This window comes from Talpa occidentalis, unplaced genomic scaffold (genome assembly GCF_014898055.3).
Source record: "Talpa occidentalis isolate TD23 unplaced genomic scaffold, MPIMG_talOcc4v2.1 talOcc4.2, whole genome shotgun sequence".
Taxonomy (NCBI): domain Eukaryota; kingdom Metazoa; phylum Chordata; class Mammalia; order Eulipotyphla; family Talpidae; genus Talpa; species Talpa occidentalis.
In genome coordinates, this window is record NW_023602073.1 from 71174044 (window position 1) to 71246132 (window position 72089).

The following is a 72089-nucleotide window of genomic DNA, read 5'->3' on the forward strand; positions in this document are numbered from 1 at the left end:
GCCACCGGGGAGGCCCTATCATAGAGGATTTAAAAACAATAAAGATAAAACTAACCTTGGACATTGGCGAATTTGCCTTATCTATTGTGGCATTAAGGAGGTGGTGGACCAGCTAATGGAGCAAAAGTCTCTGCTGGCCTGGTGTCTGAAATTCTGCTATTAGAAATCTATCCCTTTGTAGTTAATTAATATTTATCTTCAATGCCATGAACTTACATAGCTTACATACATTTACCATTTACTTTAAAGTGCACTTAAACAGACCATATTTTATTTCATTATTTTAATACCAATCCAGTGAAGTAAGAACAAATTATTATCTCCATTTTGTAGATGATCATTTAATTGGAAATTTATGAAGCCAGGAAACCTCACTCCTATTCCAGAGTTCTTTCCTATAGAGGTTTCCTGAGTCCTTTGCTAGTAGCAGAGAGCTAGAGAGGAAGAGGCAATTTCTTATTGTGAGAGCTAAGGGTCAAGTTCCCAAAGACTAGTAGTAGGCCAGGGGCTTCATAATATCAGGGCTTCTGGGAAGGAAAAGAACACTCTACAGCAGGATCTTCAACCTTAGAGCTCTGACATATTGACTTGGTAAATTTTTGTTACTGTCCTGTGCACTGTAGGGCATGTAACACTGCCGGGTATAAGGCCTTTACCTGTTGGGATGACAGAAATGTCCCAGGACGTTGCCAAATATCTCCTGAGTGAAGGAGGCAAAATCACCTTGGTTGGTAACCAGTAGTGCAGAAAAGGGATAAAAAAATAAGTTTGACAGACTTTTCAGTTTTCATCATGGCCATATCTGAGCAGAAGTTACAGTCCCTGAACCAAAGCAATGGTCATTTTTCCCAGGTATAGGTACAATCCTGCATCTTAGCAATGGTTTAGTTGGTGTTGAAACCTAAAGAATATAGTGGGGATGATAAGACTTGTCCCCAAGAAGATATAACTAGTCTCATAGAGAAAGCTTCTGTTAATATTCTAGGACATTAAGTCAAGTAAAACTATCCTTTCAAACATAAGGAGGGAGCAGAAAGAATTGTCCAGTTGAAATGTATCCAGGGTGTACTAATCACACATTTTCTTTTTTATAGAACGCTGTATAATAACCATGGTTGGCATTGCTCTGTGTTTCTGAATACAAAAACATTTTTGCCATCAAAACCATTCTGCTTTAATACTCAAAAGGATACCGTGGTCAAATATATAAGATTAGGAGTCCAGAGATCTAAGATTTAAGGGAGTAATCACTAGTGAGTACCCCGAGCAAGGTACTTCACCTGCCAGGATCTAGGTTCTTATATCTGAAAAATGAGATTAATTTTAATATCTCCAAGCTTTAAAATGATATGGTTTTCCTACTCTTACAACCATGACTAAATCACTACTAATACTGCCAGCTAGTAGGAATGCATTATACTACCACGCATATTACCAGAAGTAATATGGTAATATTGGTAGTATCATTCTTATAAAATGAAAATATGTTCTAATGAAGCAGATTAAGGCTACTTACAATATATGCATCCTTGGGCTCAGGAGGGCTACAGAGGAAATGATCTACTTGGATATGAGAAATGAAGTAGCCAGGGCATTGAAATCCATAACTCACCATGGTTAATGAATCTTCCTCTCTCTAGACCAATACCCCAGGCAAAAGATAGGCATTGGTACCTATTAAATAAGAGCAAGGAGAAAGGAATTACAGTCAAAACCCTCTTAAGACATTTTCAAAGGGGCAGCCATTTAAACTTCTAAACCAGGAAATCATCCTAGGAGAGAAATGGAAAATCACAGGTACGGTGCCATGCAAATGTGACAATTTAATAAATACTGTTGGATGAGGAAGATGATAAAAATAAATGTGTGCTGGAGGGAAAAGTGGGAAGCAGGAACCTTTTAAGGGGAGGTTAATTTTTTTTTTTTTTTTTTTTTGCAAACTGTGAGTTTGTGCTAATGGAAATGTTGTATGACTTGAAGATGGAGATTCTTCATGGATTGATATCTCTCACTTCAAATTCGGACTTTGGACATCAGTGTAGCTGCATCAATCTAAGCCACATAGATCTCCCCACTTTCCGTTGGGGAGGGGACCCTCACTTTCCTAGACAGAGGTACTCTGAAATGCAAAGACCTAGGCTTCCTTTTCCTCATCCATCATCATATCCCTGATGGAGACCAGTCTTTCCAATACCCTCTGGAAAGGCAACAATGAAGACATGCAAATATGCAACAATAAAGTTGATTTATTGATTAAGGAATCAGTGATAGTTGACTACAGAAGAAAAGTTAACTTTTAAAGTAAATATAATAGGGACATTAAAGCCACCACTCCAGAGCATTTGGAATTACTAGAATTTATTTGGGAACCCATCCTATCCTCCCATGAAATCATAAATCAGGGTGAGTAATGGCATTTTCTGCTCATACTGCCCTTCTGATCATCAAATAGTCTAATCCAAAGTCCCATCAGTCACTGCATCCATCTTCCCAACAAGGATCTTCAGATGATGCTTAGACATCATAGCAGTCAGGCTATAGTGTTATAAGACTAATAACAGGCAAAACTACCCACACCCCTTCTCCATATAATACAAAATAGAAGAGCAGAGACAAGTCAATTGTAATGTAATATCTTGGGATAGCTTTGCAGGAAATGGACTCTGAGCCAGAGATGACCATGCAGGAGCTTCATCAGGGATTGCTCTTAACAGCCCTACTTCAGAAAGAAGAAATCTTAATACAGTCTTCAGCCAAATCCATGATGAAGCTGTGGTCACCTTTCAAAATTGACCTGAGACAGAGCTAGAAGGCTGGGCCTTTAAAGCCAGTTGTTCATCAGTAGTAGAATGCCTCGATATCTTGTGGTATATTCATATATTGGGGTACTATGTTATAAGAAAAATTAACATTTTGGGTAAATCTCATAAATAATGTTGACCAAAAGAAACCAGACAAAATAAGCATATCCACATTATACTATTCATGTAAAACAGGCTAATCCATGGTATGACATTAGGAACAAGGATAGTCATTGTGCATGAGGGGGTAGATATGACCAGAAGAAGACATGAGAGATATTTTTAGTTCTTATACTGTTTGAGATTTAGATAATTGGCTACATGGTAAGTGAGATAGAATAATGGCTCCCCAAAGGTATCCATCCCTACGACTTGGAGTTTGTGAATGTGTTACCTTACAAGGAAAAAAAATACATGCATTTTGAGATTGGAAGATTTTTCTGGATTATATTATATGCAGAAGCTAGCAAATAGAGACATGATAGCATAGCAACTAATTTCACATGATACCTAGTAAACTCTGCCAGAATATTAGAAGTTATAATGCAATATAAATCAAGATCTAGTTACCTATCACTAAAATTTTACATTAAGAAAAGGATAGGAAAGAGAATTGTCATTGGACTTGACAATTAAGAAGTTATAGCCCTTTTAAAAGATGTTTCAGTGGAGCGGTAGAGGTAGGATCTAGATCCATAGTGGCTTGGAAGTCAAAAGTTGAAGAATTAGAGGAAAGGCTATGAACTCTTCCTATAAAAGCTTATCAGTTTTGAAAAAAGAAAAAGTGGTAGCAGTTTGGAGAGTGAGCTCAGGTGCATTGGGGTAATGTTAAGGGAAACGTTCCATTTAGACTGAGAGACCCTTGAGCAATATTTGGACTGAAGGAAAGAAACTAGAGAAGTTATAGGAGAGAATGTTTTTCTTTCCCTAGGATGCAAGAGGAGAACTAAATATTTATAAACATGTTAAGGAACAGTTGGAGATTTCATGCGTGTTGGGATGTGAGGGACCCTTCTTGGTTTGGGTAGGAATCATTGGAGTAAGCTGTTTTGTTTGTATCTATATTGGTTAGCTATTACTGTGTAACAACACATCCCAAAACTTGGTGGCTTGCATTGAAAATAATTTATTTATCTCATGCATTTAGAGGTCATTTGGGTGGTTCTGGTGGTCTTGGTTGACTTGGTTGATTTTTGCTAGGCTTTCTTATTTGTCTGTAATCAGAAAATGAATCATCTTGTCTAAAAGGGCCCCAGGAGGGATAATTCATCTCCTTTCCATGCTCTTTTATCACCAGCAGGCTAGCCTCATCTTTTCTCATGGTAGAGGCAGGGTTTCATGGGAAAAAGCTGAGGTATGCAAGACATCTTGAGGCTTTGGCTTGTAATTGGTACCCTGTCACTTCTACCTCATCTTTTTTTTTTTTTTTTTTTTTTTGCCAAACTAAATTCAATCAGAGGAGAAAAAACATTAACCTCTTCATGGGAAGTGCTACGAAGTCACATTGCAAGAGGCATGGATATAGGGAAAGCAATAATTCATGCCATTTTTGTACTCAATATAATAAATATTTCTAACTCAGGGATTTATGGCCAAAGATAGCATTTGAGAGATATATTCCCATGTTGATTTAGCTCTAGCTTTGTTGTTCCTCTGATATCATCTTTTCAGGTGCTGCCTTGTAGTCCATAGGACACTCTTTTTGCTGCAAGATTTGGGGTGACTGATAGTTTACAAGGGGCCAAGAAATTTTTAACCCATTGTTATGTAAGATGAAGCTTTTGTACCTCTCTCAGTTTTAGGAGGAGGGAATTTTACTTATTAGTAGCAGAGATATGTAGAAAATACAATATTCAGGTTTAGATTTATCAGAAGATAATTCAAATTATCTCACTTAACAGATTCCGGATCTGTTTAAATTTACTGAAAATCTGGATCAAATATTAGCTTTTCTATTACAGGGATATCAAATTTCAGATATGCTTCATTATGACTCAATTTCTTGGCACATGCTAAAAAGCACCCCAGTGATCTAGTGCAAATGAATATGGAATATAACACAGACCATGCTTTGGGTCAAAATGTCCCCACCTCCCCTGTACCTTCTCACTCTAATTTTTTTCCCTGAATAGGATATACCCCATATTGATATTCAATACAGATACTGAGCATGCAATTTATTATGTCAAACTGAAAAATGCCTGTGGTGATACAGGTTTTTATAGCTGTGGTTTTCTCCAGCTCAAATTACTTTGAGTATCTATGTGTCGGCAGAAAGTTTGAAGTAGGATGCATACAGAAACCATGAGTGGACAAAAGACACCTTTGGAAACTACAGACCAGCAACCAGAAAGCCTTTTAGCTGTAAGTCAGCAGACTTTTATGTCAAGCTTGGCTGACTAATTATTGCTTATAATTTGCATTAGGATTAATTAACTAATTAGAGAGGAATGTCTGAAGGCAAAGTTATGGCTCTGCTTGTCAAGCTGAGGACTTTAATTATTCTGATATTTTTAATTATAATCAGCTGCTGAATGAGTATTACATTGTCAGCTACTATCACTGAAACTAGGCTGAGCAAAGAGCAGGAGGAATTATGGGTTGCTGCTGTTCCTCCAACTTGTAATGGAAAGGTCTGTCTAGTTACCATAAGAAGAAGCCTTCTAACAGCAGCAGTCTTTAATACTGCATGTGGAACTGGATAAACATAGAAATTCAGGTTGGTTTGCCAACTAAAGACTGAAACAGAAGCCTCTTTTGGAGCAGAGTGAGGAAATCAGCCTTGTGCCCATGTCTGGTTGGAGCTCATGAAGTAATCCTACTAATGGATTGGACTTAGCCAATTTGGTGGTCTCTCATGAATCATGGTGTGAGTTTACTGGAGTTTTTTGTATAAATTATCTGGTGAAAAATCAGGTTTATATGACTTTCTTCTTGTCCTCTCAATGGCAAACTAGAGGGCATAGTATGTATGTCCTGGAAACTGCTTTGAGTGTTCCAAAGGAAGTTATTAAGTAAATGTGCCTAGCACATAGTACATACTCAGTAGATTTATGTGACATGTTGGTATATAATACTCAAGAGCTAGCAAATAGAGACATGCTAGCATAGCAGCTAAATTCACATGATACCTGGCAAATTCTTTCAGAATATTAGAAATCAAGATCAAACTCTTTACCCTGGATGTTATATTTAAACAATAGTTTGAAACACAATAGAAAGTAATGCCTCCAAATGATTCATCAAAAGATGAAATCTGATAACTTTTTCATGATAGTGGAAGAGTTGAAAACTGCTCTGTTCTTCTTAGATAATTACAACAAGGAAACTCTAAGCTTAAGTGATGTTAAAGGTTCCGAATGACTTACAAACTGGCAAAGGCCTGCAGATTTAATGTCAAGGCACAACACAAATGTTGTGCTGATTTCTTTTCTTTTTAAAGATGCCCAGGAGTAAATTCACAGATTCTCAATCACACAGACACTGTGAGAATCAGCAGTGTTTTCTGTGAGAATGTGGTTTGGGAATGAGGGCAGTCATTTGGCCCTTCATTACTGCAAAAATACTCTGCATTTAAGCGGTCTCTGCATTCCACCCTTGTGCAGAAGGGAGCAGATAAGGGGGCATGTCCCTTCATAAAATCATAGTCTGGTAAGGCCGGGATGAGATCTTTGAGATGGGCAGCACCCTGTGTAGTGTTTAAGAGCATGGGTGCCTCTTTTTATTTATTGAACAAACACTTCCATGGTCTTTAACTTGTGCCAGACACTGTTTGAAGAGCTCTCAAATGACCTTATAGGAAATCCTCACATTATTGAGGCATAGAAGTTAAGGAACTTGCCCATAGTGATATAATCAGCATGTGGTGGGGGTGGGAACTGAGCTTGACTCAAGAGATCATACTCATCACTGTTAAAATACTGCCTTGTGTTGTGTGACTTTAATTCTCTTAATCCTGTGCTCTTATATGTCAGTGGGGAATAATAACAGTATTTACATCAAAGTTACATTAAAGTTGTCATAAGGATTCAATGAGGTATGTTCTATGGAGCAAGTCACAGAGCTCTGAAATATAGTATGTACTCAATGTATGTGCTGTTTTGGTAAATATTAGGTCCAACTTCCCAATTTTGCACTAGAGCAACCAAGAATCAGAGGCTAAGTGACTTGCTCAAAGTTATACATTGGCAGTGTGATATTGTTATATAAGACAGTCAATATATATATTTCTCATACATATTTGGTCCTTAATTCATCATTCTGACTCACAACTCTCTTGGAATTTTCTAAGTATTATGAGTGATAGAAGTCTCTCTTGTGGTTAATGAAGGTAATTTTTTTTAAAGATTGATTTATTTATGCATACAAGAGCTGGGGTACAGGCCAGAGGCGCAGGGGGTGAGAGGATTCACCAGAGACAGAGTGGGGAACAGAACAGGCAGGTTGATTAAAATACACTGCTGAGGGAAGCAGCACGCAAGGCAGGAGAGGTCTGCTGTGCCATGTGGGTCGGCTCCCTAGCTGGTATCGAACTCTTGCTGCAGTGGCTGTGGTCACCTTCACAGTGCTGTGACTTAACTCTTCGCACCACCAGGGAGGTTTCTAAAATATCTTCTTATTTTTTTATGAATTATTTTATTTTATATAATTCTTACATCATTTTTCATTTTTGCATAATGTATGCATTTAATGAAGATAATTTTAAAAAAAGATTTATTTATTTATTTATACAAGCACTGGGTACAGTCAGAAGCGCAGGAGGGTGAGAGAATTCACCAGAGCCAGAGAGGGGAGTAGAGCAGGCAGGAGGACCGAAGTACATTGCTGAGGGGAGCAGCGGGCGGCAGGAGAGGTCTGCGCGCCATGTGGGACCCTCCTCTGGTGGCCAGGGAGCAGCCGGGGATCGAACCGGCACCGCAGAGGCTGCGGGCATCTTCGCAAATCAGCGCTCAACCACTGTGCCACTGGGGAGGCCCTGAAGGTAATTTTTGAGGATGATGTCTGAGGGGCCATTAGGCCCTTTTGGATAGGAAGAGGGGCTAATGGTTGAGTTCGGTCACCAATGACTTAATCATGTCTATTTAATGAAGACTCCATAAAAACTCAAAATATCTTAAAAAAGAGACTTTGGAATGCTTCTAGCCATGGAAGTTCTGCACCTTTTCCTTGCCTTGTTCAGCTCTTCCGTCTGGATATTCCTGAGTTATGTCCATTGGAGTAAATTGGTGATTTAGTGAGTAAATGGGTTTTTTGAGTTCTGTGTGCTGTTATTCCAAATTAATCAAACCTGAGGTGGGTGTCCTGGAAACATCCAATTTAAAACCAGTTGGTCAGAAGCACAAGTTATAACTTGAATTTGTGGATATCTGACTTCTAAGCAGAACGTTAAGGGAACCTCCCATTTGTGGCCTATTGTGGCAGCTCGTACCCACCTGGGGCTTGTGACTGGCTTCTGAAGGAGAGTCTGTGCCTTTGCCTTGTGAAACATGAGGCTGCCTGTGGGTATGTGCTTCCAGATGTGAGTTGAATTTGTGGAAACTCTTCTGTTGTCGGAGAATTGCTTGGCTTCCCTTTTGGAAACTGAGGTATAAGAGACTACCGACAATGCAGACAGGTGCCATGACTAAGAAATTATTTGGCTTCCAATTCTCAGTCCAGGCTCTTTACAATTACTGTTTCACGTTTGTCAGAGTTACTAAATTATCCCTCAATTTGTGATTTTCTGTTTTTGCGCTAATAGACCTATGTCTCAAGAGGCTCGTCCTAATTGTCAGAAATTGATCACCCTACTTTTCCTCTCTCCCTGACATCTGACTTCTGGGTGAAAAGTGCCCAGGTTCAATGGACACATAACTATTAATTTCTTTGCATGAAACATAAGTGAGAAAACCTTGGCAGCTTTTTTAAAAAAGATTTATTTATTTATTTATACAAGCACTAAGCACTGGGTACAGTCAGAAGCGCAGGAGAGTGAGAGAATTCACCAGAGTGGGGAGCAGAACAGGCAGACTGACGAAGTACACTGCTGAGGGGAGCAGTGGGCGGCAGGAGAGGTCTGCACGCCATGTGGCCAGGGATTGAACTGTGCTGCAGAGGTTGCGGGCAGCTTCGCAACCCAGTGCTCAACCACTACACCACCAGGGGAGGCCCCCTTGGCAGATTCTTAAAACATTCAAATCTTTTTACTAGCTTGAAAAAAAAATGGACTAGACTGATATTTGTCACTGCTTTTTTTAATGAATTTTTAAAAATTGAAGTACCATTATTTTATATGCTTGTTAGTGTTCTGACATGTCACTGCTTTTTTTGAATATCTTGTGTTCTTCACACACACACCCACAAACAAATAATGTGGGGCTATACAGTGATAATGCTTTGATGTATACTACTTTACATTTGCAAATTGCTTTCAGAGCCATAATCACATTTAGCCTTGTTTATTAGTCTTTGCAATATTCTGTCTCTGTCTTGCAGAAGAATAAATGGGGCATCAAATACTTATAAAGTACCAAACCTAGTCCCCTTATTCAAAGCCTAATGCTCTTTTGCCTTCCTGAATTACTATATATGTACTTTTTAGTGATAATTCTGCCTGCTTGAGAAGAGATAGGAATTCAGTACAGGGCTTAATTACCTGTATGCAAGATTTTAGGAGTCACCAAAAAACAGACGAACCAAAAACCCAGCAACACAGCATTCTAGATAAATATTTTAATGTATTATTTGAACTTAATATTTGAAGAAATAAAAATGGACACACAAAACCAGAACAAGTATCAATTTTTTAAAAAAGACAGGGCTGGATATCCATATGGAAAGAGATGAATCTGGACACAGACCTTACACCCTTCACAAAATAATTAACTCAAAGTAGGCATAGACTTTTGTGTAAAAGTCAAAACTACAAAGCCTTTAGAAGATAACATAGGAAAAGCCCTCTATGATCTTAAGTATTATGGTGCCTTTTTAGATATAACACCAAACCATTGAAGCTGGACTTCATTAATATTGAGAAGTTCTGTTCCGCCAAAGACAGTATCAGAGAATTAGAAGACAAGCAACAGATTGGGAGAAAATATTTTGCAGAGGACACAACTGATAGACTACTATCCACATATACAAATAACTCTTAATACTCAGCAATAAGAAACAGTTCAATTAAGAAATGTAACAAAGTCCCGTTATACATATGGCAGATATGCATAAGAAAGGATGTTTCACCAGGGTCTATATGTTGCCAGGGAAATGTAAATTAAAACAATATTTATAAATATTACATACCTAAATATTACATACCTATTAAAATGGTCAAAATCTAGAATACTGACCACACCAAATCTGATGAACTCTTATGCATTGCTGGTGATGATACAAAACGGTATAACCACTGTGGAAAACCATTTGGTAGTTTCTTTAAAAAGTAGACATACTCTTGCCATACGATCCAGAGTCAGGCTTTTTGGTATATATGCCATGAAGTTGAAAACTTATTCCTACATGAAATTTTGCACATATATTTATAGTTTTATTTGTAACTTTAAAATGTGGAAGCAACCAAGCTATCTGTCAGTAGGTAAATGGATATGGTACATCTCGAAAACAGAGTATTATTCAGTGCCCAAAACAAATAATTGGTTAAGTCATGAAAAGACCTGGAGGAATCTAAAATGCATGCTATGAAGTAAATGAAACCAATCCAAAAAAGTCCATATGCAACATGATTTCCCACCATATGACATTCTGGAAATGCAAAACTATAGAGAAAAAAAGATGGGTTGTTGCTGGTGGCAATAAGTGGGGTGGGTATGAGTTGGTAGTGGGGATGTGAGGGTCATGTGGAGAGTTGAAGAGAGATGAACAGGCAGAGCACAAAGGGTTTTTTTCCGACAGTGAAAATATTTTGTATGATATTAGAATAATGGGTATATGTCATTATGTATTTGTTGAAACATATAGATACACAACACCAAGAATGAGCTCTAAAGTAAGCTGTGGATTTGCGTGTTCGTGATGTGTCAATGTAGGGTCTTTGGTTAAAAATACAAAGAATGCATGTTTATATATAGTGAATGGTATTGATAACGGGGGAGGTTATGCAGTATGGGGACATGGAGCCATAAGAGAAACTTGTTTATCTCCCCTCAATTTTTTTTTTAAACCTTAAACTGCTCAACAAAGTCTTTAAAAACAAAACAAAACAAAACACCCAGGAGGCTTCCCTGTACGTGCACAACCTTGCCTCACTTTCCTCATTCTGATCTTCATTTTGCATTACAAGCTCCTTTCTCATGATGGAGAAGAATCAACTTCTTCGGTGCACTGGAATAGAAATGTAATTAATCAACCTATTTTCTTCAGAGTCCAACAAATCTTATAATACTTACAAGAACACATTTACTTCTGAGTCCTATGTGCGTAATTCTCCTGGACCTCCTAGGAAAATGTGTTGTCTTTCCTAATTTAGACCCTCACGAGCATGACTCAGCTCAAGCAGGTCTGTGTGTGGATGATCCTGGTGACTATTAATGCAGATGAAATAGATCATGGTGCGGGAACAGCAGCTGAGTCTTCCAGAAGTGTAAACTGTGGCTAGGACTGCAAAGGCAGCACTTAAAGGGGCAGGAGTTGGGGGACCCGGGAGAGTCATCAACAAGGAAGTGGCAGCAGCTCTGATGGCTGCAGGTTCCTTCAGATGTTTATGATTTGGGGCCTGCCTTACAAAGAACCCTTCTGCTCCAAAAGGAAGTAGTGTACTCACCAGCAGGGGCTGGCCAACTGTTCTTTATTAGAGAACATCTGTGGTGAGTATTTGAAGTAAACTTCTCTGGAAAAAGTGTACACGTCTATGCTCTGGTATGCCATTTGCATCACACTAGCTCCTCGGCAAAATATGTTTATAAAAAAATCTCAAGCTGGCTGCTTTATTTCTTCCTCACCAGTCAGCATTCTTTTGCTTGAAAAGGCTTTCATCTACAAGGCTGCCTATACCCACCCACTTCCTCCACCCCTTAGGAATCAAAAGCCACTTCGTCAAGCTCAGGCATCAAAATGAACAAAACATAATGAGATTGTCAATGTTCAATGACTAATGCGGGTTTATTGCCCATGCTGCAGATATGGGAGACAAGTGTGGACATACCTGTAATTTTTTCTAATAACAGCAAGCAGATTAGCATTTTTTTGGATTATATGATTAATGAAAACAGAGCAGAGATGAAAATAGGGGCAGAAGAACTTGAGGTATTATCTCTTGAGAGGAAAAACAGGTCTTTCATTCCCAGAGCACCAAAATTAAAGAGAATTAAAAAATGTGGGTTTTTGTTTGTTTTTGTGCGGGAAAAATCTGGAAAAAGATAGAAAAGGCAGGCACACACACACACACAGTACAACTTCTTTGAATTTTTATTTTACTTGTAACAGAAATATTTGTCAAGCCAGACCCACCTCTGTTATCAGGTATGATTATGAAAGGAATTATTCCATACCAGTGAGTGTTTTAAGAAATGGACATTTTTTAAAAAAGATTTATTTATACATACAAGAACTGGGGTACAGGCCAGAATTGTTGTGGGGGGGGTGTGAGAGGATTCACCAGAGACAGAGTGGGGAACAGAACAGGCGGATTCACTGAAATACACTGCTGAGGGGAGCAGCGGGCGAGTCAGGAGAGGTCTGTTGCACCATGTGGGTTGCTCCCTGGTTGGCTGGGGGATCTAACTTGTGCTGCAGAGGCTGAGGCTAGCTTCATAGGTTGCATCTTAACCCCTTGTACCACCAGGGAGGCCCAGAAATGGGTATTTTTTAAGTTCCCCAGACAATGCATCCATCCTTTGGTCATTACATAGGTTTATCCACATCATGGGCTGTTTACTGATGTGGACCAGCTATTTGCCTGTGCCCTCACCCAGCGATGCCTCCAGGGCCCATTTATGTGTAGGGACTTACTTGCTTCTGTGCTAAGTGGCCTCACACATTACTTTTCATTCAGTGCATTTTTGGTTCCAGCTGCTTTGATATCTCCTTTGTTGACAGCTTTATTTGTTGACATTTCATCCACTGTCAACATTACCATTCTTTGTTTCTCTCTCCATTAATCTTCCTAGCAGCCCTAAATATCTCTTCTGATTTATTGTCTTTACTTACTATGGACTTTAAATTAGGTCACCAAATCTTTTGGATTTCTGTCTAAAATTAGCTCCAAAAAAAAAAAAAAAAAAGACGTTTCTATAGATAACATACATAAGCTTTAGGTTCTAAGTTTCAGCTCACGAAGGTGTTCCCCCTCCTTCTATACTCGTCCTTTCTGTGTTCAGAGAGCTGAGTTGCTTGAGAACCAAGCCACAAATAAGTGAGATGTCTTGAAGTTCTTTTTACATATGTTGTTGCCCCAAGGTCATTGTAAGCTCCATGTGGCAGTGACCTTTGTCTTACAAAGGTCTTAGTTTCTTTCACAGTCCAGAATAGAACCTTATACATTGTTGGAATTTAGGGACTATGTGTTAAATGGAGTTTCCAAGCCTCAGTTTCCTCATCTGTAATGCAATGAATTTGGTCTGTAAGAGCAATGTCCTGAAAATTAGGAACTGATAGAAATAAGGTTATTGTGTGTTTACTAAGGAAGGTGAATTTTTTTTTCTGAAGCTATACTTGTTTCTCTTCATGGTGCTAAAATATAAAATAGTCTTTCTTTTATGAAATAATCATCAAAATAGAGGATTCTAAAAATGTCTACATTATGATAAAATTATGTATTTGTGACCCTATGTCAATATATCAAGTGAAATGAAATAAAACTATATTAGTGAAAATCTGTTAAAAGCACTAAACTAAATAAAAAATCCAGTCATAACACTGTACACATTTATAAATCTGTTCTTTAAACAAATTGAAAGATATCAACCTCAATGATGTAGTATTGATGTAGTATAGTTGAATATATAAATAGTTTAAGAAGGATTAAATCCCTACAGGCACAATCCCTAATTTGTACTTAAAGCCAGAGAATTCCTGGGGGGACAGAGTTTATTTCTTGTAGCTGATATCATGAAAATCACTTTTACTTCCCTGGATTTTCTCTTTAGCCCTCAGAAACTCAGAACACAGGCCAGAAATACCAGCTCTCAGCCCATGGAGCACAGCTCTTAAATTATTCTAAATGTTCTTTTTTCAAATCCCCCCCCCCATCCCAGTGGGTTCAGAAGAAAAGTGATAAACAAAGATTAAAGTGATAAGCAAAATAATAAAGACAAAATAATTGAATAAAGATATAAGGAGGGAAGGGAAAATAAATTATTTTAACCTTTGGGATGTCTATAAATACCTTCACTTAAAACTCTAATTCAGGTCATTTTCATGCTTCCAAAATGCCTTTAGTTTGTAAGCTGGCTCTGTTACACTTGGCTCAGCAACAGGTGACATGTGTCACGTGAAAAGCTCTTCATGGACAGTCATACTCAGGTGGGGCAGAACTGCCTGATGAAGATGATTCATTTCTCCGCAGTTCTCCCTTCTGTCCTCACAAGGAGAAGAACTGTGTATGTCTCCTAGGATATGTGGGTGGAAACTCTCCATTTCTCTTCTGGCTTTTCTACTTTATTGGCTGCAGCTTACATAGAATCACTCACCTGAAACCAGTTGTTTCTGTAACTGCTGGCAAAGCAGTGTCCTCTTTCCTTTCAGGAGATGAGGGGATGGAGCATGAAACTGAACAGCAGGGCAGCTGTGGAGCCCGTGTGCACTGCCATAATCACTGCTATGGGCAGGACTCATGAGTGGTGCCTGGAACACTGTCTTACTCCACAGTAGTTTAGAGCTGAGTGCTCAGAAGACAATTGAAATGCTTTGGTGGAAAGGCTGTGTCATTGTTAGGAAACATTTTACTGGACTGATTTTCTCTCATGACCTTTTCCATTCTTTATTTAGAAAGCTACTCCGTCATGACATTCATTCATTTAGTACATATTTATTCAGGGTTGAAAGTATGCTGTGTCCCATGTTAGATTCTAGGGATTCAGTTATAAATCCATCCCTTGAGGAACTGATACTCTAGTAGGATCCAGAGAGAAATGAATTCCCAATAACACTACAATAAGCCCATGAATAACGAGGTTCCCACATTGTGCTACACATAGTGGACAGAGGGGTGTGTGTGTGTGTGTGTGTGTGTGTGTGTGTGTGTGTGTGTGTGGTGAGTGAGTCCACTGGGAGAAGGCATAAGCAAGCAAGGAAGACTTCACTGTGGAGGTGACATTGGATGGAACTGGGTATTAGACAAGGATAGGACTCTGTGCTATAAAAAAGAAAGACAGGAGAGAAATTGTGGAGGGCAAGAAGTGTGGGCACATTTGTAATTATGACTAGATGGCTGGGATATTTTGTGTGGGTTTGCTTGAATTAGTGATAGATGATGCTAGAAAGGGTAATGTAAGACCACACATAGCTCCACAGATTCTCAGTCTCTCTGAGGAAGAGATGGTGGATACCTCTACTTCCTGCTTCTCACCTGAAGCAAGAGTAGAAAGAAAGGGGAAGGAGGGCGAAAGCATGGGGTACAAATGTAAAGTCAGTTGCTGAGCTAGCCCTTCTATATGTGAATCCTCACAGTAAACCAGAGACTCATGAACTGTCCCCACACATTTGGCCAGTGTGAAGTGGGGCCTTGACAAAGCCAATCCGCTAGCATGTTAGTCTTAGCATCCTACTCAGATCTGTGTGGACCTCATTTGTTGCTAGATTGTTGCTTTTGATGGCTACTTTGAGAAAAGATTTATGATCCTCTTAATGGGAATATTAAAATTGGATTAATTTTGTGAACTATGTGAAAAATGTGGGCTTTATCCCACACAACAAAATGCCATTCAACCCACAGGGACCGGGAGCCTGGAAGCTCCAGTGGGAGCACCAAGTGCTGCCACCGGCCTGTCTGATGGCGCCTGGCAGGCAGGAACAGAACCCTGTCGAGCAGGGGAGAAGAGAGCAGCAGATAGCCAGTTGCAAGCCCTGGAGAAGCATTCCAAAATCAGGGGATTTGCATAGTGAAATTGAAAGCATATTTGCATTCGGGAATCAAACGCATGCATTACCACTGTCCTGGAAATAGGCTGACTCAGACCATACGACTAAATAAAAGAATAATGTTTACTCAGAACTGATGTACTTGTTTAAAAAGTTAATGTTTTAAGCTTTCTGCCTTCTAGCAAAACATTGCTAATCTAATTAGAGCTTTCCAACCCCACTTGGCCTGCAAGCAGGCCTGTAGTGCATTGACTGCTCACCAGACAGGATGGACCCCGGGCCCTTTCTCCTCACCCCCTCAGCTTAAAAAGTTCAGCTCTACCCTCCTTCCCATCACCAAATGTTTCCTTCTCATTTCTAAGCCCGCCACCAGGCACATTCCAGCACTTTGCACTCTCTAGAATCCCAGAAAGCAAGTTTATTTGGGTGATAGGTCTTCCCTCAAAGACATTCTTAGAACACTATGTGGTGAACAGCATATCTAATTGCAAAGGCAGGGGATTTCAGCAGTCGAGGGGGTTCATTATGTTAAGGCTGCTTACAAGGGGTGATCTTGAAGATTCCCCCACTTCAGACTTCAGCAAGCTCGTTGACACATTTTTTTCTATTCGCACATTGTAGCTGGATACTGCTTACTGTCCAGGGAGCAGTAAGAACTATGGCGGGGCTGGAAAAGTTATGTATGACAACGTTTAAGATTGAGGTGGAATTAATTAGACATAATCCCATTCTAAACCTAGTTTGCTTTTAATCATTCAAGATCCAGGAAGGAGCAAACCCCAAGGGTGTTATAAAAAAAATCATGAAATAAAAATATAAATGCAAGTCTCTGAAGTTTTCCTATGATTTACAGAAAGGGAATTAGTCTGGTTGCAAAAGTGTCTGGGATGCTAGTTGAGACCATGGGTGTGGGGAACCCTATATTTCTCCCCAGTTCCCACAGCTTCTGACTTTGGAAAGGATGATGAAGTTGCTGGTATTAGGGGCAGTGTGAATGGAAACTTGTATTACAGTACTGCCTTTCCTATCTACCTTCTACTTGCACAATCCACTAGGGCAGTTAGTGCAGGCCTGATGTTACCAGGTCACAAAGGAGTCACATGAGACACAGGTGGTTAAGTGGCTTGTGTAGTATCACACAGATATTTCATACCAGAGGTGGAATTAAACATTAGCAAGTCTGGGTTCTCCAAGCCCGGAATTGTTCTCAAAGCCCTGAATTGTTGGGCTATTCAGTATGAGGAATCTGTAATGCCTCCTCTCTCACAGATGAATTCATAAACGTGAAATGGAGGAGAGACAAGAGCAAGACCATCTCTTCCTTATCTCAGCCCCCTTCCTGCCTTGGAAAGGTTGAAGTTTGGTAGTTGGTGTCTTCAGGCCAAGAACAGTGCATTTCTGTCTTTAAATCAGTCCTCAAGCCTTTGCCCCCCTTTTGGACTGAGTAGCCTTATCCTTGCCCATAGTCAAGGGAGCACTTGACAACCATGGTTGCAAATGTACAGGGTGTCTTTGAGTTGAAGAGTTTATTCTTTCCCCCCTCAGGATCTGAATGTGAGGTCATTCTAGTACACAAATTTTGAAAACCATAGTAAGAAGGGATTATTAAATAGTGATACTGGCAGTTTATAAAAACAAAACCAAGCAAACAATTAAAACCAATGTGTTTGCTTGAAACAATGTGGTGAGAAATAACTTAATCTTCACTCAAATATATTAAGGTTGAGTGAATTTCTGGACATTTTCTGATTTAGTTCATTTCTTCATGGTTTGCTGGAGTCATAGTCCCTTGTGTCTTCCACTGTGATCCTGTTTCCTACCTGACTTATTAATTACACTCTGCCTGAACGCAGCAGTTAACATTGCTATTATCTCATGGATCACATGGCGCATTGCACAATGCTTTCATTGTAACTCAGAATGCAGCCATCACCCAGTTGCAGTATAGGAGAGATTATATCAAAAGTAATGTTTACAGTGTACTAACAGCCTCATAAAGATAAACATCGGAAATTCATTTGAAAACCTAAATCATTGTGTCAGTTCTTAAGTTTCCATAAACGGCTTCCTTATGTATTTGTCTATGTGTTGGTGTGTATGTATTTGCCAAGATTTTCAGCAAACCCTGTCTCTGACACATTCAAGTAAGAGTGTGGGTGTGGCCTGTGGACACAGAAGAACTTTTGGTTCCACAGGCCACACCCTCTACTTCCCTTTGGTTCCTTGGCCAGACACCTAAAGAAAGGAGACTCGTCCAATTTAGCAGCTAAGCAGATTGTTCAAACATTCTCCCTGGTGATATATCTGAAGAGTCTTGTCCTGTCTGTGCTTATCCTACCCAGGGATGGAGTTTGTGAGGCAATTTTCTGACTCATTATTTGCGATTCCACTTGTGAATTAAGAGAAAAAGAAACTAAGAGAAAAAGAAAGTTGATGCAAGACTCTCAAAATGCCCACATTTCCCCAAGGGAGGGATAAAGAGTGCTGATTTTGGAGTTAGAGAAATTTCAGATTCAGCTTCAGTTCCATCATTTGCTAACTTGAATAAGTTATTTAACCTCTCTGAACTTCAGTTGCCTGATATTTCAAATGGGTACTATGAAAATAACGATACCATGGGGGTATTGTGAAGATTAAATTAATATACATAAAAAACTATCCTAGTGCTTGGTACCAAGAAAGTGATCAATAAAGATTAATTAGTATTATTATATTTGCCACCCTGGAGGACCACCTACAGGGTTGTTACAGAGAATAAAGATAATAATGCCAGCCAAAGCCCTTAGCACACAGACTTTGGCCCTTAGATTTTCTGCTATAGCAAGGGAAGAAGATAAGTATTCATATTCAATGCATACTCATTTCAAGGATTTTAATTAATTGGTAAAATAAACTCTAGTTTCCATCAGGATCCAGGTGTGAGATTCACTCTTAAACACCCTCCTCATTTCAATTTGCCATTCCTTTGTTCTGACACACATTGGGTAGATGGGCGCATTTCCAAAGCTGAAACGTCTGTGTTTGGTCAAGAGTCAAAACTTCGTCTGTAGTTTATCTTCTGATCACTCAGGTTATCCCAGGAGACTACAGACCACCCTGAGACTACTTTTGGCTTGCAAAGTTAACTAGCATCCTCTGTAGTTGAGCACCCAAGTACCAGGAATATATACCTATTGATGGATAAATATATAAACAGTCAGGAAGCCAGGACTTTGAGCTGGTGTTGAGTCAGTCTGAGCCCCAAAGGCCAATGGGACTGAGAGGTATGTGTTATACACAGCCCAGAGGCCATAAGGTTGAACTTTGATAGGATTTTAGATCTAAGCACTCATAGCAGGTAATAATGCCACCTGCAGTTGCAGTTTCCATAGCATTATGTTCTTTACAAACATCTTTTAAAAGAGATCTTAAAGCATCACAACCATTTGGTGATATAGGCAATGCAAACACTCTCATCCTCCCTTTACCTTTAGAAGGAAATGTAGGTGCAGAACCATGAAGTGGTTCTAGGTACAGAGCTAGTGATGACCTGGGACATGAACAGGTACTACTGTAGAGGAAGAGCAGTGCTGTAAGATATGAGCCCTTAGGAGAGGTCTCTGCTGGAATGCTTCCACTCAAAGAGTGGTTCTCTCTTCTTTCTGTGAAGGGGCTTGCTTGTAAACTGAGGATTATCTCTGTGGTCCTTTGGTTCCTACAAGCTGAGAGTCTATTGATTCCCAACCCTTGTTCACTCCAGAGATCCTCAGTTAGTTTGTGGTTCCCATTTCTGCTGGGGAAAACTTCCTGTGGCTATATATCTATTAGTGGCAGACTGTACTGCCACTTCTATGATGATCCTCACACTTTTGTGTGCATGAGGCTTATCTATAGTGTTTATTAAAAATCAACTATATCAAATTTTGAAAACTTAATTTAAGAGACTCTGGTTAGGAGAGAGAGAGAGAGAGAGAGAGAGAGAGAGAGAGAGAGAGAGAGAGAGTATGTGTGTGTGTGTATCAATGCTGTACTAAGTCTGGTTTACAAGAGCTTATTATGTGCTTCTTTCCCCATCTCTACATTCTGTGACATAGTATCTTGAAGTTTACTATGGTAAGTTTTGGCCCAAATCAGTAAGTGTTACAAATCAGTTCCCCTCTCCCCACCCCCTCCAACTGATTGTTTAGCATTAATAAATCACTGAGTGGTTCCATTGAGTTCTAGACACATACGTAGCCCTCAGATAATTCAAAAGAATGCCTGTAAGTCATAGCTGGGATACTTGGACAGAAAGATCATGACTGACAATCTTGATTGCTTCATCCTAGTTTTCTTCCTGAAATAGAAAACAAAATACAATTTATGCAGTTCCTTTCCAGGAAGACAATTACATAATCTTGTATTTCTAGCCTATGTTGCAGTTCTTTCAACAGTAAGATTCACTGAAAACCACTCCATTCCCAGAGCTATTCTAATGAATTCAGTGGAGCCCTGCCCCTTTTGGAACATGCATAATATTCCAGAGTTTATAATTCCTTGGATATTTCATGGATTGGAGGGAGAGCCCATGCTGGAAAAAAGTAGTACATCCCTTAAGCTTGTATCTGTTCGCCTTTCCTGTCTATTCAAATTCTCCATCCTCCAATACCTCCCAGGTGTATCTTCTCTCCCTGGTCTGCCTTCAGCAAGAATCCTGTCAAGTCTATTTGTGAGAAGACTCCCTTTGCCACTGATTTCCTCTAGTAATTTTCCATCCACTGATCTCCCTTCCCACTTCTTTTGATGTAAACACCCCATTTGTCTGGAATCTATTCTGAATTGAAGCCAATTTCATCCTGAGATCTCATTTCCTCTATTGTAATAGATCCTGAATAAAATTTGTTTTTCTACTGTAAAAAAAAAGTGGTACAGGCAGAGAATGACACAAGAGGAGGCTAGCCTCATAGGCAGAGGCAAGATTTTGCATTTAATTTGAAGTTTAATAGGAAAACCTAGTAAACCTCAAGCAGAAGAGGTGTGCTCTGATTGCTTCAAGAAGACTGCTCTGCTGTGTGAGAGAATGAAAAAGGAAGGGTAAAGGGAAATTTGGAGGATAAAGCTCATTTTTCCTATTTTTAAAAATTTTTTGACCTGTTTATTTGTTTCTCCCAAATATAGGAATCCAAATCTTTAACCAAACACTGGGGGAGAGTTGCATTCCTAGAGAAAAGGTTAAATCCCCTCAGGAGCAATATTTTTGGTAACTTAGACTTGTATAAAGTTTTCTGTATTTCAAGACACCTAATTTCCTTTGTCCACAAGCCCCAAGGACATTAGGCTAAAAGACATTTCACCACCCAGTAGTCTTTCTGCAATGATGAAAATATTCTGTCTACTTGCAAATACTCTGATATGATATCTATTTCCCACATGTGGCTGTGAGCACTTGAAATAAGGATTCTGTGACTGAGTTAAATTTTTTTAATTAAAATTTAAAGAACCACATGTGACTAGTGGCTACCATATTGAACTGTGCAACATTAGAACCTCTGTCTTTGGCCCTACTAGTGAGCTCCCTGAGTCCTGTATTATAATACTTACCTTTTAGAGAGGAGAGGATTAAATGATTCAAATAGAAGCATGAAATTTGGTGTCTGGCAGCTCACAGGAACAGTGGAAGATGGAGTCATTGTGCAGTGGGACAAGGTTGAACTGGTCCATGAGGTCAGCTGTGCACATCTTTCCTGACTCTAAGTTCATTGATATTGTACTGTTATGGTGGGACTATCTATACCATGGAAATCAGCAACCAATGTAAATCAGGACTGCTCACCCCACTCTCACTCCAAAAACCAGTAGTTAAAAAATTCCCATCTAAGCCTACGGGTTAAGTCTCAGCGCTGTCACCACTAAGGCCAGAGTTCGATCCCAGGCCAGGGAATTAACCCACATGTGCAGCAGACCTCTCCTGCCTCACCTGAGGCTACGTCCCTTAGCAGTATATTTCAGTATCTGCCTATTCTGTTCCCCACTCTGTCTCTGGTAAATCCTCTCACCTCCCCACCTCTGGTCTGGCCTACACCCTAGTTTTTCTATGCAACAAAACAAAACTTCTTAAAAAAAACCAAAAATTTACCATCACGCCACTGGTTGGCTGCATTTATAAGTTTTATTTCTTTATAGTCATTTCTACCACCAGAATTTGGAATTATTTTATTAACACTTTTTATTTTAATTATTTCTACAAAGTTGTTTTATTATTCCATTCTTTTTCTTACCTGACTTTCACATCCTTCTTTGTTTCTGCTGTATCAGAGTAGTTTCTGTCCAAGGAAGACCGGGTGTTTTTGTCTGTTCTCTTTTTCCTTTTCCTTTAAAGCAACCTATAAATGCTTAGTTATTCCAGTTTGCCTATTCATTCTTTCTCATGATGAAACCAGCTGACTACACAATTTAGTCACATTGACATTAAACAAACAAACAAACAAACAAACAAACAAACAAGGTCCTGTGTGTCTTTGCCTCCTCACACACTTATTTTAGGCTGGCACTCTCTTGTCAGTTTGCTGCTTTTGGATTCACCAGCAAAATATTTTGTAAAATGCTGCAAATTATATCTCTCTTCTGTGCCTAGCTTTACTTCTAGTTGTTTAACTGGCATTTCATGTACAAACTAAATTAAGAAGATTATATTCTTCTATCATTGGGCATTTTATTTTCTTAGTAATGTGGTTTTATGACAACCCTAAAATTTGAAATTCCTAAACCTTATCTCAGTCCAGGCTTTATAAAACTACAAATCATTAATCAGTCAAAAAACTTAAAGATGATACTGAAGGAAGACCTTTTACTTTCAAATGTGCTCAGAGCTTGTTTTGACTTGTGAGTTCTGATCTCTACCAACAGGTTAACCCTGATTAACTTCCCAGGTGTGATTCCATCTGCGTGAACTCCAGGAAAGCTTACCCCATCGGTTTGCAAAACACTTTCATTTTTGTTAAAGCAGTAGATTCCTTTCTTCAAACATAATTTACATGGAAATCCAGTATAAATTATAGGCAAAAGCTGAGATTTTCTGGTTTTGGTTTGGGTAATGAATTTACTCAGAAGGAGCAGCTTCAGATAGAACTGTTTGAAAAATTTCAATGAACCTAATTTACTTTTTTTAAAGGAAGTTCTATTCTTCATCCTTTTTTATACAACCATCCTGTCAGTGTGTAGGCTTTCTAAACTATACTATGTGTAGGGGCAGGAAGGCCACTGAGCAGGTTTTCTGATCCAGCAGACCGGGTAAAGGAGGAGTCCTGGAGCCCTCAGTGACTTTTGCAGGCTTTATTAGGATTTACCAGGTACACAGCAGGCAGGGGTGCTGGGGGGCCGGGAGGCTGGTAGACCTCCCAGCCCCCAGCAAGTCTTCACTTTGGGCTCTCCGGTGTTCTCTCGCATTCTCTCTGCTTCTCTCGTGGTTCTGTTCTCACATTCATTCTTCTGCTGACGTCCCCATGATGCCACCCTTATAAGCCCACTCTTAGCTCAGGTGTACCCACTTACGTATGCCCACACCCTACTCCAGGTGCCTGGAGGCATCAGGCATGCATTCGGGACTGCAGGGATCTATCATCAATCCTAATGGTGGGAAGGCAGAAAAGCCTGATACTTTACTTACCCTACACTATGTTTCTGATTTTATATTATTTTTTAAAAAAAAATATTTATTTATGCATACAAGAGCTGGGGTACAGGCAAGAGATGTGGGGGGTGAGAGGATCCACCAGAGACAGAGTGGGGAACAGAACAGACAGACTGACTGAAATACACTGCTGAGGGGAGCAGTGGGCAAGACAGGAGAGGTCTGCTGCCCCATGTGGGTTTCTCCCTGGCCGGCTGGGGATCGAACTCGCGCTGCAGAGGCTGCGGATTGCTTCATAGTGCGGTGCTTAACCCCTTGCTCCACCAGGGAGGCCTGTTTCTGATTTTAAAAGTGCTATAAACCTTGGTGTCCTAGGTCAATACTTTATGTAATGACCAAGAGAGCAAGTGGACTTTCGGGATGTCTGATAACTTTTGAAATTATGCAGTTTTGTAGTGAAGTTCACCAAAATTAGCATGATGTGGTTGTACCTTTATAATGTCTTTTTGTCCTACCATTTAATATATAGGAATTGCTTATGGGATAAAGGATGTGACTTCAACATTGATGCTCATTTATTGTTATACATGCAAAATCCGTATTTTAATAGATTTCAACTCTTGAGAGCCTTGGGATAACACCCTGGAAAGAAAAAAAGTCAGTAATTTAAAAATTGTCATCAGGGAAATGCAAATCAAAACTACCATGAGATACCATCTTACACCAGTGAGAATGGCACATATTAAAAAAACTAGCAACAACAAATGTTGGCGAGGGTGTGGAGAAAAAGGAACTCTTCTGCACTGTTGGTGGGAGTGCAAACTGGTCCAACCACTGTGGAAAGCTGTGTGGAGATTTCTGGACCTACTAAACATAGAGCTTCCATATGATCCAGCAATTCCACTCCTAGGTATTTACCCAAAGGACACAGAAACATCAATTCCAAAGAACACCTGCACCCCTATGTTTATAGCAGCACTGTTTACAATAGCTAAGCTTTGGAAACAACCCAAATGCCCAAAAATAGATGACTGGATCAAGAAGATGTGGTACATATATACCATGGAATATTACTCAGCATTCAAAAAAGATAAACACATGCAATTTGCAGCAACATGGATGGCGCTGGAAGGGATCATGCTCAGCGAAATAAGCCAAAAAGAAAAAGAAAAATACTGGATGGTCTCACTCATAGCAGGAATCTAGAAAACTTAAATAAGGGACCAGGAAAATGAATAACTATAAGAAAGTGAAAATCAAAATCAACAAAAAACTATGAACCAGAGACACTTTTAGGGGTGCAGGGGCGGGAGGGGAGGGATTGGGGTCAGAATGGGGGCGCTGCAATTGTATGGGGAATATAACAATAAAATTTATTATCTAATAAAAAAACCAAACAAAAAAAATAAATAAAATGGAAGGGTTTACACACTCGGAAAAAAAAAAAATAAAATGGATTTAAGTCTTCTTAAAAGTTTTCAACACATTTTGACATGGTTGCATGCCTCCTTTTCTTACTTCTCCTTCCATATGTTGATGTTATAGTTTTATTGCCATGAATGAGGCATGGTCTCAATAGAAAATTGTTCATGTCACTAATTATCATCAGAAAAATGGACTAATATAAAAAATGCTAAAATCAAAAGGATACTATATTTTCTCAAATTCAGTTGTTTTGTACCTAATAAGCTGATTCATATGGTCACTTAGCCAATGCTGTTTTTATCCATCAGCTTGATTGGATTCAGAACCGTGAGGCTATGAACTTTGCAATAACTTGCTTAAGTGCTTAAATCTGGCAAAGAAAATGTATTAACCTCAAAATAGAAAAATATAACTGATAAAAAAAGGAAGAGAAAAAAACTGCTAAATAACCGTGAAATTATATGTCTCTTACTATTGGTATGATAACCAATTTGATGTCACTCTTCTACAACTATGTCAATATTATAATCTTTAAAACAAAAGAAAAATGAGTTGTTTTTGGTAAAATGCAAGATTTAAAAATGAATTATTATAAAATCATGTCCTTTAATAAAATATATTTAAGCAGAATATTTATTTAACGTATTTCTTATGTTTATATGGGGCCTACGTTAGAAAGAGCTAGGCCTTTTAAAAACTACTGTATACTTAGCAATTAATTTGCCTAGCAGATTCATTAGTCAATAATATTGTTCAAAATAACAATCTACTTTGAACAATATCAGAGTCAAAGTTAATTTGAAAATACTCATGAGTAAAGAATACTGGATGTTTAATAAATTATTTAGTCAAATGCTGTCATAAACTCTGAACTGTTTATGGAGAATAATCTCATTTTGCCAAGTACCTTGTCTGTGACCCACCATGTGGAACTAGGAATATCATCTATAAAGGGAGAGTTTTATTTCTGTTTCTTGCGTGATTTCTGCAATAACTCAATTGCTTATGTGTTTTCTCTAATTACTCACATTTAATTTGCTTCTCAGTGCATATCATATGATAGAAACAATGTTTACAAGGTATGACAGGAAAGAGTTCCTGATCTGAAGTGCAGAGACCTGTATTTCACAACTGACAGATGGGATTTAAGAGAGCTATCAGTTCACCAAAATTGTTCAAAAAATATTTGCTATCTCCATATGCATGGCTTTATAAGGAGAAGGTCTATAACTTTCATAATCTTCTTAGAGAAATTCAAATCAAAAAAGAATATCAATAAAGAGGAGTATACGTGGATGGGGAAGGGGGAGAGGAAGAAGTAGTCAGCTAATCAATGTTCATATCCTTGATCATATTCTCTTGAGCCTTATTCCCTCCTTTAGTCATATACCGTCTTCTTCCCTAAGAGTACATGAAGCTGAACTATGTTTCAATCTTGAGCTTGAAGTTTTGCTTAGATTTTGAGAAATAGACTTGCAAAATCTTTACATCTGTTGAGAAAGTTGTTGAAGATACTGTTTACACTTCATTAGGAACCTCCCCTAAGCAGACCCATTTGAGAAAATTTTTAAAGAGCTAATCTTTCTAAGTAAGTTCACTTATCGGTCATGGTGGCCTAGGGATTAAGTTTCAGCACTATCACCCTACAGCCTGAGTTTGATCCCCAGTCAGGGAGCTAACCCACATGGTGCAGCAGGCCTCTGCTGAATCACCCTGTGCTCCACTTAGCAGTGTAATTCATTTGTTCTGCTCCCCACTCTGTCTCTGGTTAATCTTCTCACTCCCATACCTCTGGCCTATACCCCGTTCTACACAGAAAAAAAAAAAGTAAAAAAGTTCACTTTTCCCAAGAAGCAATGTTTTTTTTTTTTTTTTTTTTTTCCTGATAAAAAGTGTAGAATCAACTCTGAGTGTCAAAAGCAATTTTAGAGCTTATGCTGCCTGTATGCTTATGTCTGTTCCTGCCTCTCCTTGGTCCTGGTTTTGACATTCTGACCTTATTGATATTTTTCATTTTATTATTAGGTATATTTTGTATTTTTGTATAAATCTCCTCAAAGGAGAGTTAAGGGAGAAAGTCAATGAATAGCAAATTTACGAATTGAGCCTTAGGCTAATCCAAACTAATGGCACCCGTCATAGGAGAATTTTCAAACCCAGACCTTTCACATAGCAGACCCGTTGTTTTTAATAGTTTGACATATATACAGCTGAAAATACTGATTATCCAAACTGGAGAAATATGACTGTAAAACTGAGGCAACCAGAGGGGGAGGACTAGGTTAGAGATCAAAGTATGGAGGGGCCCAATTGACTATGATGGAGGACTATGGGTGCCGTGATGATGGGTGTGGTGTGGTAACAGGTGTGATCCTATATCTCTGAATCACATACCATTTGTAAACCAAAGTTACCTCCATTAAAATAAAATCTCCCCCCCTCCCAAAGTAGTTATTGGTAAGCAGTGCAACTTGAATATAGGTCTGTAGGAAATTCTTCTTCACTCTCTTCCTTTCTAAGTCATGAGACAACATCCTATCTAGCTCTATAATGGTCACTTTTTTTTTTTTTACCATAGGTGACATGGTTATTATGTAATTTGTCTTTTCTATTTACAATTGCATTTTAGGAAACTGGGAGGTGGAGGGCAGTGGTGGTGATAGTAGAATGCAAGATAAAAGTTGGGGCAGAGAAACGTTGTCAGAGAGAGAGAGAGAGAGAGAGAGAGAGAGAGAGAGAGAGAGATATTAGGTAATTAAGAACATGGAATGAAGGGTGAAAATCGATACATGCAGCACAACTCTGCACTGACTACATGTTTGACATAGGGAAAATTACTTAACCTATCTGTGCAAGATGAGTGTAATTTTCATTTACATCATAAGGTTATCCTGAAGATCAAGGATTGATGTATATAAAGGTTTGAGTACGGTGTCTAGCAAGCAATATAATCTCAATAAGTATTATATATTCTAATTACTATCTGAGTTATGACTAAGGTCTGCATAAATACTCTCATCTTGTAGAAAGAAACACCTTGGAGAACATAGAAAAGTCAGTCCTGCTTTCTACCTGTAAAAATAATTATACTCAGTCCCCTGTAAGATACTATATTTTCACCAGGCAAAATACAGCAGACACAGTATGGGTTTAAAAAAATCCGATGTCATCTCTCATACAAATCAAGACCAAGGGCTGCATTTCAAACCATTCTTCTGGTACTTTCTCAAATCCATTTCAGGTGAGAACAGAAGGCATGGGGAAGGGAAAGGAAAGGCTGTGGGAAGTAGTCAAAATTGCGTGCACAAGGTTGTTGTTCCAACTATGGAGGTTGGAGTGAAGCCACCTCGAAGATTTGGCCTTGAATGTTTGTGATCCTAGGAAATTTCCCCAGCATTAAAGTTATGCTTCAGGGAACAGAAAGAAGTAATGATTTTTGTATCTGTAAATAAGGCCGTTGCTATGTGTGAGTGGCAACGTTCCATAGACATTAGCTATTTTCACTTTCTTGTGGTCCACCCATGAATTACAAAGCGCAAAAGGGTGTTTCCTTTCCAGTTGAAAATAGCTTTTGGCAGCATTTTCTGACACAGTTCTTCAATGCACCACGGGGCCTGTCACCTCAATCATTTTGCTTTCTCTTTCATCCTCCCACAAAAGTGATTTTAAGGAGGGAGGGTAACTGATCAGATGAAGCCGAGGGATATGTGAGCATGTTAATAACAACCTGTCAAAACTTGGGATAGCCAGATGCAAACACATTAGATTAGGGGTGAGGTGGGCTCCTAAATTGTTCATACCCTCATTTACCTTAAACTCTGTGCACATGTCCCTATTCCTCCTGCCACCCTCAGAACAATACATTTCTCTCATCTTCATCACCAGTCTTATGAAAATCAATAGCAGACATTTTTTTTAAAGGATGTATAAGACCCAGCATTCCTAAAATTTACTCTTGGCCCCCTTGAATCCCTCCGAAATTATGAATTTACTTCTAGAATGTCTTTTACTGGGAGAAACATAATCACATAACCAACTGCTTCATAGGAATTTCAAAATAATGAAGTTTAAATCTTCAAGTGAACTTTGCTGTTGGCTGCTGGTACTGGAGGTAAATAGAAGTCTAAGAGATAGACTTAAAATGAGCTGATTTGGCCAAAGTTTTGTTCTAAATATTTAATTAATGTACACGTCCATAAGAACCTGATAAGGAAGGCACTATAATTATCACCATTTTATGGATAAAGAAATTGAGGCAGGGCCTCCCCGGTGGCGCAGCGGTTGAGCGCTGGGTTGCGAAGCTGCCCGCGGCCTCTGCGGCACTGGTTAGATCCCCAGCTGCTCCCCGGCCACCAGAGGAGGGTCCCACATGGCGCGCAGACCTCTCCTGCCGCCCGCTGCTCCCCTGAGCAGTGTATTTCGGTCCTTCTGCCTGCTCTGCTCCCCGCTCTGGCTCTGGAGAATTCTCTCACCCTCCCGCGCTTCTGACTGTACCCAGTGCTTGTATAAACAAAAACAATCAAACAAATAAATAAATAAAAAAATATCATATATTTCCCCACTTTAAAAAAAAAAAAAAGAAATTGAGGCACACTGGTTTGGATCTTCCTTATGTTTGTACAGTTAAGTAAGTGTTTCCGGTCAGATTGGAACCCAGAAAGCTTGCCCACAGGTTGTACTTCCCCTCCATTTAATACCATCTCCTGTGATTAAACACAAAGTGGATGCTGATGAATTCTCCTGGGAGTCAGTAATAAGTGAGGTGTCAGTGAGGCTTGTTCCCCTCTCACAGATCATATGAAATAGAAAGAAAGAGAGCTCGCAGGGCAGGGACCATTAGAGATCACTTCTCCCCAGAGATACCTCCTAACTAGCTGCTGTGAGACCAGGTTCAAAATCTGTGCTTCCTTTCTCCTTGTCCAGTACTTCGTCTCTCATTCTATGGGTGGATCATTAGAGTGGGTTTCACTGGGAAATATACTCATCCATTCTTCTCTTTCTCTTCTGCAACTTCTGTCCCTTTGTGTTGTTCCCTTCCCAGTACCTCTCATTTGAGGAGATGGTATTCAGGAAGGAGCATAGCCAGGTGGTCACGACACCAAATGGGGGTCCTGCCTGTTATATCCTAGCAGTGTGAAACCAGGCAGCACTGTCTACCTCTGCTCCCCATGTTTCCTCATGCATGCAGTGGTCATAAATACCTACTCCCCCCCATCATTAGGGGGGGGAAGAATCAAGATTCTTCCCTCAAGAATCAAGATTTCTAAGATGTACATGGACAGCAGGTTACTTGAAAAGGTACTCAAGGACACCATCATGAAAATGCAAATCAAACCGCAATGAGATGTCACCTCATACCTGTTAAAATGGCTATCAACAAAAGCCAAGAAATAACAAGAATATAATAAAAAATATAATAGGTGCAGCCACTATGAAAAACAATATGGAGGTTCCTTAAAATTTATCAATTGAACTACCTTATGTTTCAGCAATTCCACTTGGTGTTTATCCAAAGGAAATGGAAACATTAAGTTGTACAGATGTCTGCAACTCCACGCTTATTGTAGCATTACTGATAATAGCGAGGATATTTAAATAATCTAAGTGTCTATCCCTGTGGACATAAAAATGTAATATATAAAAACAACAGGACATTATTCAGCCATAAAGACAGGAGAGAGTATTTCCATTTGTACCAATATATAGATGGACTTTAAGGGCATTATGATAAGTAAATTAAGTCACACAGAGAAGGGCAAATACTATCTGACCTCGTTATTGTGTGGTATCTAAAATTTAAACTAAAAAATGGTGAATTCATAGACACAGAGAATAGACTGAAGGTTGCCAAAGGTAGGAAGAGAGTGAGGAGGTGGGAAAATGGGTGAAAGGGGTCAAAAGTTCCAACTTCCTGTTATAAAAGAATTGAGAACTAGGGGTATAATGTACAGCATGGTTACTATAGCTAATAAAATTATATTGTGTATTTGAAGTTTGATAAAATAGTAGGCTTGAAAATGCGGGGAACAGTTTACAATAAATACAGTGGTCTAATCATTCTATTGTATACCTGAAACCAATGATGTGTATCAGTTATCTCTCAATTAAAGGAGAGTTAACATTTTTAGATTGATAGCTCTTTGCTACTTAAAATTTGGTCCATGCAGCAGCAGCACAGGAATCACTGAGTGCTGCTTAGAAATAAAGAATCTTAATTTGAACTTCAAATCTACTGAATTAAAATCTACATTTTAGCATGATCTTCAGGAGATTTGTGTGCCCCTTAAAATTTGAGAAGCTCTGTGGAAGTGTCACAACTCTGAAGCACAGCACAGGTAGAAGGAGTTGTCATGTCTGCTCACCTCGGTCTCCTCTTTCCCTTTTGCTTCTAGAAAGGTAATTCAGGTCACCAGTCCCTTTTTCTTGGGACAGCAACCAATTTTGAAATTTGGATTAATTTTCATTTTAATAAATAACGTGTTACTTATACTGTATATTATTTAATATTCCCAGTGAGATCCAGGGCAGAGCTCTTAAATAAAACACAGTGACCACCACACTGAAAGGAATAAAGATAAAGATCAATTTTTATTATTATCTTCAATGTGTTTGTTGTAAAATTGGAAAATAGGTTTTGAATTTCAGAGCTTTTTGGGTTTGGGAATGACTGATGAGCACTAGAGATACAAACTATCAAGGATGTATGGATCTTGATCTAGAACTCTGGAGTGTGAGTCAATCCAGAGCTGCTTTTCCCTGAGGAGAGTCTGTGGTTGGACTGGGGGTTGAAATTGAGTCCCCAGGACAAAGCCACCCAGGATTCTCTGAGGCATCACCTGTGGATGCCTGCTTCTGCAGATGCATGGTTTTGAGGAAGAAAGATGCATCTTTTCTCCTTTGTGTGAAATATTATATCTGAGCAAAAAGTGGAACAGGCAGGAGGTATAGACATTTCCCCACATCACACAAAAAAATGCATGTTTCTTGGGCCTCCCTGGTGGCAAAGGGGTTAAGATGCAACCTATTAAGCAATCCGCAGCCACTGCAGCATGAGTTCGATCCCCAGTCAGGGAGCTACCCACATGGCACAGGAGACCTCTCCTGACTCACCCGCTGCTCCCCTCAGCAGTGTATTTCAGTCAATCTGCCTGTTCTGTTCCCCACTCTGTCTCTGCTGGATCCTCCTACCACCCACGCCTCTGACCTGTACCCCAGTTCTTGTATGCATAAATAAATAAATCTTTAAGAAAAACTGCATGTTTCTTAACAAGAGGGGGAGTTAGCTTGTTGTTTTTTTAATCTTCTAAAAATCAAATAAATAACTCCATTAAAAATATATCTCTATTGAAGGTATTGATAAGGGTGTTTTAATCACAGAGACTAAGTTCTTATGTTAAAACGTCTCTAAAAATATAAAAGAATTGCACCTCCAATCAATCTTTTCTGCTTTCCCTTTTGCAGACTACCTTACACTTATTAGATTTTATTTGGAATATTCCAGTAGCAGACCATTTGGACTGTTTCTCTAATATGGATGCTTTTGTTGTAAACCTGATGGAAGAAAAGAAAGAGTGGTGAGGGGGGATTTATTACTGTTAATCTATCACTGATATTTCAAACAAGGGTCCACCTAAAAGGAAATACCCTTTGAGGAGTCTGCCAGGTTTAAGACATGGGAAGAGAGCAAGGTCTCTAGTTCAGAAGAATTGGTTTTTGATCCCAGCTCTTCCCCAAGAGAGGAAGAGAACATTTGGGGAGGAATTAGAACATTTTTTTTAATTTATCTAAGGCTTAAGATATTTGTGTTTAGGTGTGCTGGGAATGTGGACCCACATGAATATGACTTTTCTGCTAGAAATATCTGCTAACCCATCTCCAAGCCCTTCCAGGAACAGTGGACAAAAGGGACAGCAATAACCAGACTCCAGTATACTTCTAGAAACAGTAGGACTGAAATGACCAGCTTCGATTTGAACTAGCTCTACAGCATGTACAGAAACTCAGTTCTGTTGACATCCAGAGATGCTTCTCCTGGACATGATCTTCACTTCTATAATTTAATTTAATCATCATAAAACCTTAGATTATTACTTACATGCTAAGAAGCAGAAAACTGAACTTGGGGAGGTTCAATAAATTGCCAAAGGTCACCCAGGTCTGACTGATTCCAAAATGTGTGCTTTTAACCATTATGTGTTTTCCAGTTTTATCCTGAGGCGTAGATTTGCAGGAGGAGCCACAGGGTTCAGGGTGTAGGTCAAGGTGCTCTGTATAACAAGGCTGGGCAGACAGCAGAAGTACTGCCCATGGAAAAGGTGTTGCATGAAGTGGGAGGGGGCAGCAGGACTGGGATTCATGAGTCCACTGAAGATGATTTATGGCTCCTTTTCAACCTGCCTTCTATCTTCCTTCCAGGGATAGAAGTGAGATAATCATAGGATTATAGTGATGAAATGAAACTCCTAAAGCCAATCTATCCCCCTGCCTTCAGGCAGTGGTTCATTTAAAGGAGACAATTTTCTCCCTTTGTTTAAAGATCTTAAGAGGAGGAATTTCCAAATCACTCAAAGATACCTATGACATGGGCTCACAGGTCTCTTAGTGATTAATCTTTTCGTGATAATAAAGGCAAATTAATTTCCAAGCATTTATTGAGTTCCTACATTGTACCCGTGCTAAGTTAGATAGATGTTATAAATGTGTGTGTGTGTTAGATGTTATCGGGAGGTACAGATTTTAGATTTTTAGATTTCTTACAGCTTTTATGGATCAAGAGTAATACAGTGATCATAATTAAGATCCCATGAAGATATTTAAAAAAACAACTTGCTAAGTAGAAGTAATCTGCTGCTGTCTGAAATGGGTCTTGTGACTGTACAAATCACTGAGCCTCTCTGATATTTAACTTTTCTCTTATAGAGGGGCCAAGCAAATTGTCTTCATGGTTGCATAGCAGCCCAAGGAATGCAGATTCTAAGATGTATGGTAGAGCCTGGTAAAGGTGATAAGAGCCCAGGAGAGGGTAAACCTGGAGAGAGTGTTGTGTCACGGCTTTGGAGAAACAGATGGACTTTAGTTAGTTCTTGAGGAACTTTCAGAAGACAGTCCAAAACAAGACAACAAGAATGAACATTGCCTGCTGACCAGCCAGTGAGAGGCCAGCGAGAGGCACATCTTCAAAGGGAAAAATAGGGCTCAGTTGCCTGAAATTGCATGTAGAGGCATGGTTTTGGGTTAGAGGTAATATCTTCTTGACCATGTCCAGAAACATGCTGAAGCAATGGATGGATACAGGGTCCAAGACCTCTAGGCAGGCCTAATGAGAAATATCTGGTAATTACTAGTGAGGAGAGGTAACTGATGTCTTGGAAAAAACGGAATTCTTCAATGAAGTTTAAAAAGAGCACTCGCAGGAGATGCGTGAGATGAGCAAAAGAAGTCTATATGGGGCATTGGAGTGAGTATTCAAGGACAGGAGAAAAGCAGGAGAGTAGAATATTTAGAACTTGAGGGGAAAGTGACTTACAGGAAATTGGGGTAGAATAAGGAGGACAGAGGTGTTGAGGCGAGTTAATTACAAAAAAATTACAGTAGAGAAGTCTATTAGAATGAAGATGGAAAAATCCTGATTGGTTGTTTTTTTTTTTTCATTTCAAAGATCTTTTTTCTTTTGTTATTTCTTCAGAAAAACACTACAAATCATGAACCTCAATTTCCTGTGAGAACTGTATTATAGAACTTTCTGTGATATAACTTTATACTGGAAAAGAGTTCACTTTCTTACGTTTCCATAGGATGGTAACTACTGAGTTAGTCACAGATCCTTGCAGCGCTCACAGCCTTACTTAGGGATCGAGTTCCCCCTGTGAGCCAGGACCTGTGCTTGGCATGGCCCCGTACAAAGGCAGGCAGAGTATCGCCTGTCTGCTCACCCACAAGCCACATTATCAATAGTTAGACAAAGGGAGGGAAAGCAAAGGGGAAAAGCGTGCCCCTTTGAAAGACGGAGGTTACAAACCCATATTCCGCCTCCACAATCAGTAGAGTTTGGGGATAAATTTCACTTCCCTTCTTGAGTGTGACCCTCCCTTGCATAAACAAGCCCAAACTGAAGGGCAGCTCCATCCCAGGAACCCATTTTCCCCAAGGCAGCCTGGCACAGAGCAAAGGGGGGGTTTGTCCCTTTCCCCTGCAGAGATCATCTGTTGGGATCAGGTGGGGGTCACTCCAGCAATCAATACCCTGGAAGGGCTGCCTGAGCTGGGAAGGGCAGTGCATGGCCCAGCAGTTCCTGACATCTTCTTGGATTCATTATTTTTCAAATAGAATGCTTGTCTACCTGCTCCAAAAGGTAAATCCAGTCTGTTTGCAGTGAGTACAGACTAAATTATAAATGATGTGTCCCCCTTCTTTCATCAGAACTCATGTCACTGGCAATCAGTTTTGGACATTCATAGTAGTTTCTTCTTTGCAGACATCTCTTCCCCATTCCCTGCCCCCAACCCTACTATATAAGAAGCTTTTCATATGCTGCTTGTTTTCATACAGGCAGCCAAATATAGAGGGAGGGAAAAAAATCCTTTAAAAATATTAATCATCTCCTATTTTTCTTAGTCAGATGAAAATTTCCTGCACTTTTGTTCATGTTAACGCAAAATTATCCTCCTGCAAGTTGAGGTGGTGGCAGTTCCTGAACACAGTTATATTTTGCAGATAACAGGATTAGCTTGGATGTGGGTAATAAGTTGGTGAATCTCCCCCCGGCCATTTCTCAACACTGTGAGAGCACTAATCCTTTATGCTTTGATGTCTTCTAGTTTTCCATCAGGTGCGCCACGGACTATTTGTCCTGGGGCAGTCAGCTCTCTTATAAGATCTCATAGTGTCCTCATTAGCTGCGCCTATTTACCCAGCCAGCCTGTTGAACCCAATTTATAGTTTATGTGATTAATTCCCAAAGTACAGTAAACCCTAGCTCTAAGGCTCTCTATTATATGACTGCATCTCCTTTAAGGGCAAACACAAGCTTCAGCTTTTTCGCTATATGGCTGCATCGTATATAATACACTAATAATTTTACTCTTGACGACACATTAAACATCTTTCTATACACTTTCTTTACAGCACACAGCTCATAAAGAAAAGAATGTTCCACATTGGACTGTAAAGTGCTAACTATATGAGGGAGTCATTTGGGTTTTTGCCTTAAAAAATTTATTTGGACTGAAATTATGGAGTAGTACTTCTATCAGGTTTGAACAGCGAATTGGCAAACTGCGTTACTGTACAACTCTTTATCTACTGAATTATAAGTTTGAAAAGGCTTAAGAGGTAATGTGGCAGCACAAACCCATGGGCTCCTTTTCATCTTTAACATGCAGGCTTGGGAGATAAAAGGTTTAAGTGTGTGTGTGTGCATGCATGTGTGTAGAGAGAGCAGACAAAGACAGCAAGCAAAATGAAGACAGCAGCACTCAAAGCAACCTGTGTCAACTTTTCTGGGATTTTTTGATAGCAGAAAGAATTATGGAGAAGTCAGTTACATTGGTACAAGGGAAAAAAATAACCACAACAGCAGAAGTTCTCAACTGGGTGTTCGCCCCTGGGAAATTTGACACTGTCTAAAAACGTTGTGGATTATCACAACTTCGAGGCATGCTATTGGCATCTTGTGGGTAGAGGCCAAGTATACTGCTAATCATCCTACAGACAGCACCTACAACAAAAAAAATTATCTGGTACAAAATGCCAATAGTGTCAAAATGGAGAAATCCTACCCTATACTTTTGAGTGGCAAAACTGAAAGCGGGAAACTTGATCATTTCTGGCTTAAAATCGTCATTGACCTCAAAGTTGAGAGAACATAAAGACACAGTTGATATTTGGCATCTACCTACCTTGTATTTTGCAGAGAAAAGAGATTAGGGTTGTTATTTCTATTGTGAACAGTTAAAGTCTCTCATTTATTTTTACTATCTGTCATCTATTTTGATGCATAACTAATCTAAAGGGTTGGTGGACAAGGAAAAAAGTGAGGCACAATTCAACCTCCTACACTTTGCCATTGGCTGGAGGCTCTGGGGAAACATTTGAAGGGCTAAGATGTGAAAGTGACTATCTTTGAAATAATGTGGATTTCTGCTCTCTCACCTCCTTCTATTTTTAATCTCTCTCTACTTATGTTATCTTTAGTCTCCATTGCCATGAGAATGGATGGACAACCATAGAAATTTGCTGAAGCTGTTTGTCTATTAACCATCCCAACTCTTCTCTGAGCAATTTCCTAATGGTCATGGTCTTTATTAACAATTAAATAAACTGAAGTAGTGAAGAGATAAAAACAGCATAAAAAACAATGGGGAATTATGGACTATTGTGAGGGGCAGTTCTTAGAATAACACCCATTATTGCTGTGTGGAGCCTGTCCTTTGATCCCAATTCCAGAAAAATGCAAACATTTCATAACTATACAAATCACCAGAAAAGATGCCCATATATTTTCTGGGCTAGTTTTCCTTTTAGCAGAGTTTATGGAGCAAGTAGCTTATTTAAAAAATATGACAACTTCTTCAAGATATTTTTGCTTCCAGGTTCTTATTCTATGGGGCTGCTAATGAAGTTTCCAACATGTAGGGCACCAAGAGGAAGGCTTTGACTTTATTGTTACCTGTATACTCTCACTGAGTGTATGAGACTAAGGAGAGCTCTAGGTTCTTCCAACTCCAATTCTCATATTCCTTTAGAAATTGGGGATCTCTTGTGAGCTCCCCAGGGGTCCAACTCAGTCCTGGGTCTCAGCATGGTGTGCTGAGCCCAGCTCACTAGAAAGGTGATTACATAGAAACTTGATAACCTCCTCAAGTGATGGCATTTATAAATTGCTGGAAATGTAATATTTATAGGGGGGTCTCTGCCTGGTTGATAAGGAAGGCATTGAGAAAATTAGTAACTCTCTATTTGGAGGCAATACTAACTTGACTTTTTGTCATTTCAAATAATCTAAGCCTCTGTTTGCTATTCTTTGAAATATAGGTATAATGCTAGATTCCCTTATAAGGATGTAGGAGCCATCATTCATAAAACGTACTGTAAAGTTTTTATGAAACGCCAAAGTACTGTAATAAATTTGATGTTGATACCTTACAGTTCAAAAATTCTCTGACTTTATGATGCTAAACAGGAAATTATCACAATCTGTAAAAATTCTGTCCTACGGCAGAACTTGATTCTGAGTAAGTGATGTTGCATATTTTTTCCTTTGTTTTTCAAAATACAGCCAGCTCTTGATCTTCCTCATAAATAAAAATGGAGATAATCTCAATATAAGATTCAAAAACTTCTTACAATTGACATAAATTAGATGTTTTTAACATTAAATTATGCTTACATTTTCAGTGCATGTAATAATGATAAATGATATTGATGAAGTGCCTTCTATGATATAGCACTGTGCTAGCTTTTCTGAATAGATTGGATTCTTTAATTCCTACTGTAATCCTATGAATTAAGTTGTTATTATTATCACCAGCTTACTAAGGAGTAGACTGAGATCAAGATGGTTATGTGACTTACTTCAACACACATAGTCAGAGGAAAAAACAGGATTCAAACTGGAATCTTCCTGACTCCTGAAACTGAGTACTTAGACACTCCATTCACAGCGCATCACTTGGATTCTAATTATAGAGGAATTTCATTGACATTAAGAAGGTTTTCTTCTTAATCTGTTATTAAGCATACTGTGCTGAAATCTCTTAAATTTAGCAACTTAACTATATTTTTAGCTCATGGTTGGAAATTAACATTGGTCAAAGAAGAGAAGTTCCTGAGAAATGGGTGGAAAATAGAATATTCTTCTGTATTATTTTCTGTTGTCTGAGGAAGTTTAGGGAGTGGGATTATCCTATAAAAATTCAGTATTTTGGGACCTCAGCAATTCTTTGCATAGTGAAGCTTTTTTCTCTTCTGTTTAGAGGGTTTAGGAGGCTAAATCAATTGATCGATCCTATCTGGGCTCAGAAAGCAACAGCCCTGATCAGACACTGGGTAATCTGGAAGAAAGAGCATGATATCATTAATAATAGTGAGGTAAAATTTGCCTTTTTTTTTTCTGAATCCCATTGTCATTCTCCTCCCTCAAAAAAAATCCCTCGACCCTAGAAGCCATTTGATTGACATAATTTCTCTGAAATTTTCACTTGTCCCTCAAATAGGCTAGACATATAGAAACTGGGGAAGTGGTAGAGTGCTCTGGGTTTAAAAGGTGGAGACAGAAAAAAATAAAACCATAAAACAAAGACAGTGTTATGGGGCATCTGCTGTAGGCCATAGACACGGTAGGTGAGGGAAAAGCAGCTGCTGAGGTCAGTTGAACTCTCATAATGTTGAACTCCAAAGGGACTTGGATTCCCCAGACATCTGCTGGGTTAAAGACCCATGAAGGATCAAAGGAGTTACTGAATTGGAGAACTGCTACTTTCTGTTACCAACCGTAGTTAATGTAATTGAAGGAAAAATTGTGTTAGATCTCTTGCTTATGGACAGGTAAGATTTTAGTGAAAGTAGGAAAACAAGAGATAGGTTTAATACTTTGCCCATCTGATGATGTATACATAGGATAGTGAAAATGAGCAAACTGAATATAACATTATTGGAGAATTAAACTCAAAGGCAGCATATTAAAGAATCAAGTAAGTACAGGAGAAAATATTAAAACCTAAGAGAGTGATGGGGGGGCCAATCAGAATTTCACCTTTCTACAGTGCAATTCCTTAGAAAGAGAAAGATCGAGAAACAAACTGATAAATCTTCGCTGAGACTTCATGTGAGTTTGGTATGGATGATGACAAAGCTGTCCAGCAAGTGCTATAATACCACATCAGTTAAAGCTGTCAGTGAAGATAAGGACAGCTAGACATCTAGAATCAATTAATGATAACAAGAGGGTTAAAGTGGGGATTTTTTTTAAAGAGATATACTAGGCAAATGGAAGAGATCAGAGAGAAAGTTGACCGCAGTATCTTACTAAAGCAAGACTCAGAGTTCAGAAGTCATGAATTCAGATTGTAATCCCTGTTCTTTGTGAGATAGGAAGGCAATGACTTGACTTACTGGCATCAGAAACTTCCCCTTCAGTGAGAGGAATCAGCTTTCAAGTAACTAAGTAGAAATGTGTGAGTTGTGGATCTTTCAGGAGCCTCTGAAAAGCTTTAACCTTCCCTTCATATGTTATTAGAGCCATTCATGTTGACTTTATTTAGTAGTGAAATTAAAATATGTCTGGCAAAGATAGCACTAAACATTACATCAAGAACACACCTATACTTTTCTTATATAGTTTGAATAGGTTTTAGGTTGGATCTTGGTTATTCAAAGATGGACACCAATGAGGTGGAAAAAGTGAACCAAATGGGGTGATGGGAAAGCTTGGAATTGGAATTTAGAGTTCATCTACCTGAATGATCTTTTAATGGGACAATTATAAAAGAGTAATAATTATTACCATATTGTGGCCTACCCTAGCGGACTATTTTAAAGCAACTAAAACAAGGGGGAACAGCACTGAGTGATGGTCTTTCTTATTGTTTCCTTATATATGTAGTTATTGTCGAGGGCTGTAATTACTGGTTGTAGAAGAGAGAGCGATTGATCAATCTAAATTCCCATTTTGCCTTAGGGATACATTCCTCGTTGGAGAGTAGAAAGGCGCTTCCTTTCCCCAATTGTAAAGGAGGAGTATTATACCCTTATATAACTATAAAATAGTCCATCTGGAAGGGTCTTAAAAGTAAACCAAGTCCTTCCTCCTCTTTTTACAGATGAGAAAATTGAGGCTCAATGAAGATATTTGACCCACTCAGCTCATTATTAGTGTCAGATCCTAGTGACACTTGACATCAAAGGGACACTATTGGCAGTAAAAGGATATATGGAATAAACAGAAAACCCTTCTCTTTCCCCCAAGCACTTCTAGTAACTGTACTTGGACCGCTTCATTCCCTTCTGTTCTCTTTCCTCTTATCTCTCTCTCTTACTCTTATATTTTGGGAAAGTAAGAAAATTATATTTAACTGTATTCCTTCACCCAGGAGAAAAAAAACACTCCTTATGTTTAAAAAAAAAAAAAACATGTCTAGTATGAAAGCATTTAATTTGTCAAGTAATTATAACATAAAAAATAAAACTAAACTCTATTTTGATCTTACCTTTACCATTAGTAGTTTGCTATCACCATATGACACATGCTAGATAAACTTTCTTTTACTTTTTAGTCTCTTCACAAGCATGTATTTGAAAATATGCAGCATATATAGTTCTCAGCTTGCTATTGTTATTCTACCATTCAATATGTATAGTGTTGATTTAATATTGATCTAGTTATTCCTTTTTACTGTTGTATAGTATTTTATTATATAAACATATCACATTGTATTACTCTTTTTTTTCTTTCTACTTTTTATTTTATATATTTTTAACATTATTTTTCATTTTTGTGCAATGCATGCATTTTCACCTTGGCTATATTCCCCATACAATTCCCACCCCACTTATCCTGACCCTAATCCTCCTCCTGCCCCCCCACCCCCGCCCCGCCGTAGTAGTGTGTTTCTGGTTAATAGTTGCTTGTTGATTTTGATTTTTACTTTGCTAGAAAGAAAAAGAAGAATACCGGATGGTCTCACTCATAGCAGGATTTTAGAAAACCTAAATAAGAGACCAGGAAAAAGACTAATTATAATTATATTACTCTTTTTTTTTAATGATGGACATCTAGATTATTTTGATTTTTTCTATTATAAACCATGATGACTGAAAATCCCAGTATCTATCTCTTTCTGCATGTTGCAGTGATTCTCATGGTTCTGTATCAAGAAATTATATCTTTGGGCCACATGAAATGCACAGTTTTAGGTTGGACTAACAATTTGACCTCCACTGTAGTTCTACTAATTTGCACTACCCTAAGCAGAATATAGAAATACTAATTATTTCACAACACTCCAATACTTTATATGTAAAACATTTTCATTTTGCCACTCTTCTCATGGCTTTATTTCAGAACACTAAAATTGAGAATTTATCTTCATAAGCTTCTCGTAGTTCCCCTTAACTGAAATCCCTCTTACCTGTGAATAAGCTCTGCCCTTATTTATAACAGAGTATTTGTTTTTCTTTCTACTGATTTGTAGAGATTGTACATTATAGAGAATATTAATTTTTTATAAGAATTGAAAAATTATTTTTACTCTTTCTTTTAAATTATTTGTTCATAGTATCTTATGCTGTACAAAAGTTTTTGGTGTTGAGATTTGTTCAAATTTAATAACTATTTTATATGTGAATCCTGTCTTTTGAGCTCTAGTAAATGATTTCCTACTCTGAAGTCATAATTTTTTTTTATCTTCTAGTAATTTAAGTTATATATTAGGTTTAAGTCTTTAATCTGGAGTTATTTTTTGTGTACAGCATGAGGCAAGGATCTAGCATTTTGAATGGAGAGCCAACTTTTTGATTCTATTTTGAATTTTTCTGATATCAGGCCATTCCCAGGGGCAACCATTATTTAGATTTCTATCACCAGGGATAAGTTTGCATGTTCTTAGACTTTATGTGGATGTTACTGTGTGGGTTTTTTTTCTTTTTTTGATTTGTTTTTTGTTTTTGTTTCTGGTTTCTTATGTTCCATATAATATTCTTGAGATCCTTGTGTTGTTATTACTTTCTACAACCTTGCTACTTTTTCCTTTTAGTGCTACTGGTTTACAGTTAGTTTTTGTTTTACCTAGTGAAATGTCACATAATTAATAAAAAACTTCAAGTCTAATCCTTTATTATGCATATCACACACACACACAAGCATCTTCTTACGCTTCTTGATTTTAATGGGGGACCTTCTAATGTTTCTCTGATAAGTGTAATATTAACTACTTGATTTTATTTGATACTCCAAAGTAGAGAAATCCTATTTTAATTTCTTCTGATTATTTGAATTAATTTTAAACTTCTTGATTTGAAACATTCATCTATTTTTTTCCAGTTTCCCAATGAATGCATTTAAGACTATTAATTTCTGAAGACTTCTCAAGATGTATCATATACATTTTTTATTTATACTCTGTGATACACTTTCCCAATGATTAATTTTTAGAATCTTTAAAATCCCTTCCAAATGTCATGATCTATAGATTATTTGGAAATTGATTTTGTTTTTCATTGCTAAATGTCTGATGTCTAGAATTTAGTTTATATGAGAGTTTATGTCACTTTTTTCATTTTTCATACTTTTTTGCATTGTAATTTGTTACGGTCAATTTATTTATACCTTTTTTTTTTGGCCAAAGATTTCTCTATTTCATGTACACAATCTATTTTTGAAGTTGAATTTTCCATATATGTTAAAAAATAATGCATTTTCCACATCTATTCAATAATCAAGCCATTTCTTCCTTCAGAATCAATGGAATTAAATAGGGAAAATAATTTAAAATGCTTTCATTTCATACTCACTAAGATGGCTATACTAGAAAAAAATAAAATGATGTGTTGCCAAAGATGTGGTGAACTTGGAACCTTTATACATTTCTATTGCAAATATAAAGTAATAGAATCATTTTGGAAAACAGGCAGCTACTTAAACATAGAGTTACTCTGTGGCTTAACAATTCCACTTCTAGGTATGTGTCCAAGGGAACTGAAAAACTATGCTCATACAAAAATGTATGCCAAAATTTTCATAGCAGCCTCATTAAAAGAAAAGCCACCAAGTAGAGGTAATCTATTGTTTATCAGTTGATTAATGAATAAAAAAATATGGCATATCCTTACAATGGAATAATAGTCACTCATAAAAAAGACTGATATACTGATAGATACTTATGGGTGAAACTTTAAACATTATGCTAAATAAAGAAGACAGATACAAAAGCTTATAAATTGTTTTGGCCCATTTATATGAAATGCCCCTAACAGATAGATTTGTAGAGACTTGTGAGGACTTCTCTATGTAGTAACTTCCAAATAATCCATGGGTCATGAAATTTGGAAGGGATTTTTAAAAAATTCTAGAAATGAATAATGAAAGTGCAACACAGAGTATAGAAGTCCTCAGAAAGTCTCTGTGAATCTACCTATTTGTAGAGAAAGTGGATAACTGGTTGACAGGTTGAGAAGAGGTGAAATGTAAACTGCAAACAGTTATGGAGTTTCTTTATGGGATAATGAAAATTTGGAATAGGATATTTTTTTAAGATTTGTTTATTTATGCATACAAGAACCCCATGGGATGTAGGCGAGAGGTGTGGTGGGGGGTGAGAGGATTCACCAGAGACAGAGTGGGGAGCAGAACAGGAGGATCTACTGAAATACACTGCTGAGGGGAACAGCTGATGAGGCAGGAGAGGTCTGCTGTACCACTGGGTGACTGGGGATCAAACTTGTTCTGCAGTAGCTGGTGATAGCTTAATAGTGCTGTCCTTAATCCCTGTGCCACCAGGGAGGTCCTAGAATTGGATGTTGATGTTAGTTGTACAACTTTGTGAATATACTAAACCTACTGAATTGTACATTTTAAAATAACAAATTGTATGATACATAAATTCATCTGAATTTTTAAAAGCCTTAAATGCAAGTTAGAAAATTTCTAATACAGTCTGTAATAGACTATGAAGTACCCAGTTACTTCTAAATAACTTGTTACTCTTTCTAGTTGTTCTAGCCCCATTAATAATTTCAAAAAATATAAAAATGACTTCTGATTTAGGATGTTAATTGTTTTGTATGTGTGTGAAGTTGAAGAATTAGGACATTGCTTAAGTTTAATTAAATAATACAAATATATAGATATAATTGATTGATAGATACAGATATAAATGTATACATACATAGGTAGCTGTAATTAGTTAACTAAAAACTGCTCCCCAGTAAGTCCTTGCTCCAGTTCACAAAATTCAAATAGCTAATGAAAGCTAGTGAATTCCCTTACTGGATCCTAATTTCAGAAATACAACTTTGTATTAAATCTAAAATCAGCAAGCACTGTTCTGGGTGGCTATGAAAGGAAAGTTGTTTCTAGAGCTTTAAGAGCTCAAATAATGATATTGGAAATAATGAGTAATTGATTCTTTCTTAAATAAAATCATAGAGACGGTCTTGGCCAAAACAAAAAAAAAATGTGTTTAATAATACTTATGTTTCTTTCTTTTTGGAGATAGTTGAGAGGACAGATACTTAACTTTCTGTAAAAGCATAGGTGTGGTGTTTTCATTAATCCTAAGGAGTAAAGATTTCTATGGGCCTTTCTAATGCTAGTCTGTCAACTGTAATTCTTCTGAATCAATGAGAGATTTTTTTCCACTTCTCTCCTATATCAGTTGTCACAATAGTTTAAATGGGGTTTGGGGAGGGGCAGAGTTCAGTGGCTTAGGTTACTTTGTATCAGATTTTGTTGCCTATACTTTGTATTCATTTTTTTCCTTTCACCCCAAGAAATTTCAGTCACACCCTATTTTGTTATTTATTGCAAATTCTACTTTCCAATTTGTGCCTTGATGTAATAATAAAAATCTCATTGAGGTTTTCATTTGTTAACTTTTCTGTTATTTATTTAGGAAGTATTATTTATTTAGCAAATACTGAACATACCACTGACCCTGTGCTAGCAATTAATGATACAAGGATGATCAATTTTGACCCTTGAGTACCCTCATGGTGTAGTTAAGAAAAAAAGTTTAGTAAGTAAGGCAAACCAGACATTTTGAGAGGTGCTATGCAACGACATAGGTGAGGTTTTCTTCAAGGATAGAGATGAAAGGGATTTATCTGATCCTTTATTTGGTTCCCCTATGTTCCTCCTCTAAGTGAAACCATCCAATATTTTTCTTTTTCCTTCTGCCTTATTTCACCGAGCATAATCCCTTCTAGCTCCATTCATGTTGTGAATGGCATGAGTTTATGTTTTTTGATTGCTAAATAGTATTCCATTGTGTATATATACTACATGTTTTTGATCCAGTCATCCATTTGGGGGCATTTGGATTGTTTCATATGTCTGTCGGCCATTTGCATTTCCTCTTTGGAGAAATGTCTTTTAAGTTCTTCTGCCTATTTTTTGACTGGAATGTTTGCTCTGTTTTTGTTGAGTCGTATGAATATATATAGGGTCAGAGAAAAATAATAACAGTTAAAAAAACACACAACAAAGCAAAAATAAACAGACCACTATAAATCAGAGACATTCTGAGGGAGACGGATTGAGATGGGGGCAGGAGGAGCACAAGAGACTGTGGTGATGGTGCACGGGTGAATTGGTGGTAGAAATTCTATGAGGGACTACATCTGAGAAAAGAAAGCAAACACTGGAAAAAAAAAATGATCAGTGATGTAAAAGAAAAAAAAAAAAGAGGGGATTGATCTGAAGAGTGAAGGGTTGGAGCATGATCAAAGAAGACTTGGAGCAGATACTTGAGATGGGGAGTAGGTGAGATGAGAGAATGTTTCAGAAATAATAATCAGTTCATCAAATCTGTAGCCTAGAATGAGGTTGCATAACTTAAACTTGAGTTCCTTTATTAAGTACCTACTACATACACATATTAATAAACATAATTTCCAGTATTAGTTCATAAAACTACCATATTGTCAGTAGTGGACAATATGAATCCTGGATTCAACTTCATTTCTAGCTTACTCCATAGCATAAGCTCTTAGTTTCCACATTCCCCCCGCCTCTGATGGCACTTCTATACTCTACTCCACCTTAATGTTTGTTTATTTAATTCTCATTATGAAATCCTATTGTATCAAAAGGCTGCTTAAATAATCCCCTCCCTTTACCGATCACCGAAAGATAAGTTGGTATGTTCTCAGTAAAGTTTATCTCCTTGAAGCTAAATCAGTACTTTCACAAAGAAAAAAGAAAAAAGGAACTTAACTAATATATTTTGACAGCCTCCATAATCATAGAAACCATCAACTAAGTATAATAAAACAAAGCATTTAACTTCAAATAGTAAATTCAATAAAAGCACCGTTTAATAATTTGCTGCTGTTAAAGGACATTAGCTGGTTGACAGATGATTTATACCACAATATTTTATCCTCCCATAAAACACATTCAAATGTGGTAAAACAAATCACATAAAGTCTCTCCCTATTTTTGAAAAAAAAATTTTTCCTCTTGGCTTTTTAATATTATGTCTGTACTAGTTCCTTTGTATTGTAAAACATCCTTGTGTTCTCACAATAGTTTGGTATTCTCTCTTCTTTTAAATCAAACACCTGTGAGTAGGAAGAACTATGGCATTGTTTTGAATACTCAGAACAGTTAAAAATATTTTCCAAACTTTCTTGGCGTAGGGGAATACCAGATGTGTTTTCCTTAAAAGAAAAAAAAAATAGATAAGCTTAGATGTAGTTCCAGCTAAAATTCATTCATATGTTATTGATTAATTGATTGATACTATCAAAAACATTTCACCAAAGCTACATGAATAAAAGACTCTGTTAACCCTTTGTGAAAGGGTAAATATATTTCTTTGTTTTTAGATATAAGTAAGACATTTTAGCATAGTAGTTTTATTTTCCCATATATAAAATTCATTTTTGAAAATATTGATGATTCTTTGGAATATTGAGATTTTGGTTGGGATGGGATTAATTTCCACATATAAGTCTTGATGGTTATCCCTCAGGCAACATGGTGCAGTGGCTGACTGTGTGGATGGCAGTGTACTGCTGTAATTCCTGCATCTACCAATTACTAACTGCAATTTTGTGTAGATTATGTAACTTTCTATACCTCTGTTTCTTATTCCTACAATGGTCATAAAACCAGGATTACTCTGAAAGTTAAATAAGCTAATGCATGTGAAGCACTTACAGCAGGTACATGATGTATGTTCAGTACATGTTGCCCATCATTATGTATCACACTACTAGAATAATATCAACTGCTAGTAGTAAAATAATTCTCAAATATCATTTCACATTCCGAGATCCTATTTTCACCAGATCTCAATTAACATTTTTACAATTGTTGTGCTATTGGACTTTCAGATGCCAGTGTGAGACATCTGTGCTGGGCATTGATATGGGACAAAAACAATCATTTTATTAAGATATCAAATCTATAGGAGGATACATAGATTATTTGCTTTGAAAAATTTTCTCTTGAGAAATAAGTTTTCAAAACTTCAGTCGGAGTTGAAGATTTCCAAATTTTGTCTGAAAAATTGCAGAGTTTAGAAGAGTGTAGCCTCCATACCCCCCGGCCCCCGCCCTCCCCAAAGCACTGTGTTAAATATCCAGATACATTTAATTCAATGTGAATTGACTAGGAAGATTGATTTTTGGTCATATTTCTACATTTCTGATATCATGCACTCCTGCCATCCTCCTCAAATTTATTAATACCACAAGGGGATGCAGATATATCTATGCCATGGATACAACACAGCTTATTTGATGAGTTAGAAACATAAGATCAACATTTGGTTCAAAAAGAGATGATTGTATTCAAATAAAACTGGTATTAAGTAAACAGCACAGTGACTAGATGAGTAAGTACTTTCCTTTGGCCTTTATTATATAGTATCAAATTAAAGAAAATTAGGCCAGAAAATTTCTTGATCACTTTTTTTTAAAGATTTATTTATTTATGCATACAAGAACTGAGGTACAGGCCAGAGGAGTTGGGGGATGAGAGGACCCACCAGAGACAGAGTGGGGAGCAGAACAGGCACATCGACCAAAATACGCTGCTGAGGGTAGCAGCGGGCAAGCCAGGAGAGGTCTGCTGCACCATGTGGGCAGCTCCCTGGCCAGGGATTGAATCCATGCTGCAGCAGTTGCAGATTGCCTCATAGGCTGTGCCTTGACCCCTTGCACCACAAGGGAGGCCCTCGTGTGCCACTAGGAATGTCACTTTTTAACCCTAACATGGCAGACTTTTGTCGGCCAGTAACATTTACAGGCAAATGAAGTATATAAAAAATTAAATCTCAGACTGCAGCAATACTAAATCTCAAAGGGATTATCTCAATGTCTGCAGTGGCAGGGATAGTTGATATTCAAAATATTTAACAGCCATTCTAGTTTCAACACTGACTAATCAAAATAGATGTTGGAGAAAATTAACTGCTACAGCTATCTGTCCAAGTAACAGCAGAATAGAACCCCTTTTATGTTCTCTAGTCATTTAGGAATTACTGAAGTCAAGTATTAACTGAACACTTATTCATGGTTATATTGTGGTCAGGAAAACAGAAACAACTTTAGATATGTCAACAGAGAGAATTTAATATAGGGGATTATTAAACAGTGTTTAAATAATTGAAAAAAACATAATAAAAACACTGAGGTAAGATAGATAAAATAATTATAGATCAAGGGGCCAAGAGTGAAGATATTAAAATTAGATCAAGGGGCCAAGAGTGAAGATATTAAAATTACCAGAGACAATAAACTCAGGGGGGAGAGAGAGCATCATCAAGTCAGATTTCTGAAAAGGGGTATTCTGCTGCTGAGCAGCTTTGAAAGGACCTGATGGAGCCAGTACTCAGACTTCTGAGGATGGGACATCGTCCAGTTACTTCTAAGGCAGAGTGATGAATCCTTTCTGCTATTGAGCTGAATGCTTGATCTGGGGCAACACTGATAAGAATGGCTAGCAAGGTAAGGATGTGGAAAAAATGGAACTTCATGCACTGTTGGTGGGAATGCAAATTGATTCAATCCCTATGGAAAATAGTATGGAAGTGCTCAAAAATTTAAAAATAGAGTGACTGTATTATCTGGCAGTCCCACTTGTAGGTATTTAACTGAATATGAAAACACTAATTTAAAAAGATGTATACCCCTATGTTTATTGCAGTACTATTTACAATAGTCAAGCAATGGAAATAATTCAAGTACCTGACTGCAGATGAGTGGAAGAGGAGCATGTGGTATATATGCCCAATGGAATAGTACTTAACTTTTTTTTAAAAAAAGCTGTTTTTTTAAAAGGTGAAATATTATTTGCCAAAACATGGATGGAACTTGAGGGAATTATGCTAAGTGAAAAAAGTCAGAGGAGAAAGACAAATACCAGATTATTTCATTTATATGTGGAATATAAAGAAACAAAACAAAGGAAAAAACAAAACTAAACCAAAACAAATCCTGAGACACTGACAGCAAAGTGGTGGTTACCAGATAGAAGGAAGGGAGAGAGAATGAGTAGAGAGGAATTAGTAAATGGTAGATGGTGACTCCATGTTTGGTGGTGGGCACTGATGACACATACAGTTGCTCACTTGAGAAACTGTATACCTGAAGTCTATGCAATGTTGTAAAGAAATGTTATCCAGTAAAAAGAAAAGAAATATAAGTGAATGGCTAGCAGGTTTTGTTTCCCTCTTCCAGCCCTCTACATTCCTCTATGGTGTCCCCAATTGGAAGAATATAATAAGAAGCCAAATTGATAAGATATATTTAGCAGATTCATAGCCCTAGTATTATATAAATACTATACAATAGATTATATAGAAGATGCTGAGAGACAAAATTAGCACAGTTGACCAATTCCTTATATAAGCACTAGTAAGACTAAAAAAGAAATAACATTTATATAGAAAGTTAAAAACGTAAAATAACTAAAAATTCCAGATAAAATAGTTTTAGGTCTTCTTTAAAATGTCCTAAGAAGCAAGAGCAGGAGTCCAGAGAAGTGAGTGACCACTGAAGTTTCTGGATGCAGGAAGCACTTGCTGTTGGGGGGTATTTACTGATAGTGGGAAGTCAGTTGCTCAAGTGTAAGCAGCTCTCTGGAAGTGATGGGGTGAGGGCTTTGTGTTTGTGTGTGGTGGGGTATGGGGCAAAGATAAAACTGAGACATTCAAAAGGTGAGAGAATAGAATGAGAAGCTACCATCCTTTTAACCTCCCTGGCACTTTCTATAATCCTGAAAAATCTATACCTTCAGGGAATTAAACTGGGAAAAAATATGCCCTGTAACTGAAGAGTGTCTCAGTTTTCACTCTTGATAGAAGATGAAAATCCTTTTTTAAAAGATTTATTTATTTATGCATACAAGAACTGGGGTGTAAGCCCGAGGTGCAGGGAGTGAGAGGATTCACCAGAGAGAGTGGGGAGCAGAACAGGAAGATCTAATGAAATACACCGCTGAGGGAAGCAGCAGGCGAGGTATGGCAGCATGCCATATCATGTGGGTTGTAGAACTTGTGCTGCAGTGGCTGACAAGGGTTTGATAGTGCTCAGTCTTTAACCCCTGCACCACCAGGGAGGCCTGAAGATGAAAGATCCTAAATGGAGAATTTTCATCCAAAATTCAGCATTTATATGGGTTTACAGTTGAAATTGGTATCATTCACTTGAAACAGTCAGTTGAGAATTCTTATTCTCAACTGTTCCTGGTTAGTAACTCTGAGTGCCTGTAGGAGCAATCAATATTTTCTCTGGAGGAAAACTCTCTCAATTGAGTTATAAAATTTATGCCTGACAAAGAATACCAATGATTATGGTTTCACAGCAGAACAGTAACAAAACCAAGAGGAAAAAAGTCACCATGAGTAAGAATCAGCAGAAACAACTAGCAGTAGAATCAGACACAAGTCTCCAATGATGGAATTTAGAATGTACAATATTTAAAATGTATTAAAGACATGTGAAAGTGAACTAAATATATAAATCAGAAGCAAGAGTTAAAGAAAATGATAGTCAATTTAAAAAAGAAATAAAATTAAGAATTCTGTGGGAAGTTTCAACTGTGAATTACTATCAACTCAGAAAACAAACACTGGAAAAACACATTTGTGGTAGGAGACTTAAATACTACTTTCACCATTGGACAAATCAACAAGGCAAAAAATGAATACGAACATAATATTCCTAAAAAATAGACCAAATAGATCTAGTAGACATCTACAGGACCCTCCATACCCCAAAAATAGAATATAAATTTTTTAAGTGCACGTGGGACATTCTCCAGGACTGACCACATATTGGGTCACCAGGTAAATATCAATAAATTCATGAAGACTGAAATCATGCCAAGTAATTTTTCATACCATAAAATTATCAAATTAGAAATCAACTAAAAAAAGAAAGCAGGGAAAATCTATAACACATACAGAGTAAACAACAAACTACTAAAAAACAACTGGAACAACAAAGAAATCAAAGAAGAAATAAAAAAATACCTTAAGGAAAATGACAATGAGGACACAATCTTCCAGAATGTATGGGACACAGCCAAAGCAGTACTAAGGAGGGAGATATATAGCAATACAGGGTCACATCAACAACCTAGTACAGCCCAAATAAGCAACCATATCTCTCATCTCAGAGAAGTAGAAAAGATCAAAAAAGACAAAAGCCAATAAAATGAAGGAAATAATAAAAATTAGAGCACAGATGAATGTAATAGAAATAGAGACAGTCCAACAGATCAATGAAACCAAAATCTGGTTCTTTGAAAAAAATAAAGTAGACTTTCTAAGAAAAAATTGGAAAAAACTGAAATAAATATGATTGAAACAAAAAAGGAAAAGTTACAACAGACATTACAGAAATTCAGAAATTAGTAAGAGATTACTATGATTTATATGTAAACTACTTCAACAAGCTAGATGAGATGAGCAGATCCTTAGAATTATGCAATCATCCAAGACTAAAGAGAGAAGGGCCTCCCCCGGTGGCGCAGTGGTTGAGCACTGGGCTGCAAAGCTGCCCGCAACCTCTGCAGCGCCGGTTCGATCCCTAGCCTCCAGCGAGGGTCCCACATGGCATGCAGAGCTCTCCTGCTGTGCCCACTGCTCCCTTCAGCAGTGTATTTTGGTCCTTCTGCCTGTTCTGTTCCCCGCTCTGGTTCTGGTGAATTCTCTCACCCTCCCGCACTTCTGACTGTACCCAGTGCTTATATATTAAAAAAAAAAAAAAGACTAAAGAGAGTAGAAATAGAAAACCTAAACATAACAATCACTAACAAGGGAATTTTATCAGTAATCAATATTCTCCCCCAAAACAAAAGGACCAGATGGCCTAATGGGTAAGTTCTACCAAACTTTCAAAGATAAACTAAAACATATTCTGCTCAAATCCTTTCAAGAACTTGAGAAAGGGATACTCCCAAACACATTTTATGAGGCCAACATCACACTAACACTAAAATCAAACAAAGACAACACAAAAAAGAAAATGAAAGACCAATTTCTCTAATGAATACAGATGCTAAAGTCCTCAATAAAATCTTAGCAATGCATTAAAAGCAAAATCTTACCAATGCATTAAAAAATACAACAATGTATTAAAAGGATTATACATCACTATCAAGTGAGATTTATACCAGGAATGTAGGATGGTTTAACATCCAAAAATCAATCAACATAATTCACCATTTCAACAAAGAGGAAAGAAAAAGCCATATGATCACATCAACACACGCTGAGAAAGCAGTTGATAAGATTCAGCATCCATTTATGATGAAAACCCTTTAAAAACTGGTGATAAATGAAACATGTCTAACACAACAAAAGCTATTTATGACAAACCCACAGCTAGTTATCGTTCTCTGTGGTAAAAACCTGAAAACCTTTCCACTAAGATCTGGTACAAGACAAGAATTTTCACTCTCACCACTACTATTCAACATAGTACTGGAAGTCCTAGCTTGAGTAATTAGACAAGAGACAGCTATAAAATGAATCCAAGCTGCGAAAGAGGACGTAAAGCTATCATTGTTTGCAGGTGATATGATAATATACATTGAGGATCCTATTGACTCAGAGGAAAAACCAATTAAAACAATAAACCAGTTCAGCAAAGTGGCATGTTTCAAAATCAATATGCAAAAATATCAGTTGCCTTCTCATATGCAAACATTAACTGGAAGAAGAAGTTAAGAAAACCATTCCATTTATAATCTCAACAGAAAAGTTAAATACTTGCGAATTAACCTAACAAAAGAGCTGAAGGAGAGCTACGCAAGCACAGTATAAGAAGTTGTTAAAAGAAATAGCAGACACAAAGAAATGGAAAGACATTCCTTATTCATGAATAGGAAAATTCAATATTGTCAAAATGGCCATGCTACCCCAGCATTTTATAGATTTAGTGAAATCCCAATAAAAATCTCAGCATTCCTCAAAGAAATGGAACAGGTAGTACTGAAATTCATTTATAAACACAAATGACCCTGAATACCAAAGATCTGTTCAATAAAAAGGGGGAAAATGGTGCCATTATATGTCCAGACTTTAAACTATACTATAAAGCCATAATAATTAAAACAGCATGGTACTAGAACAAAAACAGACACATAAACCAATGGAACAGAATTAAAAGCCCAGTAATAAAACCACAACTAACCTGTGATAAATTAGTGAAGAATACACTTTAATATATATTTAAACCTCTTCAATAAATGGTGTTGGGAATATTGGACTGTCATATGCAAAAAAAAATAAATAAAACTAGATCATCATATCACACCATACATGAAAATCAACTCAAAATGGATGAAAGACATGGGATGTAAGACCTGAAACCAAAAATACATAAAAGAAACATAGGAAAAACACTCCATTCCATACACTTTAGAAATATCTATGTAGAGTCATCCCTAGCAGCAAGGAAAACAAAGGAGAATATAAACAACTGGGACTACATCAAACTGAGAAGCTTATGTACAGCAAAAGAGATCATAACCAATACCAAGAATCATCCCACAGAAGAGAGAAAATAATTTCATACTTTACATCTGACAAGGGATTGATAACAAAGATGTTCAAAGAGCTCATGCAACTCATCAAAAGTAAACACATAACCTCATCAAAAAATAGGCAGAAGAGCTAAGTAGGCACTTCTCCAAAGAAAACATGTAGGTGGCCAGCATGTACATAAAAAAATGTACATCAAGGCCTCCCCTGGTGGTGCAGCAGTTAAGCGCTGGGCTGTGAAGCTGCCTGCAGCCTCTGCAGTGCCGGTTCAATCCCCAGCTACTGGCAAGGGTCCCACATGGCACGCAGACCTCTCCTGCTGTGCCTGCTGCTCCCCTCAGCGGTGTACTTTGTCAGTCTGCCTGTTCTGTTCCCCACTCTGGCTCTGGTGAATTCTCTCACCCTCCTGCTCTTCTGACTGTACCCAGTGCTTTATAAATAAATAAATAAATCTTTTAAAAAAATGTACAGCATCACTTATCATCAGGGATATGCAAACCAAAACAACAGTGAGATACTACTTCACACCTGTGAGAATGGCCCATATTAAAAATTAAAGAACAAAGCAGAAATAAGAATTGTTGGTAAGGGTATGGAGAAAAAGAAACCCTATCACATTGTTGGTGGGAATGTAGACCAGTCCGACTCCGGTGGAAAGCTGTGTGGAGGTTCCCCAAAATAACTGAAAATGGATCTGCCATAGAGTCCAGCAATTCCACTCCTAGGTATCTACCTAAAGAAAACAGAAACACTAATTTGAAAGGAAACATACATTTCTATGTTTATTATAGTGCTATTTACAATAGTCAAGATATGAAAATAACCTAAATGTCCCAGGACAGTGACTGTATCAGGAAGATGTGGTGTATATATACAGTGAAATACTATTGAGTGATCAAAAAAGATAAACTCATGTCATTTGCAGTATAGAGGGAGTGGAAAGAATTATACTAAGTGAAATAAGCCAGAAGGAGAAAGATAAATACTGTATGATTTCACTTATATGTGAAACACAAAGGAACCAAATAAAGCATTAGACAAAGACAAACTATAAAACCAGTCCTTAAAAACTGATCATATACCAGAAGCATCCAAGAGGGGAAGGAGAATATGATGGGAATGGATAAGGAGGGTAGGAGAGGGCACAGTGGACTATGGCAGAGGACTACGGGTGCTTTGGTGGTAGATTTGTGATGACTACACCCAAGGGGAGACATTATATTGTCAAAATATTTACAAATATATAAAACAATGGTACTTAACCCTATGTTTATTGCAGCAATATTTACAATAGGTAAAACCTGGAAACAACCCAAATGCCCAAAAGTAGATGACTGGATAAAGAAGATGTGGTATATATACACAATGGAATATTAGTCAGCAATTAAAAAAGATAAACTCATGCCATTCGCAGCAATATTGATGGAGCTAGAAGGAATTATGCTCAGTGAAATAAGCCAGAAGGAAATAGAAAAATATTGCATGGTTTCACTTATAGCAGGAATATAGGAGAACCAAGTAAGACATCAGTGTAAAAAAATAATGGTACAAAACACAACAAAGCAAAAACGGACAATTATAAATCAGAGACATCCTGCAGGCAGGAGGAGGGGGAGGGATCAGAGGGAGAGAGGGAGGAGCACAGGGGACTGAGGTGATGGTGCACGGGTACATTGGGGAAGGAAACTCTGTGGGGATACACCTGAGGGGGTGGGGGAAGCAAATAATGTTTAAAAATGAACAATGATAAAAAAATAAAAGTGGTATTAATTAATATATTCATTAATATATACATTTCATTAGTATATATACTTCATTAATATATAAATTTCTATCGTGTAGCTTTTTTCATGTCTCTGATCAATGTCATGAAGTAACTACCTCCCCCTCATTTTGCTTGAATTCCATGCTGTGGACATGGGTGTCCTCACTGACCCTGATTTTCTGGCCATGGAAAACTTAGACTAGACTTTAAAGTAGGAACTTTAGTGTGAGTGTTCAGAAAATAGATAAGTGTCTCTGGATAAGTCTCTGGAAATCACTGTATATAGTAAATCTTATTCAAGTCCATGTACTTTGATAATAAATCTCTGAAATTAATTCATTCCACTAATTCTTATTTAATATATACAAAACAAACTTTTAAGCAAATAATCATCCTTTGCCCTATGCCAGAAAGAAACCACCAAGTTCATATCATGAAGCTGTTTTGCCTATCAGCTGTGAAGATGGCACCTTGTTTGTCTTATCTATAGTTTAAATCAAGCTCAAGTGAAATGTTTTAAGTATGGTTGTACTTTTTCTCTTGGTTTGAAGAAATGGTTGAAAAAGTTAATGAATAAGGGAGATGATTCTAGATCATAAATATTTAAAATGTTAATAACTTCCCCAACTGGAGTGTTTAATTCTTTGGGTATTTCTCATAATTGTATATATGTTGACATGTTCACAATGTTGTATTATAATTGTTTTCATAATTTCATAGTTCTTCATATCATGAGGAGATATACGATGCATTTTTCAAAAATTAAAATGCTAAGCACAATGTTCGGAATATATAACCAACACAGAGAAACATGATGGTTCAATGAGTGTTGGACTCATTGAATTAATGAATGAATGAATCAATGAATGAATGAGTAAATAAATTAGAAAGGTGGAAAAGAATTACTGTGTCTTTAGGGACAAGGGTAAGCATACTCCTTACATGTAAAAAGAGACATTGTGTAAGGTAATTTGTAAGTGATCTCTATTTTCTTTCTTATTTAAATATACTCCATCTCCATAAACATATTCCAGCATCTGCTTGGGATAACACTAAGACATCATAATGCACTACAGTTTGCTTTCCTCTGCCACCCTGCTACTGAAAGTGCTCTTGAATTCAACTAGGCCCATAATTACTCCTTCCTAAAAGACTCTTCACCTTGGTCTCCTCTTGACTCTCTTTCCTTCCTTTTCAACAATTAGTCTCTTTCCAAATTTCCTCTTCCCTTTTTCCTATTAAATGATAGTATACTTGTGTTCTCTCGTTGCATCTCTCCCCTATTCATTTCCTCTGGAATCTCACTCACCAACGTGATTTCAATACCAGAATAACAAATATGAAGTCATCTCTCATCCATATCACTCTTGAGTTTCAAACCTGCTTATTCCAATCGTTTGCTACATTTCAGTGTTTTCAATAGTTATCTAAAATATAACTCCTTTATAACTCAACCATTCTCCTGGAAATAGAGAATGAGAATAAGATAGTCTCAAGTTAGGGTGGAGATGTCATTAGGAGGTCCACTTTTCAGATCCTGCCTTGCTATTCCTGTGCTACTAAAAATTTTGATGTGGTAGGAGTTCTAGATCTTGGATATTTACCTTCAGAGTACACTTTCCTAGCTATAGGTCTTTGAGGGATGCAGATAGCTTTTGCTTGGGGGAGTCCTAGAGTATACCTTTCATAATCCTCAAAGATATATTTTTATTTCAAGGGAAATAACTTTTTCTTTAAAATCTACTTTCCTCTATGGGCTGAAACTTTTTGCAACACAAACCAGGAGACCATGCCAAGAGTTTCCCATATGATAAGTATGAACAGATCATTTGCCTGTTTAATGAATATAAGGCAAAAGATTTGAGGAAATTCTGACAGGGGGAAATATTTCCTATTCCCAGGACTAGAAAAGATTTCTTGGGAGGGGAGTATTGAGAGAGGAAGGGAAGAGAGTTGAGATGGCAGTTGAGCCTCCTTAGAGGCTCTATGCCCATACATTCCGGAACCAGAGAGGGTGGTGTATAATGATCAAACCCCAGATAGATTTGACATTCTGAGGGAAATTGCATTCATTCCCAGAGTAGTCTACCAAGGTGAAAAATCACTGCAATTTTCACATTTCCAGCATAATGGGAGAGTAGAAGAAGCAAGTATACACCCGCTCCATAGACAGATGATCCTGAGAAAGCCTCCCAGAATTTCCTGTGGTGTAACTAGTACTGGAGTGAGTGAATGTTTTTAGGCGCATCAAGTTTTTCCCACATATGAAGTTGAAGATTTTCCAAGCTCACTCCAGAGCAGCAGCTGAAGAGACCATGGACTCTGGAGCTAGGGGTGGTATAGTGGGACTGATGTGGACCAAGACCTTTACAGTGATGGAGATGTGGCTCTGTTAGAGTATGCCCCAGTAGATGGAAGATATACCAGAGACCAGATGCCTTTGTAAATGCTATTTTGGAGTTTTATGACTCCAGGACAAGGAGAGATTTCCTAATTGTGTTGAGTTCTCATCTGTGTGGACTTGGATAGAAGTAAATGTAAAATACAGAAATAAATTTACTATTTTTGTAAATCTGATTGTTTTTCCTTTGGGTAGTTTGATAATCTGTGAAAAGGTCAAATGGTTACAAAACATGTTGCTGAGACTTGAAAAACTGAAACAAGGGAGAATACAAAAGTATAAAAATTTCAGTCTTTAAGTGATTATATGCTGCAAAATTTTAGACATGGTATAGTTTCTTTAGGAGGCAGTCTGTTATTCAGGAATTTTTCTTAAATTCCATAAGAAAATAACATATTAAAAGTTATCTGGCAATTGTACATTTTTGTATACTTTCAAGAATTTGTTTTCTTTTTTAAAATACATACATATGCACGTGATGTTAACCTTCATGTTTTAATCCTAACCCCCTATTTTTTTAATGATCCCTGATCTTGCCCACTGTAGTTTTTCCAACATTTAAGGACTATTGTTCTCAACTGGCAATAAATTTAATTTCACTTAATAAGAGAGAGAGGATGGATGGGTGTACTTTTTAAGAGATTTTCCAAATAAGTTGAAACAAACAGGGCTTAATTCCTTATTTAACAAAATAAAGTACTCAAAACACTCAATTCTGGATTGTGCCAGATAATTATGATATACTTTTATTAAATTTATATTTTTGGCTTTTTAGTGACTCCTTTTACATAGTCATGCTAAATAATGGAAGATCTTAATTTGGACAAAAACTGAGTTGATATTAAAGACTAATAGTAAATGCAAATCCTCAACTCAAACTTCAATATTATTCTTCCTTCAGAATTCAGTATTTATGATTTTAATGAAACAATAAGCAATATTTTTGAGGTTGGAAAAGCAAAAGAAAGAAAATCAAATTTGAATTATTATGATATGCTAGTCATTGAATCTATTAAATCCACTTGCCCTTAAGACTTCTTGCTGTTATGGAAGGCATTTCACAAGGTTATAATTACATTTTGTTTTTTTTTCCCTTTGCATTTAGGCTGTAGCTTTATTAAATTATTCATTATAATATACCAACTTTAAACCCAAACAGCGTATAAATATAAGATCATGTATCTTCAACACAGTATCAGAGCCTTAGGAATCAAACAAAGGTATGTATTCTACTATATTATTTTCTGATTTTCACTTGTATTCTCCATGGCATTAGCTGCCCCTACTGCTGTAAATTAAGTATTCTGCAACCTTACCATTGTAACTTTATATCATCTCCAGACTTATCAACTGGAAGCTCGAACAAATGTTGGATAATACATACTTACATGTTATTTTTCTCGAAGTGACAATCAGACAGTGAGCATGAATGTGGATTTTTACCTAAGTTACAGGAAGATCAAAAAAAAATGTTTCAGTGAAGTAAACAAAAATTTTATCAAACATGGAGGGTTTTGTCACAATCAGAAATCAGAAGTCATTGCCTTATTTTCCTGTTCTTCTGATTTCTCATCATTTGCATAAACAAAGAATTATCAAAATTGAGGGTTTAAGCACTAAAACTTTATGTATGTACAAAAAACTTTATGATTGTTTTGTTTTAAGAGATAGATTATTTTTAACTAAAAATTTGCAATGGGATTTTGTCAGCATCAACTTTGTCTATAACCTCATATTCTCATTCCTGTATTTTTCACCTGTCTATACCTGGCTTCAGCATCAGTTTTCATCAACTTCCACCCTAATAAACTTCTTTGAATGCAAATAGAAAAATAATTTTCCTTGTTTGAGAGGGCAGGCATTGACTCATCTTTACACTATTTATGTACCAAATACCATAGAGTGTAAATATAAAATAAAATGTGCTCAGTAATTGTTTGCTAAATGTATTAGAGAAAAAAAAATTGGCTGTCTTTAAACATAAATATCATATCTTTGTATAACTATAGAAGTTCATGGATGAATATATTCTTGTCAGAGAAGGTTCAATTAATACCTGAGGTATAGAATAGAAAGGAAAAAATCTTCTGTTTTCATTGCCCCGTCCCACCCACACTGTTTCCTCCCTTGGAAAGATCTGCTGGTACCAGTTAGTGCATTTTCACACCGCTTTGTAAAAATTGATTTTGGGCTTCATTGCTGATTATTTGGAATTTTTTACTGTGTCACTACTTGGCAATATACAACATACTTCATATGATTGCAGAATTATTTTGTACTAGAAATGCACTGTGATCTATTTACTAACTTCCAACTTTATGAGAATTTAGTCTGTTTGCTATTTTTTAAAGATTTATTTATTTATTTATACAAGCACTGGGTACAGTCAGAAGCACGGGAGGGTGAAAGAATTCACCAGAGTCAGAGCGGAAAGCAGAGCAGGCAGACTGACAAAGTACACGGCTGAGGGGAGCAGCGGGAGAGGTCTGCGTGCCATGTGGGACCCTCACCCAGCAGCCGGGGATCGAACTGGCGCTGCAGAGGCTGTGGGCAGCTTTGCAACCCAGCACTCAACTGCTGCACCACTGGGGAGGCCCTGTTTGCTATTTTTCTTTCACAGAATTTTGTACTTTAACAATTATGTCATGTCCCTTTTTGAATCTTGCATGATACTGATGACAGGTGAGGCTGATCATCTTTACTCATGGTAACTTTCAGGCACACTGTTCAAGTATTTTGCCTATTTTCTATTGATTAGTTTCTCTTATCTCTTTTTCTTTTCTGATTTGCATGTTTCAGGGTAAAAAACCCCTTTTTTATGTTTTACAAATATTTTTCTGTATTCACTTGTGTTCTAATTTTGTGTTAAATTTTATCACTTTATTTTTTAAAATATTTTATTTTATATAATTCTTACATCATTTTTCATCTTTGTACAATGTATGCATTTTCATTTTGGTTATATTCCCCATACAATTGCACCCCCCCTTATTTTGACCCTAGTCCTTCCTCTCCCCACCCCTCCCTAAACACCCCCCCCGCCTCCGTAGTGTGTCTCTGGTTTATAGTTGCTTGTTGATTTTGATTATTACTTTCCATTGATTAGTCTTTTTCCTGGTCTCTTATTGAGGTTTTCTAAATTCCTGCTATAAATGAGACTATCTGGTATTTTTCTTTTTCTTTCTGACTTATTTCGCTGAGCATGATCCCTTCTAGCTCCATCCAGGTTGCTGCAAACTGCATGTATTTATCTTTTTTTATTGCTGAGTAATATTCCATTGTGTATATGTATCACATCTTCTTGATCCAGTCATCTATTTTTGGGCATTTGGGTTGTTTCCATATCTTAGCTAAGGTAAGTAGTGCTGCTATAAACATAGGCATGCAGGTGCCCTTTGGAATTACTGTTTCTGTGTCATTTGGGTAAATACCTAGGAAACACAAATGGCCAACAGGCATATGAAAAAAATGTTCAACATCACTTGTAATCAGGGAAATTCAAATCAAAACTACAATGAGATGCCATCTTACACCAGTGAGAATGGCACACACTAAAAAAACTAGTAACAACAAATGTTGGCGAGTTTGTGGGAAAAAATGAACTCTCCTGCACTGCTGGTGGGAGTGCAAACTGGTCCAACCACTATGGAGAGCTGTGTGGAGATTTCCTGACCTACTAAACATAGAGCTTCCATATGATCCAGCAAATTTTATCACTTTATATTCAACGTTTTCATGCTTTATCTTATGTATCCCTTCTGTAAGCTCTCTATAATAGTTTCACCCAAACAGGAGTAATTATTACCATGCTTGGACATGACTTTGCCATCTTTGTTTATTTTCCATGTGGTCTTCTTTTTCTTGCCTTTTCCCCTACTCTTCCTCCCTCCTCTTTCCTGACTCTGCCCAGTATCAGAGTTACTGAATTAACTTATTTATGTCCTTCTATTTCTAGAATTATGGCCACTTTTTTTTTTAACATATACAATTAAAAATTCTCTTGACCATTGTTTAAAATTCATCAGCAATTTTCCTCTGAAGATGACAGAAAACTTAGCTCTTTTTCATCTCTTCTCGCTGTTTCCTATATCAAAATTATTTATGATTTTTATTCTAGATTATTTTATATTATGCATATATAGTTATTTAGAGTTAACTAATATATTCTCCTTGTGTATAGTTTTTGTTTTAATGATGTGACTTTTTTAAAAAGAAAATTTCTATAAGCAGTATATATCTTTTATTCTTACACCTTAATGCTAATTTGGGCATACATTCTGGGTCAAGATGCTGTTTTTGAACTTTGAGGATTTTTCTTCATTGTGTTCTAGTGTTAAGAATGGAAAATGTGATGATTATCAGATTTCGTGAGCATTGTGGGTAATATTCTTCATTTCTCCCATTCATCCTTTTCATTGTTTCAGGTATCTTAACATTCTTTTAAGTAGATGTTGGTCTTCTGGACATCTTCATTGTTATTTAATGATTTTCATCCCTTTGTTTTTGGGTGATTAGTCTGGGTAAATTCTTTGACTCCATTTATTATTTTCCCACTTGGCCCATCCTTCACTTCATTATGTCCATTCTACTGTTTACCCCAAACACTTTATTATGTTTAAAATTTTTAAAATCATGGATTTAACTTCCAAGATAACTGATTTTTTTTTTTTGAGTGGGGCATGGTATAGCTTTTTGATCTTCATGAGAATCAGTAAGTCAAAATTATCTCAGTTTCTTTATTAATTTTCTTCCCTCAATTGTTAGTTCTTTGATTGATTTAGTTTGGTGTTACTCATTCATGAGGATGTTTGAACTTAAATTTCTGGTGAGTCTTCCTTATTTGCTTTCATGTTTGTGTTGTGTTTTGGACTATTCGTGGGTGCTAGTGCTTATTGAAGATCTAACTTTTGGTTGTTTGTGAAGGAGGGACAGTATGTAAGGTGGAGAAGTGTGGCAGTAGTTTTTCTTCTGGGTAAATTATGTCCCTCTTCCTTCTAGATGTTCCTATGGTGCTTCTCTTCTTTCCTGCCCTGAGAACCCAGACTCACTGCTTTAGCCCAGTACTAAATGCCAAGCTGCAACATACTTAGGTCAAGCTGTGGAGGGATAAAAACCAGAGTGCCCAGATACTTTAACTATATTTTCTTAAATAATGTCTCTGATGATTACCCTGGGACTTTCTTCTGCATCTTGTCTGTAGCTTCTAGAGTGAAGCATTCTCAGAAACACTTCCACTCCAGCAAACATATCCTTGTGAATATTGGTTTTGGTTGCTTTTTCCCCCTTCTAATAGCTTAATCTCACCTTCTTTCAAGCATTCATGAATTCTTTAAAATTTTTGCTCACCAGTGGCATGCCTTCTTGTTTCCCTCATTGTCATAAATAGATTCGTCTAGCTCTATTTTAAACTCCATTTCTATGACATCTATAATTTATATACACGCAATTGTTTTCGTAAATAAATTCCTATCATTATACATAAGTCTGTCCTTTTGGCCATATCTTGGGGACTAGTGTAGGAAAGCAAATGGGCACCTGAATTCATTTTTGATGTCTTAATCTTCAGATATGTCTTTAAATGGATCTTTATTCTATCATTTCTATAACAGTGGAAAGCATAACATTACAACTTAGGTTAACAAAATCCTTTCTGCCAACACCTAAGATGACAGATTTGAATAGTGTTGTTTGGATAATTTAACTAATACAGGTATGGAATCAGACACCCTAAATTAAGAGAATTTTAACATGTTACTTATACAGTGTTTCCTAAATAGTGGATATTTCCAAATAAGGTTTTAGCAAGTACAGGATCAAAGGCAATTAAAGAATGAATTTCCTGAAAACTGCCTGAAGTGTCTATATTCTGGGTCATTGATTAAACAAAGACCCATATGCTTGAGATGCCATATGTGCAGGCAGGATTTGACATTCTGTTATAAAAATTTAAGAGCATAACTCTTATCCTTGCCCATATGGGAAGCTGTTCTCCATCTATATGATGTTTCACCTGAAATTTCTTCTCAAACAACAAGCCTAGATCTAGAAAGTGGGGAACTAGTCCCATGAAAAGCCACATTTCTTTGTTAGAAAGTATAGAAGACATAACAGTCCAGAATATGAGTTGGATAGTTTGTCTCTTTCTTATCATTAAGATCATAATGTAGTGATGTTTACATGATTCCTGACACTCCTTTTAAAAGATAAAGGTTATTATAAAATAGTTACATCAAAAAAGAATTATCATGGGCTTTAATTTTCATGTTTTCATAATCCTGTTGTTCTATGAAAGATTAAACACAAATATTTTCAGATCAGTCTAACAATGAAGTGCTTACTTTTAATTTTAGTTAAATGCATGTATCAAGATGGGAGAAAAGGGGCCTCCTGTTGGCACAAGAGGTTAAGTCTCAGCACTATGAAGCTATCAGCAGAGTTCAATCCCCAGCCAGGGAGCTAGCACAAATGGTGCAGTAGACCTCTCTTTTCTTGCCTACTGCTCCTCTCAGCAGTGTATTTCAGTCGCCTGTTCTGTTCCCTGCTCTGTCTCTGGTGAATCCTTTCACCCCCCGCACCTTCGGCCTGAACCCAGTTCCTGAACACATAAATAAATAAATCTTTAAAAAAAAAATTAAGAAGGAAGAAAGTCAAAAAATAGTTCTAACTCTTTATTAGTAGAGGTAAATGAAATTATTTTTTACTTATTTTATAGGCTGAGCTTTATTCTTATTAAACTCTGCTTAAAGAGATAGCCAAGTTGTTTCCTCATTGAGTCAGAGATCCTTGGGAGGCAACATTCTTATTCTAAATTTTCTATCAGAGAAGCTCTATCATATTGACTTCCTGATCTTGACTTACAGTGTTTTAGAAAAATTGTTAGCTCATGAATGCCAGTATTGACAAATTATTTTCAGCATCTAGGGGATCCAAAGACTGAGAGCTAGAACTGAAAAAGAAAAAAAAAATGAGTTTGTATAGGTGACAGCTAAGATATTGACCTACTGATGTTAACTGAGTTTAGTAGGGCTTTTATATACTTATTTCTTTCAAATTTGCTTTGTGAAGGAATTGGTTAAGAGAAGGACCAATATTAGGACAAAATAAGATCACAGATACTCTTAAAGGTGAGCATACTAGATCAGTCTCTTTGTTTTGTTATATTCCAAGTGGAAGATTTTATTTGCCAATTGGAAATGTTTAAAAAAGTCTTAATGATTATAATCATGCAATGACTTGCCTTTTTAGAGATATTTTGTGTTTAATCTATTTCAGGAATATTTAACTACATCAACATAAGTTAGATTCCAAAATATATTTTAACTTTATCTCCATTTTGCCTGTTCACATCAATGAAGCTAAACAATAAAGAAGGATTTATCACCTTCACATGATACTGAATATCAGATTTTCAAAAAATAATTTTGGACTTAACTTCATCTTGCATTCTATCTTAGCTCAGAGATATAGGAACACACACACACACACACACAAACACATGCACACTCATACAAGCTCACATATATTTGATAGTTTTAGCCTCATTATGGAAATGTGTGTGTAAAGACATAAATGCCAAGTTACCATGCAATTAAGGTAGGCAAATAAAAATAGAAAGGGTAATGGAAATTAAAGAACTTGAATAACTCTTGAAAGTTGTTTTTTTCTTGGAATTAGCAGCGTACACCTCACACCTTCTTCTGGGGTCATTGTAGGCTGGAAGAGTAAATATTCCTTGACAGTCACTTTATATTTTCCCCCAGATGAGTTGTTTTTAATGGTCAAAGCAGTAGAGTGCAGCCGATATATAGAAAAAGTGACAGGTGCCAGTTTTGTTATTAAATCCCGGCGTCTGAGCCTCTGAATTTCAAATGAGGCCCCTTATTGGCTGCATGTGTAAGGGGTCAGGGGATGGGAAAGCGTGACCAGGGCAGAATGGGTCTCACTTCACTGAGCCACTCCAAAGTCTTCATTAAACATGGGCATAACATTTGCACTTGTTTTGTTTGTTCTAGACAGTTTGGATAATTACCCTCTGAAATGGTGTGCACCCATGTAGATTTGTGTATTTATCAAGGGGCGGGGGTGTTAAGGCACTGGGAGAAGGAGGATGAGGGTTCATTGCACTATTTATTTTAATCCTTCAGTGATGATTGCATTTCTCAACTCCATACAGAACCTCATCATTTGCTCCTGAAAACTGCTAGTTCAGGTCATTCAATTGAAATTTCATTTGATTTTAAGGATAGTCTTTTGCAGATCTCATTCCTTCTTCTCCTCCCCCTCCCAGTGGGTCTGAGGACCCCCACTGACTTGGAAAGGAAATCCGCCCTCTATGGGAAAAGAATGAACAGGAAGAACTCAACCTTAGAGAAAAAAGACAACTAGAAACTCCCTCCCCTCAAATAAAAGGGGTCAGACAGAGATGGGAGACAGGGAACAAGATCATTCTGATTACCTTGTCATTTTCCCTAAAACAGTGGATTAGGAAGGTCAAAAATTCTGAAAAAGCCTTTGTCTAGAGATCTGAATGCAGAATTCAAGATCAGGTACATCTAGGCACCATGCCTCAGCATTTCTTCCTGAATTTTATAGAGAATTTAGCTTGTTATTGGTAAGCTGCATTTATTCACTTGATTTTCAGATCACTAGCTGTATATTCCTACCTGAAAAGATGGACACTCAACATTTATTTGTAGTTAAGAGAGAAAACAGGGGCAGCGAGTCCTATAATGCCACTTAACAAAATCCTAGTGATCTTAACAATTACCCTAAGGACTAGGGCATGGGGAAGATCCCTTCATATTATTTTGCACTGCAGAGTATTTTTAATGCTCTCACGTGTATTACCAAAGGTAACTATAGTTAACATTATTAAGAACTTACATGGCATACTAAGTAATTCTCATCTATTAACTCATTTAATTCTTATAACAGCCTCCTGATAAGTCAATATTATTGCTATAACTGTAACTATTTTTAAAATGATGATTATAACATATTGAGAACTTGCTTAAGTCACAAAGCTTATAAAGTAACTTGCTTAAGTCACAAAGCTAATAAACAGATGTGATGGTATATCTGGCACCCTAGTGTATGATATTAACCACTGTGCTTCTTATAAGAAATGGGCAGAGCAGGCATCAGCTACAGTGAGGGACCAAAGACATGGAAACGTGACTTTATTGCCCAAAGTATTAATGCTGTACAAAGAGACTAGTGTCCTGACACCTTACTCTAGATTTCCACTACTGGTACGATTTAAGGATTGGGTTATCTTTGAAAATGGCACCTGATGAGTCAGTCCTCCTTGGTGACTGGGCACAGACAATGATCCTCTTTCATGGAGATGCCATACTTGGGATGTGAAGGGTGGCACTGTGTGTACATCATGCTCTACTAGGTACTCTTGCAATTAAAACAAGAAAAAGTTTTCAACTTGAGAAGCTTATAATCTGCTGGGAAGCCAAGATGTAGAACAAATAGGACACAGAAATTAATAAAGATATTTATATTTCAGGATGTGCCTACCTGGTGATTGGAAAAAAAGAGCAACCAACTGAGTATTTCATCTAACAACTTGATGCAACTTTTAATCCTTAAAAAAGGAATTAACTAACCTCATTGTTGAGTTCAGAAAATTTTAGAGAGAAAGGGAGACAATATGGATCAAGAGTACTTTGGGGGCATGTTTACAGCCCAGCACTGCTAAGATGTGGAGACTATTAGAGGTATAGTAGTCAGCTGGTGAATGTACGTTGTCCATCAGACTGTGGATTGACCCTACCCTGTAGCATTCAGTTGCTTGTAAGTATTGCTTGAAGAAGGTGACAAACTCCTCTCACAAAATAAACATGGATATTACTAGTTGTAAAAAATAAAATACTGTAAAGGAAATATTCCTAGATATCAGAAGTGAGAAAAAGTTACTTTCTACAAGGAGCTTACAAGTTGCTTTGGAAATCATATGTCAAGTTATGAGGAATCTAGAGAAAAATATAAAGCCTTAAAATAGGTACCTTGGGTTCATAATTATGTAGGCGTGAAGCTAATACCTAACTAGTGTTAGTTTTACTCAGCTTTTGTGTTGTCTTCTCTTAAGATTTGTAACAACTTATTTAGACTGAGAGTGAGGAAACTATAATTTGTGAGTTTATGGCCTCAGATGCAATCATCTCTAGTGAACTTGCCTGATGTGCTGAGTTTGAGGTGCCCTGCTAATAGTGAGTTGGGGAGTAATCAACATATCCACTCCTCCCTCCTCCAGTGTGTTCAGGACCCCCAAGCAAGTCTACCTGCCTGATTCTTCATATAGTACTACAGGGTGCATGAAATCAGACACTATGACTGACCTTAAGCAGTTTGAGTAGGGACTTCTGTTTTGGGGGACTTCAGTATTGTGCAGGAAGAGACCATTAGTGGGTGAGGATACCCAGGTTAATTTTACATATATACTCAAAAAACTTGAAGCTGCTGAGGAAGGGATTATATCTCTCTTTTCCATGCAAGGACACATCTGATTTTATTTTTTTCCAGCAATACTCGGCCCCTGAATCTGCTAAAACTTGCATTGATAAGAAATTTATCAACCTTCAAGGAGCCCTATTCTTTATATTAAGATGACATATGTCTCCTGGTCTTTTACCTGGCCCTTCTTTACAAGAAGTACGAATATAGTTCTTTGTGAATCTTCTATAAACCAAAGTGAACTCAGATCATTAACTAGACCTTATATAGAGAACCTATAGATCTTTCATTTTCTGAGTCACTCTACTTTTGAAACTCTGTCTCTGTGTCTTAAAATGTGCAATTCAGAGTTAGAGTAAACACAACAAATGTTCTTTGCCAAGAACTCAGGCAATAAGGCATTTGCCTATCTTGAGCAGAATGCCACGTCTTTTAAAAATATATCCCATGATGATGGTAACTTCATAGGAGCTCCATATACCCTGGACCACTGGTAGTCAACTGGGTGGTTGTACCCCCAGGGGATATTTGGCAAGGTCTGAAGACAATTTTGGTGCCACACCTATTAGGACAATGGCATCTAGTAGATGGATTGGGACCTAGGATGCTGCCAAGCATCTGCCAGTGCACAGGGCAGCCCCTGCAACAAAACATTATCTGGTCCTGATTGTCAGCATAGATGTGTGGATGAGAAACCCTGATCTTGACTACAAATATTCTGCAGACAAGCTTTACCTGAACACAAAACTAGTACTAAAGTCAGAAAAGTGCTCAATCTATAGTAAGGAGGAGTCTAAGCCTATAGAAGGGATGATAGAATTTCTGCAACATTAGTCAGGAGGAAAGCTTTGGCCATTATTAGGAAAAAGAGACCTATAGAAAACTGTTTTATTAGAATATCAGATATGTATGTGAAGTTTCCCAAAAAGCAAACCAGAATGTAAAAATATTTCTGTACCAGATAGGAAAGAATTATAATCACATTCTCAAATTAAGTATTTGGCAGAAAGCAAAGGTCTTGTTATAGCTGGCAACTCAAACATTTGCTACGAGTATAATCATTAGGAAACAGTGATTCAAATCTAGATTTATCTAGGGCTGAGGAGAATGAGGTGACAACAGAAGAAGTTACTTTTTAATGAAAACTTTAGTAAGCAGAAATCAAGTTAAAACACAAGAAATAAGTTGTTTCTCTTAATTAAAAATTCAGTTTAAAATGACATAGCACTGGCAAAAATAAAACATGAGACCCCATTTGCCTAGAATATATATAAATATGCACTGATACAGATAAGGGGAATATCTTTACCCAGATTTAAATGGACAGAACATTGTAAGTATTTGGATGAGGCATTTGCAAAAGACAAAGGACTATCTCCTCCAAGAGGCAATTCATAAGCAGAAGATATGAACCCTTTTGACCATTATATCAAAGAGCTGATTTAGAAGGTAATGGTAAATTAGGCCAAAACCATTAAAAAGAATCCTTACTGAAAGGAAGGAAGCCAATCTGATCGCTGTTAGGACTTACAAGTATTTAGGCAGTATTAAGAAGAGGAATGAATTCAGGGGTTCATAAAACCAACAACAATGTATAACCACTGAAAGATTCCAGAGTGAATTGCATGGGGTATTACTGGATTTGTGAGCTTCTCTTATTATCCAAGTGGCAAACTGTAGGGTTCACAGCAACCAACCAAAGAGTGTGTACATAGAGAGGAGATGTAGCAAAAAAAGGAGTTAAGGGTGTATAAAACATAAATTGATGACCACACTACTAGTTACAATTCAGGAAAATACTAGGTCTAACCATCCACATCTTTCTAGAAGCAAAGAGGGTCTCCCAAAGGTTGGCAGCCAAAAGGGGCAGATCAAACAATAGAGGAAACATTAGTTAATGAGGGAAGGTAGTCAGGATGGTGCCTGGCCCATAGGAATCACTCAGTAAATGTGAGTGATTATATATCTTGCCAAGGTCATAGAGTTGGTAAGTGTGACTGATCTTAGACTTAATCTGTGTTTGCCAAATTACCTCTCAGAGATGGCGCTTTTTGGAAAACTAGCCTCATTTGCTAAAATTTGTCTACACTAGAATGAGGTGGTTATTTGAAATGAGAATTTTGGCCAGGTTTTCCCTCCCTTCCAGAAACAGTCCACTTCATATTGCTGGTGATGAAGTCCTTTAGTGGGGCCTTTGGTGACTCTTGGACACCTGACAGCCCATCTGACACAGCTGTCTCCATATTCCTGTGTTTCCATGGGTAAAACAATCTGCTGGATTCCTGGAAAAATAAAAATAAATAAAATCCTCTCTCTAAGTCATAGGCTGATACAAAGGCAAGAACTGATCTAAATTGTTCCATCAATGTGTTCAAATTAAAGGAACACGGGTGGGAAGGGAGTGGCTAACACAGAGAACTCTTGGCCACGGAACACTCAGAGACTGATCATCCTAGGCTCAAAAAATGTAATTTTATTGAGAGAAAATACGAATCTAATGTCTCCAAATGTTTTAATTATTTATCCACCGCTGTTCCAACTTGTCCTCTGATGTTGGCTGGGAGTCAGACGTAGATTTAAGAAGTGCTTTAGTGATTATTATACCAGCATTAGCTTTTCTTCCGTATTAGAAGTCAAATCAAAAGAGTTTTTCTCTAGTTTTTAGTTCATTTATGTTTTGACAGGGTTGAGAAAATTAATGTTTAATTAGGAAAAATAAAAGCCTAAAATAGAAGGTCCTGTACATCCCTGTCAACAAAGTTACAGAAATATATATATATATATATATATATATATATATATATATATTTTATATGTATATATGTTTGCACCCCAGAAACAGACTTCAGGGACATACTCTTTTGGAAGGGAGGAAGTCTCAGTAGATTAAAAAAGCTGAATTTCTGCCTCACAAAGT